Source organism: Cornus florida, unplaced genomic scaffold, assembly GCF_030987335.1.
Source record: "Cornus florida cultivar Cherokee Brave unplaced genomic scaffold, ASM3098733v1 CherokeeBrave_3.0.0_Hap2_Chr06, whole genome shotgun sequence".
Classification (NCBI taxonomy): domain Eukaryota; kingdom Viridiplantae; phylum Streptophyta; class Magnoliopsida; order Cornales; family Cornaceae; genus Cornus; species Cornus florida.
The window spans coordinates 104,082,296-104,143,243 of NW_026775576.1; the positions used below are offsets into that span (position 1 = coordinate 104,082,296).

At 34.0% G+C, this 60,948-nt stretch overlaps 5 protein-coding genes across 10 annotated transcripts in view; 3 read left to right on the plus strand and 2 right to left on the minus strand.

Annotated features, from left to right (window-relative positions):
- The window catches only part of LOC132313570 (protein FATTY ACID EXPORT 1, chloroplastic-like), a 6,953-nt gene extending 4,191 nt beyond the window's left edge, over positions 1 to 2,762 (plus strand). The window contains exons 4-7 of one of the 2 annotated variants that reach the window (XM_059812395.1): positions 167 to 213; positions 301 to 341; positions 427 to 519; positions 2,416 to 2,762. In XM_059812395.1, the coding sequence (XP_059668378.1) occupies positions 167 to 213; positions 301 to 341; positions 427 to 519; positions 2,416 to 2,476 (242 nt within the window). In that variant the 3' untranslated portion in view covers positions 2,477 to 2,762. Of the gene's footprint in view, positions 1 to 166; positions 214 to 300; positions 342 to 426; positions 536 to 2,415 lie in introns of both variants that reach the window. The other variant, XM_059812396.1, reaches the window with a different exon arrangement.
- Positions 2,763 to 15,579: 12,817 nt separating this feature from the next.
- LOC132313571 (cytokinin dehydrogenase 1-like) lies at positions 15,580 to 18,936 on the plus strand. Its single transcript, XM_059812397.1, has 5 exons — positions 15,580 to 16,684; positions 17,544 to 17,671; positions 17,768 to 18,028; positions 18,150 to 18,412; positions 18,502 to 18,936. Exons 1-5 carry the CDS (start codon positions 16,024 to 16,026, stop codon positions 18,824 to 18,826), a joined length of 1,638 nt encoding a protein of 545 aa, XP_059668380.1. The 5' UTR covers positions 15,580 to 16,023; the 3' UTR covers positions 18,827 to 18,936.
- On the minus strand, positions 18,914 to 26,238 carry LOC132313573 (uncharacterized). 5 transcript variants are annotated; one of them, XM_059812402.1, is made up of 5 exons: positions 25,700 to 26,238; positions 21,710 to 21,854; positions 19,554 to 19,682; positions 19,301 to 19,451; positions 18,914 to 19,149 (listed from the first exon to the last, which is right to left on the minus strand). In XM_059812402.1, exons 2-5 carry the CDS (start codon positions 21,738 to 21,740, stop codon positions 19,113 to 19,115), a joined length of 348 nt encoding a protein of 115 aa, XP_059668385.1. In that variant the 5' UTR covers positions 21,741 to 21,854; positions 25,700 to 26,238; the 3' UTR covers positions 18,914 to 19,112. The 5 variants fall into 5 exon arrangements, 4 of the variants coding, with proteins under 4 accessions (XP_059668385.1, XP_059668384.1, XP_059668382.1 ...); XR_009483442.1 differs by having other exon boundaries at positions 19,243 to 19,682; XM_059812401.1 differs by having other exon boundaries at positions 19,301 to 19,682; positions 21,734 to 21,854.
- A 147-nt stretch (positions 26,239 to 26,385) lies between these two features.
- LOC132313572 (eukaryotic translation initiation factor 3 subunit E) lies at positions 26,386 to 33,579 on the minus strand. Its single transcript, XM_059812398.1, has 8 exons — positions 33,252 to 33,579; positions 32,831 to 32,985; positions 30,811 to 31,038; positions 30,599 to 30,720; positions 29,108 to 29,327; positions 28,779 to 28,921; positions 26,790 to 26,927; positions 26,386 to 26,666 (listed from the first exon to the last, which is right to left on the minus strand). The coding sequence occupies exons 1-8, from the start codon at positions 33,457 to 33,459 to the stop codon at positions 26,567 to 26,569; spliced, it is 1,314 nt and encodes a 437-aa protein (XP_059668381.1). The 5' UTR covers positions 33,460 to 33,579; the 3' UTR covers positions 26,386 to 26,566.
- Positions 33,580 to 53,975: 20,396 nt separating this feature from the next.
- LOC132313575 (alpha carbonic anhydrase 4-like) lies at positions 53,976 to 58,777 on the plus strand. Its single transcript, XM_059812403.1, has 7 exons — positions 53,976 to 54,272; positions 55,772 to 55,989; positions 56,229 to 56,335; positions 56,469 to 56,571; positions 57,149 to 57,310; positions 57,386 to 57,439; positions 58,444 to 58,777. The coding sequence occupies exons 1-7, from the start codon at positions 54,185 to 54,187 to the stop codon at positions 58,531 to 58,533; spliced, it is 822 nt and encodes a 273-aa protein (XP_059668386.1). The 5' UTR covers positions 53,976 to 54,184; the 3' UTR covers positions 58,534 to 58,777.
- The last annotated feature ends 2,171 nt before the right edge of the window (positions 58,778 to 60,948 follow it).

Below are 60,948 nucleotides of genomic sequence, written 5' to 3' on the forward strand. Positions count from 1 at the left end.
TGGGAAAAAAAAAAATTTGTGGTTGTTATATATATGCCTGATACCCAAGTGCTTTAAAGGAAAATCAATACGAAAGGCTACAAATTTACTTTGTTTTTGTTTGTTGTCATAAAACACATTTTCTTATTTATTGATTTTTCATGGATGTTCTATTTCTGATTTGCAGTACTCTCTGCCGTCCTTATCTGGAAGAACTTTCTGATATACTCATTGGTATTACATCACAACACCATAATGTTGTCCTCACTGATTGGCTAGCTTATTCATTTATATAACTGTAAAATGGTATTGTGGATGCAGACAAAGAAATTATTTCCAACAGGCATTTTTGCCGTCATTAGGTACTGGAATTTCTAGTTGTTGATGAGGATTCTTCAGTTTTCAGCTTGAGGTGTCTCATAAATTTGTACCATTCATTTATCGCAGTGCTGGTATGCTGTGCTTCTATCTGTATGTGGTGACATCTGGAGGGAATCCACCACCAAAGAAGTTGAAGTCATCTGCCGCTGTCTCATCAGAGTAAGAACTCCAAGAGGTAATATTGTAATTTTGACATTTAGGAATTTTTTTCCCAACCTTAGTTATGACTTGAGGAGGTGGGGTTATAAGAACAAGATCAAAGTTTCTTTCTTTACTTGACCTCACTGTTGGTTAGGCACAAGAAGAGTGAGTATATTGTTAGAATGGGGAATTGGCTTGTAGATCATTATGTTGGCAAGGTGAGAAATAGTGGAAAAACATTTGTTATCTGAAATATTAACCTAAATAATACAAGTATTTTAATAGGTATTGTGTAATTTACTTATGTATTAGCATAGTTTCTCTTTGTTGGCATGCAAATTACTGAAAGAAACTTGAATATGTGAATTGTAATTTTTAGTTTTGTTCCTTATAAAATACAAGTTTTATTTCTTTTGCTGTCTTCTTTGTAATCTAATTGTGTCTTGATTACCAAAATTGTGTTTATATTGCAATTGATTTCTCCACTGGGGGCACAGTTTATATTGAAGCTTAAATTTATCAAATAGATTGTAGGATTGAAATTAATTGCATTTATTTCACGTAGTCACTTGGAGGAATGAGTCCATCCAATACACAGGAATTAGAAAGTAGTCACTGTGAAATGTTATAATTTTTCTTGAGTTATAATTTGGATGTGCAACCTAACTAGGGCAATTTGGGATCTGGCTTTGACTTATAAACAATTGAAAGCAATAATATTGGTGGTTTAAATCTGATTAAATTATCACAGGTCTAGCCCATCTCAGCTGAGTCTTGTTGCTAAAGTTTCTATTAGGTGGGTTCATATCTTTTTTAGCAAGAGAATCTAACTCCTTCAATAGGTTGCTTCCGCCTATAGGTAAGATACAACACGAAAGTAAATTAAGGTACTACTATTATTATAGAGGAAATGAATCCCTGTAGTATTGTGGTGAAGGCATACAAAGAGACTGGGTTTGGTTTCAAATTGACCCAAAAATAAATAAAAATATTGAAAAAAGGGAAATGAGAAAGGTTAAGAAATAAAAAAGGAACAATAAAATCTTAGTTATGCTAATATTGGGCTTGGATTTTCTATAGTGATGTGTGGCCTAGATTTGTGTTTGGTTGTTTCAAATTTGGTGAAATTTAGGCTTTGCTTGGCCCTGATTTTCTAGGTCTTGTTGAGGACATGTTACCTTTTCAAAATATCTAGAACCCTATAAAGTTCATTGAAGCCCAAGTCACAGAAGTTACCATTCTACAGGCCACAGACTCCTGTCACGTTGATGGGACTTAAGCTGGGCTCAGGCCCATTAAGCTGAGTGAGCTTCTGTTGGAGCATGGGCTCAGCCCAGACAAGCCCTTGTTGTAATCAGTAATTAAGATTTGCCTTCTACATGAAAGTTGGGGGTTTGGATAGACCTTTTGGGAAAAAAAGAGAGGTAGCAGTGAGCTCTATGTTAGCTGTAATACTAATTGAAAATTTTGGCCTGTACAATTTGGCAATGGAGCAATGAGGGGGTCCTGGTTTACGGTGTATCAGCATAACGATCAATTATATCATAACTGGAGTGCATGATTTTTATGTGGAAACACCAAAGGGAACTATTCCGATACACATAAATACACTATGAAAAGAATTATAATAATTACAAGTTCATAATACACTACGTTAATTACTTGTTGATTACCAAATTCGACTCTAGGAAATCACCATCCCTTTCTTTCACATGTTCTTATATCTACTGAATCCACCGCCTACCCTCTGAACATCTGATCACACACCCGAACACTTGAGCAAACATAAGTGTGATTGATGATGGTATTCTGGACATCATACCTTGACTCTCAACACCCGAAAATGTGACTATGGCAGAACTGTTCTATATTCTCATTCTTATCTCTCTTTGTTATTCTACTCTGTATGGACAGAAACAAAACATTACATAACTTTCAAGACGGTTTGGAACCAATTAGGGAGCTGAAGCATTGAATGAAATGGGAAACAAAGAAAATCATCTGTCATTGATTGAAGATGGATAAGCACTTTGATCCAACCTATGTCGATTGGATCCATCTACCATTCATCAAACTCGGGAAGGTTGGATTGATTCGTCTTGGACCTGGATCAGTTCACCTTTTGTTTTCCAGCAAGTTTCACTAATCAATTCCAAATGTGGATCAATCCAACCAGCATAAGCTGGATCGGTGTTACTTCACTAATTATTCCAAATGTTCTCATCCTGATCAATCTAACTAACAACAATTTTCTCTGTTAATTTCCTATTTTGATTCAATATTGTGACTTCCTATTTGATTTCAGCAGTCTAGTCTTAAACAATATATAGCATTTTCTTTTCATCTAAATAGGATAGAACAGGATCTCTTATTTCCACAATCCACATAGCTTTGATTTTATTATGCAATGTTCATATATGTTTGTGTTTGAGATCTTGGGTTCCATAACCAAGCTTTCTAGTGAGTGTTTTTTATCCAGTGGTTAAGCGTCTGATCAGATGTTCGTAAGATTGAAGAAGTGTAAATTTGGTTTATATGGATACAAGGACATGTGTAATTGTAGCTAGAGATTCAGGAAGTACATTATAAACATGTTAAAAATCTCTTCCGGATATTTTATGTAAACAATGTGCCTTTGTTTATGGCTTTGTTGATTATTTGCTGATACCAAATTTTCATTAATGCGATTTGACTATGGATTCACAGGACCTACAGAGATAAATATGCAAATGATTCCTTTTAAATTTCAGAATATTCAGGGTACTATTGATAATACTAGAAAACCGTATATTTGAACATTTTTGAAGTGTCTCGATTAAACAGTCATTTAAATTCATCTGGATTAGTAAAATATACACAAAAATGAACAGGGATACACTAATTTGTGCTACTAAAGTGAAAAAGGAGAATAATCAAGAGGGTTGTGGGTTCTGAGTCATTAGTTCTGGTAGGTTCCACTCCCAAACCCACTTCATCAAAGATTAACAACCCATAATTACTTCAGTTGCTATTATCCATTTTTATCTGTTATTGTTAGTTCTAACCATGATGGCAAGATAGGGACATTTGGACAGATAGTACAGCCCACCTGTATGGACCGAGTCATTGATCATCGTTGCCACGTGGCAGACTTGAAATGTTTTGTGAACGGGTCCTAGTCCAACACAACCAAACAACTTGGTACAAAGACACATGGCCCTAAGATTTCCGCCATAACTAACCCAATTCAAGGGCACTAACTGACTCCAACCAACTCTTTCGTCCTCTCAGCTTTGTGATGTCTCTTCATGTTGTGATAAATCCTCTTGCAACACACACACACACATACAGATCATGGCTCAGCTCAGCAACTAACTTCAACCAACTTTTGGTCCTCTCACTTTAGGATGTCATTTTCATGATGTGAAAATTCTCATGCGCGTGTGTGTGTGTCTGTTGTGTCTATTTTGGGTTGATTACAATCAGGCTAATGATGTTTGAACTTAAGAGTTGCTCATATCTGTTATACATTCAGGAAGCTTTATCATGTTCTCCACTAATGGAGAATATTTGTCTAGACTCTAGACCTCTATGTAGGCATATCCTTGTAGACAGCTTTACTCTCTACTATTTAGTTGCCAAAATGATATGGGAAAAGAAATATAGATTTAGAATAGTATGATTAAGTCAAAAGTTTAAATCACAATTTAGAACCTTGTTCATTTGATTTCACCGTAGAAGTCACTTCATGTCAAATTTTACTTTGTAACAGAAGTCAGATGCCTTTGCCCAATTGGTATCTCCTCACTCTTCTAAATAGAAGATTGGTGGATCAAGTTTTCATTGGCGCATAGTAGGTGTATTTGTTGAGTTGAGTGTGTGTGTAAAATAATGTTGAAGCCAAACTTCGTAGGGGCCTTGCAACTTTTCCTTAGTTTGGGGACACGTTTTTTGCGAGGAGAATTTTTTGCAACACATGTATAGTGCAGGGGTGTTTTCTTAATTTACCCTCTACTTTGAGAAGTTGATGGGTATTTCATTGTTCACAGTTCACCATGAAACCTTTTGAAGTAAGGTCGACCTCATGGTTCTTCTCACGAGCTTTGTTTAAAATAATCACAATCTGAGTATGAGAATTAATGATACATGTTCTCTGCCAAGCGGATATGCATGTCTTTAATTTTGTTCATTACCAGGACTGAAAAGCAGTAAGCTCATGAATAAATTACCACAGTTGAGTTGAACAGTTTTAAGTCTTTTTCTTTCTTTTGAAATGGTGACTGTCAAGTAAGTAAAATAATCTGAGACCAAGAATTTCCTTTTAAAATGCCTCTACGTTTGATGGTAGGATCAGCAAAAAAAAAAAAAAAAAAAAAAAAAAATGTATCCTTGGCCACACCAGTGATATTTTGGCTGTCACAAGATGTGATTACTAAGGATTCTCAATTTACAGGATTGAGAGAATTGGGCATTTTAAGGCCTGGATCATTCTTATCAGTCTTGGGCTATCTTGTGGGCTAGGGTTTGTTAAAGCCTTTCAGGCTCAAAAAAATTATTTATATTTTTTTGAGTAAATTGCTAACATCTTTGGTACTCTGTATCGGCTATTATCAAAGTAACACGAGACACGCTGTGTTTTACAGTGTCATGTGCCGTGTCATAATCCGACTACTCACTCTTAATATTAGTACTATGTTTGTTGTCACATTAAGCATTTTTAAATGAATAAGAAGTGTACTACTCATCAATCATGAACACTAGTTAGCATTAGTGATGGGATATATCTTTTTTTTCCTAATTATGATGGGATATATCTGAACCTACCAATCTATAGGTAGCACGTGGATTTTCGTTTACTAAAGCAGCTTATGGATGCAGATTGCAGAGAGACAATGACCCATCCTTACCAAACTTTCAAGTACAGCTGTGTGTGTGTGTGACAGAGAGAGAGATATATATATATCATTTTCAGTATCATTTTCATGGAACTAGAACAAGCGTAGAGGAGGAGGACCCCCAGAAGTCTCAGATTGAATGTGTGCGTGTAAGCAAATGGCTTTGAGAGCATGCTTGATAATAAAGCTGTCTGTGGGGTAACTTAAAAGACTTTGTGAGAATCATCATCTCCTTCATGCATTTTCATGAAAATGACATTGGAAAGAGAGCTTAGATCAAGTGCAAGTGATGTATTGCATCCCATACTTCTTACATGTGCGGTCATTTTTATCATATTTTTATTCTCTTTTTAAGTGAGACTTGCCTATGAATGAAAATGTTCGTCTCTTTAGGTGAGATACATATGCCTTCTTTAGCGGTGAATTGTGCTCACCCTCTCTCTCCATATTACATAAAATATATGTACTTATGATTTACTGAAATGTGGTGTGTGCTATGCCTTCTATAGGCAGCAAGCAATAGCTTTTTGTTTGTGTGTGTGTAGTCTCCATACTCTCTATAGAGAGGCCCCCCTTGTGTAGCTGGGTGCTTTGTGATCGGATTCAAAAATTTAAATTATTAGGAGGTGTTAACACCCAATTTATATATACTCCATTATTTTTCATCCAGATCCGATGTAGAACAAGACCTCCTTGTAACATTCTTTTATATTCGAATTTGTAATGCTTTTGTTACAGTCGGACCACCCTACTTACCCGGCTGCTAACCCAAATATCAACTGGGTGGGTACTTGGCGTGACAACAAATCAAAGACTGAATTTGACTCTAATACCAGTTGTAATAGGTCGGTCCACTAAGCATCGAACTCGTTACACTTAACCTATATATGTTGCGCCAGTATTTCAAGCTGTCCAATACTCAATGCATTTGATACTATTAGGGCACGATTAATGGAGAAATTATATATGTTGTGCCAGTATTTCAAGCTGCCCAATACTCAATGCATTTGATACCATTAGGGCACGGTTAATGGAGAAATTATTATATGGTGGGAATTCTTTGACGAAAAAAGGTCAATTCACAATTCCATAATGGGGATATTGTAATGGAGTTGATTGAGTTGATGCTTTCTAGCTTTTGTTGATTTGAAATTGCCAGGACGAAGGGGTAGGATAAGCAAAGATGGTGGAACTTATCATGCAGTAACTTTCCCGAAAAAACCTTATCGTGCAGCAGAGACCTACTACTGCAATTAAAATTAAAAATAGATCTGCTAGACCTTGCTACTACATTTTGACTTTCAAGTAATTCTAGTACAAAAAAGCTAGGTACAAGCACATGGGAGGTTAATTTTGCTTACACAACACTCAAGTGGCATCATATCATGCACATTTTAGGGCACAAGTTAGCTAGGGGGGGTCATCATCTCATATCATGTACAAATTAAGAATTTTCTGAGTGTTTTATCACCATTTTGATCAACCTAATAATGATCATTATTGGAGCGCAAAAAAAATCCATACTGAATCATATGTTTTATCAAGTGTTAAGTACATAAGATTATGATTGGAGAGTCTTTTTCGCTTCCATTTATCATGCCCTTTCGCTTTTATGGAATGTATCATTATCATAACACATCTTTTTAGTGGATCCTACCAACTTGAAATGTTGACATTAGGGTAATAAATACTTGGCTAATATTTATTAACTTGTAATCATTATTTAATGCAATTGTTAGGATATTGATCATTACCATCACCAATAATAGCATTGTCATGACACTAGCACATTTTGCTTTTTGAGTTTGAAAATGTAACAACCACCCAAAAAAAAAAAAAAAAAAAAAAAAAAAAAACAGTTGTACTCCATAACGACAATAAGTTCTGTCACAATTATTCTGATAACTCAAGCACGCTACCATACACTTCTCTATCTTCTTTGATTTCAAAATTTATCCTCCTTATGGGATAATACGTTCGGTATGCCCGGTGCATTGTGGACCGAGAACATCATAATTGTCTGTATTATACGTACACATATAATCATAAACAGTTATGATATACCCGTTGCACCAAACACATTGTATATATTTTTCATTATGCCAACTTGTAATCCTTATTGTTACATTTATTTTTAGTTCTAACAATTCCACTAATAGTCTTTTTTTACTCATCGTTGTCACTTGTCAGGTGAGAATATTTCCTTTTACATCACTACTTCTTGACCGGAATGATTTAATGCATATCAAAAGTCATGGGTATGTGTGTATAATGTATATATACACTTCTTGACCAGAATGATTACTTGCGAATCAATACATGTTTGTATGTATATGTGTGTACATAAACACAAACTTCTTAACCAGAATGATTACTATATGTGTGTGTAATATACATAATCAACCAAATTCAACTACCTTTTTATTTTTTATTTTATATATATATATATATATATATATATATAAGTAAAAGAAAGTCCATAACATTAATGATTTTACCATTGAAATTTAACGGAGAGCAGAAAAGAGATGATGGCATGAGGAGAGGAGAGGAGAGGAGAGGAGGGGGGAATGGTCACGAAAAGATACCAGAGACAAAAACAGACAGGAATGCAATTGCCAAGGGAACATGATGATAATAATAGGACTAGAATCCTTAAATCACCTTTCCACCCCTCCTATCAACTAAGTACGAGACTGGATGACGAGGATTTTCGCAAACATGATGTGGCATGCGTGTATCAATTTATATTTTAATGTATTAGTATTCCTCCTTTTCTTTTTTTCATGTCCATATATATATATATATATATCCCATTCAAACATGTATAGTTGATTTAAGGATTATCCTTCAAATTTTGAAAAACTTTTCCAAGTTAACAATACATTATATATCTGAAGTTCAAACGGGTTTGTTTATAATCGTTCATAAAATCAAGAGAGAGAAAAAAACAAGATCTGTAAATTAATATATCTTATAATAAAAAAATAATTCATATGTTGAGTCGACATGAGCCAGCAGTCTCATAAAGAATAGTGATTTCCACTGCATCCTTTTGCGTGAATCGATTTAGGCCGACTCAATTTGAACAACATTGTTGAACTATCACTACGTTATTTCTGTGTTTTTAACTATGAAAAACTATTCTTAGATCTACCATTTCGATTATCCATCTCCGTCATGGGACCCACTTTAATAGTTGGGATGCAGTCGATCACTGTTCTTTTTCTACTTCACCTAACCAGCTATTTGATCCGCAGCATCTCCCATCAAAAGACATACTTGTTGGCTTGTTGCCCTCTGACATGGTTTTCATTAGGTTCTAAATTCTAATATAATTGGCCACACTTGTTCATTATTTTCCACTGGTTGGTCCTCTTCTAGACGGAGTGTGTAAAGATAGACATCTATGACACACACACACACACACAACATACAGGGCAATTATACATCACTATGAACATTGGATTCCTTTGTTCATTGTCTATGTACACACACACACACATATATGTACATGACATGTATGGAAACACGCGCACAAATATCTAAATATTTTAATTATGACACACAGAAGAGTACTGAGTACATTAGTGGTTAATATTGGATTGGTTTGTTCATAGTGTGTGAGTGGAACATTCAGACCAAATGATGCATGTGGGTTGAATATATAGAAACTACCCACATTTGTTGCATTTAACTAAGCAAAAGAAGCATCGAGTGAAGCACCCATTTTTGTGTAATTTTGTCAGAATCAATATGAGAGCAAAATTATTGGGTCGAACCAAAATGCAGGTTTGTGTAAAAGCACTAGTTTCTTTGAGAAGATTTTTAAGACAATCATATTGTCTGATCATGTTGTATAAGTTGCGACACCATCCTGCATGTTGAGCCAAAAACAAATAACTAGTGGAAATACAATATGCAATCCCACCCCTCCCCCCAAAGTTCCTTTTTAAAATATAAAAATCATGTTAATTTTGCTAAATCAACAAACCAAATTATCCCTAAATCCGACACCCAAAAATCGACATTTCTTGTCTAACAATGAAACTGGTAAAGCATGGTGACCTAAGATGATTAATTAAGGTGGACATCAAGATCTGTTCATGTCTTTGTAGAATATTGGAACTTGAAAAGTTTTTAGATGAACAAATTAGGAACCTAAAACAAAAACAGAAAGGTGCATATAAATCTATAACAAGTGCCATATAATTGGAACTACTGTTAATGGGTAAATTACACTGACTTCCCTGAAGTTTCATCAATATATACTGACCTTTCTTTTTGTTGCCAAATTACACTGACCTTCCTTGTCAGATTGTCGAGTTTGTAATTACCTTTTTGTCCTTATGTATATATAAATATATATTGTATTTTATTGCGATAAACATATCTTTCAATGGTAGAATTGGAATTTAAAGTTACAAAACTGTTAACATCAGTGTTTTTCGTCACTAACTGAATGAAAAATATGTGTTACAAACATACAAATCTCATATGGATGTAAGTGTAAGTTGACAGATAAGATGAGAGGTCAATGTATATTGACGAAATCTCAAGAAGGCCATTCTAATTTATCCAAGATTAATAAGTTGAGCCAATTCCAAAAGGTGCAAGCTTTCCAAACAATATGAAAAGCATATGAAAACTGACCCAACAGAAGAGATTGAAGGTTTATTGGTGACCTAGATGAGATTAAAACTAGACAGGGGGATTGAGGGGGTAAAATTACGATACTTAGATCCTCACTAATGATGTAAATAAATAATAAATAGACATATCATCTTTAATTATTAAATTTAATATGATGGATAAATACCCACTTATCAAATTACAGAGATGGTAATTTATTATTGGTCAACATCACTATCCTCACTAATGAAGACTTAAATATTGCTCAAAAAAATATTCCTCGACTTTCTGAGATTATAAAATAACTCCATATAGTATCAATTTGGCATGTAAGTCCCTATACTTTAGGAAAAACTTGTAATTACCATCTATCATTTATTTCCAGAAAAAAGTATGGATAAAAAGAAAAGCACTTCACGTGACATATTAATATTTATGTTGTGACATACTTTTAGTGGACCATACATCTCTGAGACAAAAATATAGCATATGAAGAAATCTCTCTTTCTGACACAAATAGCAAACGGGGGTCAGGTCAAAAAGATTCAACTGTACATCTTAGGGTTGTAACTTAATTTTGGACCATCTCTTATTTATTATTATTTTTTTACGATTTAAGAAAAGTTAAAAGTTAGATCAGTAGATGCATACAGTTGAATTATGACATTTCAAAATTCATCAAAGACACTAACACACTAAACTATCGAGACATCTACCGCCATCTATTATTTCAAAATCACTTCTTTAACTCAAAATTTTAATTTCTTTTTGGTAAGAAGAGTTATTGTCATTTTGTTAGAATGCTAGATGGAAAGGGAGTTATTTGCAGAACTTGTATACTTCAAGGGTCTTTTTGGAAGTTCAAAAAAGTTATTTTAGATAATTTTTAGAGGCTGTTAAAGAGATGACAAATACTCAAAAAAAAAAAACTCCAACTTAGAAATTTTTATACGGTCCAAAACAACATAATTTCGACCAATAAAAACTTGACATACAAATAAATGTGTCAATTTTGGACGGACCATATAATTCAAGTCATGCAATAATTTCTCGGCTGACCATTCTCCTCATAAAGTACTGGATGAAAAAGGCATGGAAAAATAAAACAAAGGGCATAGTTTTTGGTCTGTGTAAGTGCTGGGATCTAGGACTCCATACCTAATGAAGTTGATTGGGTAGCATTTTAGCTTGGAACCATATCCATCTCCTTTTTGAAGCATGGTACCTTTTCAGATCACAATATCGAAAGACTTGACACAAGTGCCGTCCAATTAATTATTACTCTAAAGTTTAACATATCTAGCACAGTGGTGAAAGTTTGAAAACAGAGAAGTAAACATCATCTTAAAAACTAAAGGTAAATTGTTGGGTTACCTTTCATTACAAATAGATGTTATATTAAAAAATTATTAGATAGTTTGGAATTATGTTATTATGTCCATTTGTATTCATTTGGAGTTACATAATCTTGGACTATTTAATAATTTATTTTTTATTGAGGACATTTTAACCTTAAATACAATGTTAAATGACTAATCGGTACACATTAGTTTTTATTAGGATAAATATACCCTTCTACAACATGTACGCTATTATACACACACATATATAATATTACTATATTTTTGTACTTTTTATTAAATATATAATTAGATATTATACTAATATTTAATATACATACTAAATATAAATTTAATTTGTAAACTTTGAAAATCTCTAGATTTTACAAATTATATAGGGAGGCGATTAAGAGTGGCAAAAGTTGACACGACCCGCTAACACGACTCAAACACGACACGAGTTAAATGGGTTTGAATTGATCTTAAACGGGTTCGGGACCCGTTTAGTTAATCGTGTCGTGTTTGGGTTGAGGGGTTCAACCCGTGTAACCCGTTTATACACGTTTAACTATATATGTCGTAAATAAATTTATATTTAAGTTCTAAAAATATTATATAAACTTGTGTCTTATAATTTAATCTTTTGTAAACTATAGACTATTTAGTAATTTGGTTGATTAAAAGTTATATTTTTTTTAGTATTTATTACTTTATTGAGTATTATTAATAATTTAAATAATATATATATATATATTTTTTGATAAATAGGTCATTAAATGGGTTACACGTGTAACCTGTTTAATAAATAGGTCGTGTTAGTTTTAAAAGTTCTTGACACGATTATTAAACGGGTCGTGTTCGGGTTGACCTATTTAGTATAATACCCTTAAATTGACACGACACGATTACGACCCGCGAACACGAATTACCACCCCTAGAGGTGATATTCTCATTCTATTTTATTGCAATTGCACTCCAATTTTAAAAGAAATGACATTTTTAGCCTTAACTTTATAAATAAATTATTATTTGTTCTCAAATACCACATCTACCCTTTAAAATTTGGAACAAGTTTTTAATTCCACTGTTTCTTGTTTGTCAAACAAATAATCTTCTGCCTTTCAATTCCTCTTTTTCTTTTTTCTCATTGCCATTAATATCCTTTTGAGCTATGAAATTGGTAAAAAGTTTCTCATTAATTTTAACCAATTATATGAAAATAATTAACAAAAAAAAAAAAAAACTGCCGACAAAAATCACGCCCCAGTGAGTGTGATCCACTCAAATGCACCATGAGCCCCTTCTGGACAATTAGAAGCCACATCCAGAAAAACTTTTTCCTTCAATTTCTTTGCTCATGTCTGTCTGTTGTACACTTGTACTGCATTGTGGACACGATAGAGCTGGCCTTGAGTTTGAGTTTGTTACTTCATATTGTTGAATGGGAGCTTTAGTTTAAGCCTTGTACAATTTATTTTAATTTTTATTTTTGATGCATGTTGTTTCAGTTGAATAAATTAACTTTCTTGTCAGGTAAAAAAAAATAAATAAATAAAAAAAAAAAAACAGAGAAAGAAAATACTAGAAAAAGTAAAGAATGTAAAAAAGTTAAAAGTTTGTAGTGAAAAGGGTAATTATAGTATCATAAAATAAAAGATGACGCATTAATGAATTTAAAATTTTTTTTGTCATTTTCTTTAAAAGCAAAAAAAAAAAAAATGCAATTGTGAAAAAAAGTGGAGTGCAGCTCATTATATATTACATACATAATAAAATATTTAATATGTAGTTATGCACATTAAAATAATTCTCTCTAAACCTTCTCTCTCTTTCTCTCAATCAAATGATTAGGGGGGATTTCTATTAGGAGAGGAGGGGGGGACTGGTAAAGACAAGCGGTGGAGAAAGAGGGGGTGATTGGAGTTGTAAAGACAAGCAGTGGATAGCGGAATGGTAGAGGTGGTGGTGGTGAAAGAAAGATTAAGGAGTTTGAGATGCATTCAAAGCTAAAAACACGATTCTTAATTATTCTTTCATAAAGTATCATACGTGAATAAATTAAAATTGTTTATATCTGGACATTACCATCCACTGAGGTGTTCAAGGATTTGAGCCCCTAGACTCAAGGATGGATCTAGAAATTGTTAATGGAATAGGTTAATATTTTTTTGGGTGAGCTAATAGTAGTAATAATATTTTTTATTTTTGGGCTGAGCTAAAATTAGGTATAGTAAAAAAAAAAAAAATCCGCCAATGCCTAGACTCTTGTGGACAGTTTGTGAAATGTATGCAAGTATATATCCAATAAAAAAAGAAAAAGAAAAAAAGAAAGGAAAAAAGACAACAACAATGCTGCAATATAATAGGAAGGTGATCAATATAGGGTTAACAACAAAGATGAAGATCCATAACTACATTGAGATCCCTTCACGCTGAGGTTTTGGATGGATACATAATGTATGGAGAGAGATTAGATTGTAGGTGATCATAAAACATGACCATCAGGGCTTGTTTGAGGTCAAGAAGAATAGGTAATTACCATCAAATTAGTTGCAGTTTTATCGAATCCCCTTGAATACAAAAAATTCCTTGAGGGATGTGGGTGAACATCAACTAAGAAAAAAGAAAAGAAAAGAAAAGGATGTCAATAAGTGACACAACCATGACCCCAAACACAACAGTTGAGACAGGTCATTAATTTAATACATACTGAAGTCTCTGAAAACAAACATCGAACTATTTTTCCAAAAATAGCTGCAGATTCCAAATGGGTGCTAATCAAGTGCTCAAAAAAACAATACCAAATGGAAGAGAGATTTTCCACAATAGCAGTTTGTTTGGCACAAAAAGCAAAGTAAAGAAAAATATTAAAGGGAAAATCACTGTCCCCTTGCCGGGATCTAAGACTCCAAGGGCTAACCCTAGTTGATAAGATAGTCTTCTGTAGGTTTTTCCCATTCAAACTGTCATCCCTGCGCCCACTTGCTCTCTTTCAAAAGCCTCCTTTCCCACACAAGGCCCCTCCAATGTACAATGCTTCTGTGACCAACCAAAAATTATTCGGTACTCCGGGACCAAAAATTATTCAGTACTCCGGGACCATGTGATGCCAACCAATCACAATAAGCTATGCAACCATAAAAATCTTACAACATTTGATTGCATGACTTATTGTGATTGGTTGGACTACATACTAATTTTTCGTGAACAACACATACTAATTTCTTGTGAACAACACATACAAGGGAAAACTGACCATAAGGCCTAGACTCCAAATAACTAGAGATAAATTGAATAAAACGTGCACATTTGGTTGCACGACTTATTGTGATTGTTCGGGCCACAAGGTCTCAGACTATCTAGTAATTTCTCGAGACCAACAGATGCATGGAGCTTAAGAAACCTGAGATTAGGGTTTTGACTCCAAATAACTAGAGACTCATGTAAGATGAGATAAAAGGTAAGAATAATATTAAAAAATCATTAAAGTTTAACCTCAGGGTGTTTTTTCCACATCCTACTCCTGTACCGGTATTCAGGAGGGAATTCATGATGTAACAGATCATAATACCAGCCCTGAAACACATCCTTGTGAAGTTCACATGTCCAGCAGGACCCACTAATTTGACTCCCTCTCATAACCCCAGTCACCCAATTTTTGCTATGTCTACATCTGAAGAAGAAAAGCCAGAGGATACCATCTAAAGGTCATAGTCTTGTGGACAAGTCTCTCTTCTATTGTCCAAAGAAACTGATGTGTTTGAATGAGTTGAATGAATGCCACAATAATATCCATGGTCCTCCTGCGCAGTTATTACTTATTTGCCAGAGCAGGGACCATTTTTTTAATCATTCGCTAGCGGAGTGATACCATAATATCTATATGGTTATCCTGTGAAGTTAGTCACTAAGCAGAGTCCAACGCCAAACTCAATTGAACAAAACCCATTGAGTGAGAAACCCAAACAACCAAACACACGCTACTAAAGATGACTTGTTCAGCAGGACCCAGTTAGCAACGTATTAGCACACTTAGCTCTAACATCATGAGACTGGTAGGGGCCGGCTCCTAGCGTAACAAAAACTAGTTGCACAAAAATCTGAGTGCTTACATGACCAGTCCTAAAGACATCTTTGCTTAAAATAGCAAACCCACCCCCCCCCCCCCCCCCAAAAAAAAAAAAAATGTAGCTGTAGCTAAAGGGAAATCGTATTATTGCAGTATTTGACAATAGTGCATGCAAACGATATACAAAGTCAAATTTAGGAGAAAAATGGTGCATTCCGTTAAAACCGTGAAGAAATCACAGACATATTAGTTTAAAATAGTGAAAGAAACAAATAATGGTGAGAATAAAGAAGTTGTAACTGAGGGAACAGCACTAAAGTAAAGATATATATAAATAAATAAATAAAAAATAAAAAAACTTCCCTTCTCACGCCTTCACTTAGACTGCAAAAAGGAGAGCCAAAAGAAAATCTTAAACACTTCCAACACAAAATTTAGAGAGACTTCATATGCAGTTTCGTCACTGATCGTGTATTGTGCTGATTGTCTCCCACAACCTCGCTTATAAATTCTCTTTCATACCCTTCATTTCCTTGGCTACTCTCTCTCTATACATCTCTCTCTCTCTCTCTCTCTCTTCCTTCTATAAACATAGCCTCAGAAAAATATGGGATCACCACCTTATACCTTGCTCAAACAAAACAACTATATGATCCTCATAATTCACATCATCATCATCTTGAGCTGTATCATCAACAAAAATAACCTTTGTTCTAATCATTTCTTTGCCACCTCAACTTTCTTCCCTCATTCAGGGCCCTTGATTACCCCTTCACTGAAAGCACTAAAACTTGAGGGCCATCTTAGCTTCAACAACATTCACCATGCAGCCAAGGATTTTGGCAACCGGTACCATTTCCTCCCATCAGCAGTTTTATATCCAAAATCTGTTTCTGATATTTCCTCCACAATAAAGCATATTTTCGAAATGGGTATTACCTCAGAGCTCACTGTTGCCGCTAGAGGCCATGGTCACTCTCTTGAAGGTCAAGCACAAACCCATCGAGGAGTGGTTATCAATATGGAATCACTGCAGGGATCAGAAATGCACTTTTTCACTGGGGAGCTGCCTTATGTGGATGTTTCTGGTGGTGATCTCTGGATAACTATTCTGCACGAGTGTCTTCGGCATGGACTTACGCCAAAATCTTGGACAGATTACCTCCATCTCACCGTTGGTGGCACTTTATCAAATGCTGGAATTAGTGGGCAAGCATTCCGGCATGGACCCCAGATTAATAACGTCTACCAGCTAGAGGTTGTCACAGGTATGTTCATGATATTCATTTATATTTCCCCCTCATACAAAATCTAATAGTAATTTTGTTCTATGAAGCACAGTCATATATACAAGATACAGACATAGCAACAGCAAAAATTTCAGAAAATAGAATATTGATACGTAAAGGACATGACAAAATATATATGTATATATTCTATGTATATGAACCTATGTATATATATTTTTTTTAAAAATGATCACCCGAGAGCTATTATGCATGGACGGACTTTGGACTAAATTAGACGTGATATATTCTCATTGTAACTCAATTTATCTTCATAAAAAAAATCTAATTTGAAAGTTCAACTATTTAAAACACCTTGTTATGCTTTTCTTGACAATTATAGTATAATATGAAAAATGTTGTACTTCAATAATCAAGACTGTCAAACGTGTCCCAAAGTATCTGAAAAGATTTTGGATACTTGTTCAAAGTACAAAATTTATTTTCAAATTATAGATATGTTTAAAAAGTAGTGGACACGTAGCTACAATACTCCAAAGAGTAATAGTATCGATATGATCTATACGATTTCTTATAGAGTATCCATGCCTATGATTCATCGGCTTGGTTCAAAATCAAAGTTCACAAGGAGAATTGTTCTTTCATTGAAAGACAAAAACTGAAAGGCAAGGGTGTTAGCGTATTTCACCCACTTTAATTTTTTTTGCAAAATGCCCTATGAAGTAATTAAATTGTGAATTGACTTGGAACTATAAACCTGAATAGTTGAGAAAAAAAAAAAGTTGCCCTTAGGCAACAATATAGCAGGTGCTAACCTGTATCTAGTATCGACTAGCAACACTCAACCCAAAAGGGATGACTCAAATTTTATTGGGTGCAGGAAAGGGAGAGGTGGTTACCTGTTCAGAGAATCAAAATGCTGACCTGTTTTATGGTGTTCTTGGAGGGCTGGGACAGTTCGGTGTCATAACCCGTGCTAGAATTGCTCTCGAACCAGCACCCAGAATGGTAATATCACAATAAATTTCTGCATAATTATGTATAAAGTGTTCCAATTACCAGAAGAAGTACCAGTCTTGTGACATAATTAATGAATGTTGCCAGGTGAAATGGATTAGAGTCCTTTATTCGGATTTTTCAACATTTTCCAAGGACCAAGAGTACTTAATATCATCAGAGAACTCTTTCGATTATATAGAGGGATTCGTCATAATTAACAGAACTGGTCTCCTTGATAACTGGAGATCCTCATTCAATCCTCGAGACCCACTTCAAGCCAGTCAGTTTGCATCGGATCAGAGGACTCTCTTCTGTCTAGAAATCGCCAATTACTTCAACCCAGATGAGACTGATATAATGAACCAGGTGAGACTTGTTAAACCACACCCCAAAACAACTCTTAAACGATATTTACTTGAAATGATCTTCACACCTCCATGAAATAAAAATAAATGACCTCATCATTAATCTCTGTTTCCTAATGCAGAAAATTGACAGATTGTTGTCAGAATTAAGTTATATTCAATCCACACTCTTCCTTTCAGACGTCTCATATGTGGAATTCCTTGATAGAGTGCACACGTCCGAGTTAAAACTCCGAGAAAAAGGATTGTGGGAGATTCCCCACCCATGGCTAAATCTTCTTATTCCGAAAAGCAGAATTCATGACTTTGCTGAAGTAGTTTTCGGACACATTGTTACAGACACTAGAAATGGTCGTATACTGATCTACCCAGTAAACAAATCTAAGTAATAATTCATGAACTTAATCAAGTCTTCTTGAAAAGTTTGCAAGTTTAGTATTCTTAACTTGATATCCTCTCATTTCTATATTGCAGGTGGAACAACAGAACATCTATGGTTACTCCAGAAGATGATGTTATCTACCTAGTGGCATTCCTATCCTCAGCAAAGCCATCTTCCCCAGGAACAGATAGTCTAGAACACATTTTAACCCAAAACAAAAGAATTCTAGATTTCTGCGAAACGGCTCGTCTAGGGATGAAGCAATATCTGGCCCATTACAACACTCAGGAAGAGTGGAAAGCTCACTACGGCCCTCAATGGGAAGTTTTTGCAAGGAGGAAATCCACCTATGACCCTTTGGCAATCCTAGCTCCCGGCCAAAGGATCTTCCAAAAAGCAACTGCATTTTCATCATAATGGCCTTCTAGTATAAGCCATACAGAATTCCAATGCACGTAAAGAAAAAGCCATAGTGCATGAAAACTGTATTTAATAAACTGTATATATCAATAATATAAATTTTGCAATTCCATTGATTTCCAAGCAGTATTAAGCATAAAGAGGGTGATGTGTGCTATATGAAATTTTTGTTGACATCTTAGACACAATATCAGTCGTCAACAGAATATTAATTATACAACAGACTAGTGTAAAAAGAGGCTTACAAAGACTTCATTTTGCCATGCTAAAGAGCTTCAGTAAGTTAAATAGGTTCATTTCTTTCATGAAGATACCAACCACTGTAGAGAAAAACAGAGAATCTTTCAAAATAAAAGTAAATCCAACACCTATAATGAACATAGCTCAAAGTATCAAAAGAAAACAGGAAGTACCAGAAGAATATATCACAGGAACTCCGTATGTGATACTAACAGCAAAACTTATTCTTACTTTGTAGCTTCTGTCCAGCCAAGACCCGGTCTGCATATCTTTTCCTGTGGTTCTTCATAGTCTCGGGCATCAAGAAGAGATGCTTCAAAGTCAGTGGAGTCACTTGCAACTGGAAGAAAACTACTTATATCATCTCTAGCCCCAAAACCTCCTGCCCGTATAACATCATCAGATAATATTGTAGCCTCCATGTTTACCTCACCAGAGGAGTCAATATCTGCCTGTGCTACACCTTGACAAACATTTTCCTTACCTTTGCAATTACCTATATTAGTTTGTATAATGTCTACAGAACCAATGTGCTGCTGCAGGTCATCATTCAAATCCACCTCAGGTCGAACAGTTTCAGCTACTTCTTTTTTGACATTATTCTCATTCTCATCTGGTACATTCAAAGTTCAATCAATATCAATTTGAGGAAGAAATCCCATGAACATTTTGAAGGATTTCCATACATACAAAAATAATGAGAAACTTGAAATGCTTTGTTATAGAACCATATAAAAATGACCGCCAACTCAAACAGAATCAAGGCTTTGAGCTTTGACTTCATGATCAGATTGAAGCCATTTAAAGAAGTAAGATTCATCACCTATAGAATGGTAATTTGAAGCAAAACCTCAAGTAAAAGAAGAGAAGAATGTTCTCTCTTAGTTTACCAAGAGGGAAGAAGGAAACATCATTAATTTCATATGGGTATTATGGTTGTAATCAAATGCTTAGCAAATGGGAGAATTACTAGTACTGAAGCTTTTATCTGAAACTGGAAGGAAAATAAAACATAGATCCTCCTTTTCCAGTGGTATTCATAACAGGATATAGGATTGTTAACACTTATTTAGCCATACCAATTGGTTCAACATTCAAATTTTGTTCCACGGGAGAGTCCTGGGTATATTGAGTCATCTGTTGGCAAACTCCTACTCGAGACTTGGATTGTAATGTATGTCAAACTGTCAATATCCTAAGTTGTTTGTAAAAACTTCAAAACGATGATAGAAATGAAGATCAACGAAAAGACACCGCAAATCTTTTAAGACTCAATCACAAAGGACAGTTCGCACCCCTTAGTTCGGTGCTCATGACATGCTACGGAGCCTCCATCACACCAGGGGACCAAGCAGGGCATAGCTAGCAGCATAGGAGCTGATTTGATGTCACCAGCTTCGTGCCGCACAGGAGTGATCCAATATATGGTTCTGCATGTTCCACCACTTCTCCGTTCATTTCCAATATTGATTGTCAAACACCGTGAACACCAAGATGTTAAGTTCCACAATTCAAAGTGATTTTTTTATTTATTTGCATGTTCCTAGTTGTCATGCTTTATCCAAAATTTTCTCAAAGATTTCAAATGAAGTTTTAAATTGGGATTTTTACAAAATCAATAGTGCTCGGTCGTTGACATTTTCCCACAATTCCAATCGAAGTCCAAAATAACAATCAAAAGCTTGATTGGTTGAACTAGACAATAGTTGTTGACCAATTGCTCAATCAATCAACAAAAGGCCAGTCACTCGGTCAAAGGCTCAATCAATCGACCTGCGGAAAATTGCAAAGGATTATACTTTCTAGTTAGATACGTCTTGTTCTAATTAGGAATCTTACACCGGCTATAATTATAAGGTTCTAGTCAATCTAGGGTATCTCTACAAGTCTTGAAGACATAGTTGAGAGAATTTTGATATTTTTAGAGAGAAAAAGTTGAATAATTGGACACCCATGGAGAAGCAGATTGATTTACGAGTGGGCCTCGTTGACAAATTAGTGGCTGGAAGGATCAAAGAGATCATCTGTAAGTCTGAGTTTGATTCTAGAACTCATTCTCTAGTAGTGGGTTGTTCATGGCTGGATAAAGTCCCGAGATATTTACCATTTAGGGTTTTTCACAAATGTTTTTTCTTTATTTAATGCTTTATGTGTTTTTGTGATTGTAATTGAGACACGTGTTTAACTAGTTAAATGAATTTTAAACAAGGATAACAGAAAGTTGAAAAGTTTAGTTGCAAATTAATAACAATAGGACCTATTTCAAAATTGGTATCAAAGCCTATTGATTGTAGATTTCTCACACAGCATATGAGCATATCATGAGTGCTCAATGGATTATAAGTGTGTGTCTTAGGCATGCCATCTTAATGCTACCTAATTTCCTCATTTAGTCAATATTTTTATTGATTTTTATCTTTTCAACTATTATTTATTAAAATCAAAAGTGAATTTCGCCAAGAAAAGAAAAAGGAATTTTATGCTGTTTGAATTTTTACAAACCTTATGGAAAATAAGCGGAATGAACAAGTGTAAAATAGAAAGTTTCATCCGAATCCCAGACTTGAAAACAAAAATAGGAGAGTACTAGTAAAGGTTAAAAGCTTCAAAATGTAACTTCAGCAACGCATAAAGTAGTACCCCTCATATTTTCAATCAACCCACCCTCCATCCTGGATCTGATCTTGCACAATATGCAGAAGCAAGTCCTTTAAAAAATTTATCCTGGTGATATGAAAGAGACCCTCAACAAACACTTTTTGGAAGCCTAATAAAACAGCAACTCCTGTAAGATTTTACCTATAATGTATTAGAATCAAAATGAAACAAAAACTCCAAACAACAAAAATAACAACCACCAACATTTAGACGGAAGCTTCACAGAAAGAGCACATAAATTTTCAAACGTTCTAAACACGTCCAAAATGAATTTGTTTAGGAATGATAGGACATTACTGTCACATTAATTTCACAAGCAATTAAAAATGAAAAGCAGTAATTATTTACTATCAGGAAACACTTGTCATCTTCGTTCCCCCATCTCCTAAAGAGTCAAACATATTAATATACTTGCAGCTGCTCAATCCAAAACAAAATGTTGCTCAAGTATGCCAGTATCCAACCCAAAACACTGGTTATGTTAAATGAACTCTTTCATAAGCATGAAGTATCCATGGTAAAAGATATATGTCCAACATGTCTAATTGGGCATACACCTAAGTAAGCATAACAGTCCATTCAAATTTATTATAATATTGTACATGTTATTCACGTAAAATGTTCCTTCTGTTACATTATTACTTCGAAACGAATGAAGTGAACAAGTCGTATACTCTATATTGCATAAAACCATCATTTTGTCTTGTGAAATATTAAGCACTGAAAAAATAGAATATGAGTAGTTAGATGTGTCCCCGCATCCATAGATTTGGATATCTGATAAATCCAATGCTTACATATACCCACAGCTGCAAGACGTATTCTAAACAGATGTATCCCAGTCCATGTAACATAGCTTCCACATCAATGACAAAGATAATCCATTAATCCCTACTCCTTACTTACTAGTGTTAATCATTCTACTATGAGTTTCAATTGGATATATTTTTAATGAAGCTTCAACTTTTCTTTCCCAAACTTGGAAAGAAAAAAGTAAGCTTCAAATCGTCTCTCAGAATTATTCAACTGCGTCACTTTAAAAGCATAAAGTCGATATAATATGCAACACTTTCTCATTCTAAGATAACCTAAATTCATGAAAAGCAGAAAAAAGAAGAAGAGGAAGACGGCCATGTTATTAACCATGTTGAAATTACCTCTAGGAGACCTGGCTTTATGCCACTAATCTTCAAGTAGAATTTGAATGTACTCCCCAAAACTGAGGCACAACTACACACCTACATGCCCAGCAGTATATAAATTTTGACATGCTAAGCACTTGCCAAAACTAAGGTGAAGTCATCCTGTCACAATCTTCTCGCATAACCCCCAATTGCAAACAAAGTGGCAGGTCAACCAACTGAACTTGTTTTCTCATAAAGCATTGATTAATTGTATATACACACCAGCTTAATTTTTTTTTTTTAATAAATAAATAAATCACAAGACCAGAAGCAGAAAACTACACTCCAAGAAGAAGATGGTGGCACTATGTCCTACGACACACAGTGTGAGCAGAGGTTGTCGTTTGCCTCACTATTTGATATGGTAAAACTATTTTGCATTTAATTCTTGCACATCAAGTGATGTAATAATTAATACAAGATCGTCAATGCTGGAATGGTTATGTTCACCAGGGGGGAGTGAGGAACAGAATCTTCAGGGTTGAAAAATATCTTTGCTTCACTTGTTATAATTCTTAAACTCAGAAAACAATATATGATGCTCTTTGTCTATTCTTCTTTCAATTTGGAATTTAGTTATGGCTTCCCGCAAATTCTTTAACTACTCAAGGAGGATCTGGAAAAATTGAAAAACAAGAAACCAAAAGAAAGCAAAAATCATGCAAGATTATACAAAATGTGACCGGATTTACACTTTTAACACCTAAAAGATACTCTGTTTTCACCAGTCAACGATTGTCAAAATGGCTACAGTTTTTCTTAATCATGAAGATCCAGCAGCGCCTTCTAATTTTAATATGCCATAAACTATACCAAAATCATTCTCCAAAAACCATAAGGAAATGATCCTGCTCTTCGTAATAGCTCCAGGTAAAGACTAAGATTTTGGCAACTGCAAATAACTAATAGATAAAGAAGTATTAATTTATTCCTATTCGTTTAAGTTTGAAGTATCATTACGATGAGTCCCCTTCATTCTATGGTTTATTCTTCATTAAGATAGATATAGGGTATTCCAATAAACACCAAAAGATGGAAAAAATGGAAATTGTTTGCAGAAGGATCTTATACCCCTAACTTTATCATTCCCAACTCTTCACAGATCAGGACAAATGGAATAGCACAGATAACACACTGCGAAATATGATGACATAAAGAATAATAGCCTTCATTGAAATGAGATGCACCTATTAGGTAATACCTAATTTTTTGAACCACAATGGCCCACTTTAAGAAAATTGTGCACGATTACACAAAATTAGCTACCTTCGTCAAGACAAATATCTAAAATGAATCTTACTGAGGAATTGAACTGCCCAAAGCACAATGAAAACCACATACTCCATCTCCTCCCACTCCCTCCCAAAGAATGAAATCCGAAGAGGGGAAACATAGGGCTGCAAACAAACTAAAATGTTCACAAACAGCTTGGACTAAGGCTAAGATGAACAATCAGCTTCTTCAAGCTCATTTATAAGCAATGAACTAGGATCAAGCTCCAAAACCCAACTCATTTCAATAATGAACCGTGCCTAAACAGCCTTAAGCTCAACTCATTCTCTCATGAATATGGAGGATGTATATGTTTTTAAGTTTTTGTAAGGATTAAGGCTCCACTTGAGTGAATATTGGTTGCCTCCCGATGTTTCCTTCACACCTCTAGGAATATCACTAGAGCTGTACCAAGATCAAAGGTATAGTTAATTCTTCTCTCTTATTATTCCCCTCCCTCTCCTTCTCTTATCATCCTAATATTCATCTACTATCATGACTTACATGTAAATGATGTAAGGTCCATCAAGGACCCTGCAAATCTTGATTTTTCCTCGATTTTCTTCATACAATATTTATTCATTGAATATAGCAGCTAGAATCGTCCTCTGGTGTCTCAATAATGGACAAAATAATAAATCAAGTTTGAAGAACTGAACATGGGGAGTTGTTTGGGTCATTTCATCATCCAAGTGGAGTCTGTGGTCAAACTTGTTGAGCTGGCTTGACATAACTGTGTAATCTCATGTCCAGCTGAAACATGTTCTTAATTAGCCAAGCCAAGCTTGAACATCCCGAAATTAGGCTTTGTCAAGAAACAATATATTCAACAATCAAATAATAAAATCAAAGCTTTATTTACCAGGGGACAGAAAATTAATAAAATAAAAATCAAAGCTCTGATATTAAAAAGCTTTCAAACCTAACCTTTGGCTTAATCAGTTCATAGGATTCTCTCTCCTCTCTTAACTGCGTCCAACATTACAAAAACCTAAGGTTTACAGGGCGATTTTGCAACATCATAGTCATGAACAAATAAGAAGAGTAAAAATCCATCTCATTAATCCTTTAAACTTGTAATATGAACCCTCCTGAATCACCTACCCTCCGCAAGCAAATATTATGAAATTAGCAATATAATCTACCAAAAAAAAGGCAACATAAATATGCAAAAACAAAAACAAAAGCGTCCCTGAAAACCAAATACTCTCAATTCATGAAGAAATCAAGAAATTAATTAATATTGCAAAGCCTTGAACTGTGTGAACAGAGAATGAGGCAAGAAGTATTTCATTAACATTTGTAAACCCATCAGTTATTTCTGGGATGTAATAAGACACAGTACATTCTAAGATCACATAAACACACATATTTTTACAATGTTTGTATACACTCACACATACATATATATATATATGGAGAGGAAAGAGAGAGAGAAAGTGTGTGTGTGTGTGTGTGTGTGTGATGATGATTATAGATATAATAATATATGTAGGGTGGGGAATTAGGGAGCTACCCGAGAGAGAGAGACGGAGACGGCAGGCGTTGGTTCCTCTGTTTCTTCACCAACCTGTTCTTTTTTTTTTTTCTTTCTAAAAGATATAGAGTAGTAACTCAAATGAAATGACACGTAACCAGCATTAAATGTCATACCTTTTTTATTGATAGAGGAGTTGAGTCGTGTTTGAATTTGCCTTTCCCCTTCTTTTTTTTTTTTTTCCTTTTTTTTTTATAAAAATTAAACCGGTTAATTTTTCACTTTTCTTGTTTTTTTAATTTTAATTTTAATTTTTTTGGCTTGGTAAAAATTAGTCAAATAATAATAACAAATATATAAATTCAAGTGAAAAAGGCAAATATTACAACTTATCAAATAAAAAAAATATGACATTTGAATTAATTTAATTGTTATCACGTCATTTTCTCCCTTTTATTCTCCTTTTTGTATCTGAAGTATCCATGTAATTGTCCGCTGTAATCCTAGAAATAAGGAAACAAAAAACAAAAATTATTTTCAAGACCAAACAACCCTCTCCAAATAATTCTTTTATAAATTGGGTTTGGTCTACCATTTCACTCTCCCCAAACAGTTTCATAACAAAGTATTTACTCCATCTTTCAGATGACGCAACAGTTCTTAAAGCTAGCATAAAGCTAGTGCAATGCACATAACCAACAAAAAAATAAAAAAAAAACAATCTCTGAAAAGAACTGGGTGATTCCTCCAAAATTAACATACATTAATTAATCTCTGAAAATCTAACCAGAGTTATCAACTGAAACAGATAGCTGAAAAATGTCGAATATATTGCTCTAATCTTAATTTAAGCCTCACTGAAAAGCAATCTCCAGAAGCCCCAAAACGGAAAACAAACAAACAAACTTATCGCGCAGGCTGTGCCTGAGCATGTTCTAGGAGCTGACTGACTAGTTTGTAAGTACGCCCTGACAGTGCCTTGGTGTGATCAATAAGCTGCTCATAACTGTAAAGTGAAAACACTAATTACAAGGAGAATAATTTTATAAAGCAAAGAAAAAAATAAAAGAAACGGGAAGTAATAGGTAAGAATAAAAAATAAAAAATAAAAGGAATAAACTTGACTTACACATTGGGATGGTTAGGTTCCATGACAACAGTACCCAACTTAGAATCGATCTTAGCATCGAGCTTTGAGGTTCGTATAAGATTTACAATCCATCTCTCCGCCTCCTCATAATTCAAATTTAGTTTCTCAGCAAGCACTCTGTCAAAAATCAGCGAATGCTTCAAAACAAAATATCATAATGAATCGAAGCACACCAAAATCTTTATTTCCCGATTTATATATGTTCATAGAACCAGAATAAACCATTTTTCAAAAATGATGGTAGTAGACTCCAATACTTTAAATTATTAAATTGTTCACAAAAAGTTGATCAGTTTCATTTCCAGATGTGAAGAAACTGAAAATGGCATATAAAGCACAAACTGGAAGGTTTCCATTAACGATTCTAAAATTTTATCAAGAAACAAAAAGTCACTTCATTTTTTTGTTTGAGAAAAATATAATATATGAGAATAAAACATCTCAGATAATTTTGACATTCTCCTATAGATTATTTGGGATGTTCATGTTTATGGAGATAAACCGAACCACGCCCTTAAATTTGTGGGAGGACAACTTTGGCTACTATACATGCTTCAACATAATATGGGAATGATAAATAGGATAAATAAGAAAGAAATTAAGGATGCACTTAAAGAGTAACAATAAAGTGGTGGTAGCTGACAACACAACAATAGAAGTTTGGAGAACTTTAGAAAGCGTGCGAATTGAATGCCTAACAAATGAATTCAATAAAATTCTAAAAGAAGGAATGGTACCTATTGAATGGAGGGTATTATTTTCCTAATATACAAAAATAAAGGTGATATACAAAATTGAGGAATAAAATTAAATGACTCGTATATAGAACAAAGAGTAAGGAATGAAACCAATGTAATCAATTTGGATTTACGCCAGGGATATCTAACATGGATGCCATTTACTCGGGCAGTTCATAGAAGAATGTAGAAGTAAGCAAATAAACCAACACGTGATTTTCATAGACTTAGGGAAGGCTTCCGATAGAGTTACAAGGAATATAATTTGCTGGTCTTTACATAGAAAACGAGTCTCTTTAAATATTATTACGGATATGCACAAGGATACGAAAACTAGTGTTTGAACCAAAAGTGGGTCTCCACCAAGGATCAATACTACTTAACTCATAGTCTCATACCTATTTACACAAGTCCTAGATGAAATAGTGACAGATATAAGAGAAGACATCCAATGGTGCAGTAATACAAGAAAATGAAAAAAATAGATCATGATATTACTAGTAGGATTGGAATACGTTGGACCAAATGGAGACAAGCTAGTGGTATCCAATGTGATAGAAAAATACCAAACAGGTTAAAAGAAAATTTTTATCAGACATTCATTTGGCCAGCTACCTTATATGGGGCAGTGTTAGGCATTAAAAAACACTCTCGTAGCTGAAATGTAGATGTTGAGGTGGATCATAGGAGTGATTAGAAAAGATCAATTTGTTAATCAAAAGTGTTGAGGTGGATCATAGGAGTGATTAGAAAAGATCAATTTGTTAATCAAAAGTGTTGAGGGAGATCAAGGAAGCTCCTATTAGTGACAAAATAGGAGAAAAAAGACTTGGGTGGTATGGACACACAACGTAGATCCATTAATGCACTCAAACGGAAGGAAACAGTAGTTTGCATACAAGGTAAAAGAAAGTAAGGCCAGACAAAATGAAGTAATTAAAAATGGCTTGAAAAAATTAAATAATAGAGGAGACATGGGGTATAATATTATAAAATGGAGAACAAAATTCATGTGATTGACCCCCTTCATTTGAGTCAGACTCAAAGGACGGATGACATACTTCAACCATTTCATTACCATGCATAACGTATCAAAAAGTGCAAAAGTGTGTCTGTATCCAAACAGAAGCCAAACAAATAATATATCATGATAGCAGTGACATATAAGGTGAACTTGAAAGAAAATTCAATGCCTCCACCAAAAGGGGACAAGAAGCATCCAGGAACGTACCCCATGTCAATGCGCTGATGTATTCTGCAGTAGATCTCAAAAATGAAAAGACGGGCATTTTCAAGGAACTCGTCCCTCAGAGGAACAGTTGAAAAGTTGCCTTCTTCAATTCGTTTGCCCAGGAATGGGTCGTTCAATATAACCTACATTATATATCCATATTCAACAAGCACCAAATACATTAATAAAAAGTAACTACAGAGTTGAGAAGAACTGAAGGAAACAAATGTCACATGGCCTCTCCATTTGACTTAGCAATTAGACTTGTCAAGAAATATGTGTGTGTGAGAGTGTGTGACTTAGCAATTAAAGAGGTACAAGAAGCTTACCTCTTCACATTCTCTCATCTTCTTTTGCGCCCCATCAAAGTCGTAATTGACGTATACGCATGCCAAAAACTCTGTGATGGGATCCTCATAAGAGTACTGCTCTTGCTCGATAACCTTTATAAAATCTTTAAATTGAGGTCTTCTCCTCTTGTTAACAATAAATGCAGTGGCCAGATAACGCAAAAGATGAGGAGCATTAGTCTGAATGGCATTCAGATACCTGCCAGGGAGAATTTTAAAATTTTATTTTTCAAACAGTACTACATGACCATCAAAAAAATAAAATTGCAATAACAAATATATACTAGGAACATACAACAGGAGGTAGCATCATGTGGAGGGAGTGATTACATGTAGCATATATCAAGCAGTACCCACATTAGGACCAATGCCTAACCATCAGAGAGAGAGAGAAAGAGAGAATTTTGGACCTCTGATTTTGAATTTTGGACCCACACCTATTCTAAACAAGTTATTCTACCATTTAAAGTAGAAGACAATTCAAGTGATGTTCGCATATAGTAAGGGAATCAGATATTTAACAGAATGATCATCTCAGTAAGAAGCACCAAAATTGCGGGTCTTATAAAAAAACTAACTACTTAATTCTTTAGTTGCTTGTAAGCAAATTCCACCTGGTAAATGTTCCCGTTATAACTTATAACTACTAACAAGTACACACTTGAAACAATAGAGCCTGACTCAATACATAAATGTAAAGGCAAGCAAAGGGAGAGCATAGTGAGAAAAGCAACCATATTAAAACATATTATACAAGATTCTGCAACATGACAATTGGAATCCCCTTAGAACCCATTAAAAGTGGCTATAAATGAGGCGATTTTACTGAAGAACGAAAATAAAGAGGTAAATTGAAAAATAAAAATCTGAAAGGGATGGTAAATTTGGAGCATTAGAATTATCTCCCAAAGGGAGGTGACCTGCTCAAGCCCAACAAGGAGCACTGTGGTCCATGGGAGTGTGTGCATGTGTTGCTCACCTATCAAAAGAAAAGTTCACTAAAAGCTTTCTGTCCGGATGTCATGTGCTCCTACTTGCCTGAATTTCCCATCCCAAAGAGCAAGCTACCACCAAAGAGATTTTGCAATTGTTTCACATTAATGTTGAATAATTGAATTAGCATGTTGAAGAAAAGTGAAAAAATATTATATTATCGTCCCTGTTCAAATGATATCAGATATTAGAATTATTAACTAATTTAAAAGGTTAAAACAGAGATCAAACATTTGCAATAATTGTAAACAAATTCAATGATGATGAGAACAACAATAACAGCAATAGTAACTTTGAAGAAAAAAGGAGAATAATAATAACAAAAACCAAATAGAGAAGAAGAAGAAGTGTTAGAGAACTGGCACTTGGAAAATAGCTTTGACAAGAATTTAAGCAACATAACTTTATATATAAGATATTAGAGACATAAAAGATAAGTAAATCAAAAATGATGATGAATATGTTGAGATGTTATACTTGTCCTGATTAAATAGGTCGATGATCTGCGTTCTGCCATTATCATGGTTGAAAAAAATGAACAAACTCCAATGCATTAACCATATTCTACTTTGCACTTGATTCAAAGGAGATGAAAAATTCTGTAACACAAATCACCATTAGAAAACATCTCCTAGGCCAAACTGAATATTTATTTATATAAGCTAACATAAAAGATGTATGACAGAAACCTTTGAGTCAATAATTTCTTTCAACCGATTAAGCTCTTCAAGAGCAATATCCCAATTTTGCATTAATATCTCAGCTGCAAGCTTTCCCCATAATGCACTCAAACTCTTTTCACTGTTTGTGCACAAGGCCCTATACTGATACAGATAATCAGCGGCACCAGAGTAGTTTCCACATTCAAACTGAAATTTCGCATAACGATATAATGCATCTATCTGCTCTGGACCAATCTGAACAGAAATTCGAAAGGAATGTCATTTTTAAGCTTTAAAATATACACAAAGTCAGATATCCTGCAGCAATAACATATATGATGAAAGCAAAATAAAGAATTAAAGAATCACTATATAAAATAATCATTATTAATTTCATAATAATAACAAAACAAAAAAAGGTTTCATAAACAAAATATGGAGTGGATTACTATTCATTTATATTTTATAGAAGCATCACTGTCCAAAAAAATAAAAATAAAAATAAAAAAGTCCATTAAGAAGGCTTGAAAATTAAAAAAGTAAATTTACCATCAAATTTGAACGTACATTTAAACATATACACCTAGTGTTGTTAAAGGCGCACCTAGGCGCAAGGCTTGAGGCGCAGGTCTAGCGCCTGTTGTTATCCCAAGCTCACTAATGTTTACTAGGCGCTCGCCAGGTCCTGTTTGTCAGGTGCGCCTAGGCGTGCCTCACTGATTTTTTTTTAAAAAAACTCTGATTATTCTATTTCTTAAGCCAAAAAGGATACTTTTTGAGAAAAAACTTTTGTTCAAAAGAATAAACAAAAAAGAAAACTCAAGGGTCAAAGTGTCAACTGAAGAGAGACTGAGAGTGAGAGTGAGAGTGAGAGTGAGATTGTGAGACGAACAACGAAACCCTAATTGCAGAGATGAATGACGAAGCCACGTCATTTCTTCTTCTCCTCTACTTCTCTTTCCTCTCCTAACCCTAATTGTAGAGATGAATGACGAAGCCACGTCAATTCTTCTTCTCCTCTACTTCTCTTTCCTCTCCTCTCCTCCACTTATCTTTTCTTATCTTTGTTTACATCTCTCTCTTTGTCTAGTTCTCTTCTCTCTCAATCTTTTTTTTTTTTGGGTGTGGGGGGGTTCTGTTTTCTCTCTCTTCTCATATACTTCTCTCTTCATCTACTTCTTCCATCTCTGCATCTTTTTTTTTTGCTTTGTTTTTTCTTTTCTTGTTAGGAGTTTTTTTTTTTTTTGTTTTTTTGCTAACAAATTTATTTCTTTTTCTGCTCTGTTTTGCCGTTCAAAAAAACAAATTCTGATTTTCCTTTAAATAAAACACATTTGTGCTCTGTTTTATGGTTGTTGGATGCTCGTTTAGTTGATGGATTTAATTTTTGATATTTGATATTAATTTTTAGAATATTGATATGGCTTATGAGATATGAATGCTTTTATAGCAATTTAAATTTTCAATTGTGCGCCTCACTTTACTCAGCCGTGCGCCTCCAAAGGACCTCCAGCGACTTGTGCCTTTAATAACACTGTATACACCTCAAGAAATTGTAACCATAAATGTTATCCAAAATTCCTTCAATTTGAAGGACCATTTATGGCCTTTTTCATATAAAAAGAAGAGTTCAGATTTAATTAAAGATATTGAGACTTCATCAACTGCATCTAAACTTTTTTTCATATATGGTTCAACGATGATAAACATTAACTTAATTCAACATGTATGTATATATATATGTGCGTGTTTCTTCCCCAAACACTCATTCTCTATAAATTTCTCTACAACTTTTACTGGTCTCCTACTAATGGAGAATCAATTATATATTGATCCATTTATCTATACTATGATAGATTGTATTTATCTCTCTCATATTTATAAATTCAAGAACATAACTATAGGGTCTGACACTACCTTTCAGTTTTGGTATTCAGCAATTGTCCACGTTTTTTTTTTATATATATGCATAAATTTAGACACCCAATACATGTCCCTCTCCAAAAAAAATAAACCAAATTCATTAGTGTCAAAACAAAAAAGAGACCTGGTATCGATCATTGAGCATCTGAAGATTGTACTGCTTATCAGCCCTCAACTCCTGAACCGCATTTGGATTCTGCAAAAATGTAACCAGCGGTGCAGCCGCTTCCTCCAACGCCTTCAATCTCGCCACTACCTCCGCTCTTCTCTCCATCATCTCTGAAACCACAAACAATCCCGACATTCAAAACCCTAAAAACCCATCATATCAATAAGCTATCTAAAAACATGTATGCATACATTCGAAACCCCCGAACCCATAAAAACCAACGTATCTAAAGCAAGCAGATATGTAAGCCCAACATTCAAAACCCCCAAACCCATAAAAACCAACCTACTAAGAAACAAGCAGTGTAAAGACAATATACATATGTATATATAGAAGAGAGATATGTGAATAGAGAGAGAAAGAAAGCGAGAGTCACCTTGGGGGACGTCTTCGGTGTGGTAGAGAGACTTGTGAATATCCATGGCGTAGTCGACCATGTTGGTATTGTTGAGGAGTTCGATCTTGGCTTTGAGGATGTATTCATCTGCGTACAATTGGCGTTCTTGGAGGAACTCCAAGAGTGGGAACACCAGATGTCGATCCAGATTGGGAGCGATTCGCGGTGTCAGGTCGTAGTTCGCCATGGCGGCCGTGCTGAAGAGAGAGTGAAGGAGCCCTAGAAAGTAGAGAGATATAGAAAGAGAGGCTGATGAGGTTAATTAAACGTAACTATTTATGGTATTTGTACTCAAAATACCAGAAACCTCCCCTTCTTTTGTTGTACAATATCCGTAGCCTCCCTTGCGTAGTTGCGTTTGATAAATCACTCCTATATATACTTTCCGAAAAAAAAAAAAAAATCACTCCTATATATAGTGGATTAATTTAGGGCCAAACGTAAATAATTACCTAAATATTGTGGCACGACCTAGTCCTAAACCTAAACGAAGTTTCTCTCTATAATTTACCAGATGAGAAGGATGATGGCTCATTAAAATAAATAAATAAATACTAATTCGAGCCTAATTCAAACGAAACTCGAACTCGAACTCAGCCTAAGGCCCTTCGCCAGAATTCTAACATGAATTTGTATGATTTCATAATTTAAATATATTTTATATTTTCTTTATAATTGTGACCAACTTTTTTATTTTTCTTTTCATTTGTCTTTAAATTTTGATAATCGTATATTGATACTTTGCAGAATTAATTTTTTTGAAAACTTATATAATTTTTTTTATATATATTCACATTTATTTTTAAAAAAATTATTGATAAGTGTAACGTAAATTAAAGCCAACTTAAGGACAACTCATTTTTTAGCTAATTTTTTACGGCACGAGCTCAATTTAACATTTCAAGTTCTGAACATATATTGGCTTGGAGTTGAAGGTTAGGTAGAGTTGGAGTTGAAGGTTAGCACTTAAACAAATAATAGATAGACCTTTAGAACACGTTTAAATCAAATTTTATAATAATTTTTAAAATAAAATTGAAATATATATATACATTTATGAATTATATAGTGTTTAATTATAGAACTAACAATGATACTGCAGCAGTGCACTGAAATGTTTTTATTTTTTACTAGTAAAACTGTATGCGTGAGTAAAATTTAATTTAAAATTAATATTTTAAAAAATAATTAAATAATCATAAATTTTAAAATATTCATTAACATAAAATTGACAAAAAGTAAAAGAGATAAAAATATAATTTTTAATTGAACTTTAGAATAGGAATTTAATTATTGATAGGTGTATTTTCAAACTTCTAAAACAATATCAAAATCAATACTATTTTTAGTATAATCTACTAATATTTTATTTATTTATATATTGCCTATAAAATTAGAAAAGATGTGGAGACTAAATAGACTATATTCTTTTATATATTTCCTTGTCAAATTAGAAAGACTAAATTATTTATTTTTTTTATATATTTTCTTATCTAATTAGATTTCCTTTTATTTAAAAAAACTCATAATAAATAGGTAATTCTAAATAGGTAATTTGACTTTTATAGAAACTCTTCTAAACACCTTATATATTATTTCTAAAATAAAAACTATAATAAATAAATAATTTGTGTTTGTGTTATTCTAAAAGGAAACATACATACTGAACATATAATTTGATTATTAAAAAATAATATACTATTGCAGGTGAGTAAAATCTAATTTAAAATCAATATTTAACAAAGTAATTAAAAAATTATAAATTCTAAAATATTAACATAAAATTAACACAAGGTAAATGAGATAAAAATATAATTTTTAATTGAACTTTACAATAAGAATTCAATTATTGATTTTCAAACTCTTATGATAATGTCAAAATCAAGACTATTTTTTATTACAATTTACTAATATTTTATTTATTTATATATTATTTATAAAATTAGAAAAGACGTGGAGACTAAATTATTTATATTTTTTAAATATTTACTTGTTTAATTCGAAAGAGTAAATTATTTATTTTCTTTATATATTTCCTTATCTAATTAGATTTTATTTTATTAAAAAAAAAACTCATAATAAATGGGTAATTTTTGTTTTATAGAAACTCTTTTAAACATCTTACATTAATTTTAAAATAAAAACGGATAATAAATCAGTAATTTGTATTATTCAAAAAGGAAACATACATACAAAACATATAAATTTAATGTACTAAAACGCTTTAATGTTTAGTGTATATATATATATATAGATTGGTAACTTATGATTAACTTATTTTATTATTTATTTAATTTTAATTGATAATGATGATTTGAATTTCTTGACTTATTGACTTCATTAATTTATTTTTATATATTTATTTATTTACTGATTAACTTATATTTGTATTGTTTGAATTATTATTTGGTAACTTATGTTGTATTTTAATTTGTAACTTATAATTAACTCATTTTATTATTTATTTATTTTTAATTGATAATGATGATTTCAAATTATTCTAGTAAAGAATTGTACTTTACGGAGTAATTGATAACTGTATTTTAATTGGTAATTTATGATTAATTTATTTTATTATTTATTTATTTTTAATTGAAATAATAATTTGAAATTCTTGGCACCCTTTTTATTTTTAATAATAGTATAGATTATTGTTATCTTAACTCACTTTCAAATATTCAGTTGTAATACCTTAGAATGATCTCATCCAAAAAGTGAAAGTAAAAAGTTGTGTAAGATTTAGAATTGACAAGAAGCGTAGAACTACTATTAATTCCTTGTGAACGAAATATCTATATTATTTAAGGTGTCCTGTAAACAAATTCTAGATGCTTTAAAAATGGGTAAGGTTTATCTATGTTATTCTTGAGTACGTCCATGACATCTTCTTCCGATCAACTCGTTGATTCCTTAACAAAGCCGCTTGCTCGCAAACTCTTTTAGCATCCTTCCCGGATCCTTGCACTTGCGGGGGCATGATAGAGCACCAATTTAGGAAATCACAAGCTGTACAAGGTTTACCTTTTATCCATATCTCTTTGCAATCTCTTCTTAATTATTTTGATATTTCTTTTTAATTATTTTGATACAGGTTCTTATTATACGTCCTTAATTATTGGAAACCATACCTTTGTAAACATTATGAATTGAATCTTTTCTGTCAAGGAAATCAACTAATCTACACACAAATCATTCACATACACATCATATCTATCACCAATTCTCTTGTATTATATCTATCCACCTTCCCACTAATCCATATCACAATCTACTCATGCTCTCTCCAACGACAGCTTCCTAAGTTTTATCTGACAACAACCACCACGCTCAAATCCTACAACCATCGTAGTCGACTGCCGCCGGGAATAAACGATTCCAGCTACTTTGATTGTTTCCTTTGAATTGTGTTCATTTTTTGACTTTGGGTAAGAACAAATGTTGATCATTTTTTCTTAGACTATCAATTTTCTTTGGTTGTGACTTAGAGCATCTTCAGCAGTCTGTTAAAATATCTTTTTGTGTAAAATTTACATTGTCACCTATGAAGTGAATTTTTTTTTCCATTTCCAGCAGTCTGTTAAGATATATTGTCACATCACTAATATGTAAAAGGATTGTGTATTTTATACAACTATTTTACACTGTCAGATCAATAAATTTATTTTTTCATCCCTCTTTTTCATTCTATTAAAGAATCAACATAAATTAAGTAAATTTATAAAAGTTATGCGGGTCCTGACAAGACACGTGGATTGTTGTTATGAAGAGATATATTTTTACATAAAAGGTATAAAATAAAATTAAATAATCTAAAATTTTTGCTTAAATCCATCATGACACATCATATTTACACAAAAAAATATATATATATATATACACACACAACGATTGGAGATACTCTTATGTGATATAAGATTTTCTCAATTTTAAACTATCACTTTAGGATTTATTTCCTAATACAGGACATCCCTTGATTTTCCTCTCCCTTATCGCTCACTTTAAGGCTTAGTTGTGTGGTGGAGTTTTTATTTGATTCTATCATGTCTCGAAGAACTAGCTGGAATAAAAAGAATTTTTGCCATAGGCAGATAGGGGAATGTTTTTTATTAAGTGGTTTTAGTTATTCATATCATGTGTTTGATATATTTTCTCTTTGCACAACTGATTTCTGCACATCAACTTTGAAGAATCTATAGCCGATGATTTTCTATGCTGTGTGTAATTCATGTTTATCACTAAGATATTTGAAGGAAATGAAAGCTATTTCTCAAAAAATTATTTACACTTTTCTATATGTTGTATCAAATAAATTAGTCAAATAAAGAAAACCATACCTTCAATCAACTTGGATGTTTTTTAATATAAGAGAACAATTTATTGCTTCCTAAAGCACTGTTTGACTCTTAGCATCTATGATCCAAGAAAGAAATTGATGAAATTATAATTATGAAGTTCATGGAAGAAATATCAATTTGCACCTATTTCCCTGCATCCCTTTGGTTACAAGTCACACAGATAAACATGATGGAAATTAATAAAATACCTTGATTATATCATCCACTTTCAACCCTATCTCCCCAACCACCTTTCCACAATATAAAAAAACAGGAAGAAGCAAACTCAACTCAAGGGCAGTAACAGGCACCTCAAACTCACCTGCAAAGGAATCAGACAACACTCAGCAGCATGCAAACCATATGGAAGGAAAGATAACTATCAGAACCATAAAGAAGGTTGCAAGAAGGAAGTCCATTAGTTGTTATGAATTGATGTTGAATGGTCCTCCACCAGGCCAGGAACATCCAGAAGGTCCTATCCCTTTCCTTTCTAATGATCTCATTCCTCACTTGGAATATTAGAGGGTTGAACCAACCCTCTAAACAGTCAAAAATCAAAAAGTTAATTTTTGACAAAAAACTGCATTTAGTCTCTATTATAGAAACAAAAGTCTCCCCCTTGAATTTTGAATCTATACATAGATTCTTGGCTCCTACATGGTCCATTGCCCACAATTATGAATTTTCTCAATTGAGCAGAATTTGGGTTCTATGGAACCCCAATGTGATTGATCTAACAGTGTTAGATTCCAGTAGACAAGCCATACATTGTAGTGTCTCAATCATTGGTCACAACATCAACTTATTCACCTCCTTCATTCATACTGCTAACCTCACCAATGAAAGACAATTGTTGTGGGAAAATATCATTCTTCATGCTGCAAACTTCTCTCAATCTCCTTGGTTACTGATGGGAGACTTCAATGCCATCCCAAATGCCAAAGAAACTCATGGTGGCTCTATGAGATGGAATCCAACAATGCTTGAATTCAAAGAATGCCTCCAATAAGTTGAGCTAGAGGACCTTAAATTCAATGGAATTTTGTTTTCATGGAGCAATAGAAGTTCAGGAACAACCTACATAGCTAAGAAGCTGGATAGAGCCTTAGTTAATCAAATGTGGACAAACTCATTTCCACTCTCTGAATGTAGCTTCCTAACCCCAGGAGTTTCAGATCACAGCCCCATCTTGGTTACCATGGTTTCCACCTTCCAAATAGATGCACCCCTTTCAAATACTTCAATGCATGGAACTCACATCCACAATTCTTACCCTCGGTACATGAAGCATGGTCTACTTTCATCAAGGGCACATCCATGTACCAAGTTGTTCAGAAATTGAAGATCTTGAAAAGAATCCTTAAGGAAAGATGCAAAAAGGAGTTCACTGGAATTGATTCAAAATTGCACGCAGTTAAACTGGAACTTGATTCCTGCCAAATGGACCTTGATAGTAATCTTAGCTGCAGCCTGCTCAGAGACTTGGAGAAATCACTAACCAATGAATACCTTAGTCTTGCCAACATATAGGAGGATATGCTAAGACAAAAGTCAAGGATGACTTGGCTAAAACTAGGGGATAGAAACCATACCTTTGTAAACATTATGAATTGAATCTTTTCTGTCAAGGAAATCAACTAATCTACACACAAATCATTCACATACACATCATATCTATCACCAATTCTCTAGTATCATATCTATCCACCTTCCCACTAATCCATATCACAATCTACTCATGCTCTCTCCAACGACAGCTTCCTAAGTTTTATCTGACAACAACCACCACGCTCAAATCCTACAACCACCCTAGTCGACAGCCGCCGGGAATAAACGATTCGAGCTACTTCGATTGTTTCCTTTGAATTGTGTTCATTTTTTGACTTTGGGTAAGAACAAATGTTGATTATTTTTTCTTAGACTATCAATTTTCTTTGGCTGTGACTTAGAGCATCTTCAGCAGTCTGTTAAAATATCAAGTGAATTTTTTTTTTCATTTTCAGCCGTCTGTTAAGATATATTGTCACATCACTAATATGTAAAAAGGTTGGGTATTTTATACAACTATTTTACACTGTCAGATCAATAAATTTATTTTCTCATCCCTCTTTTTCATTCTATTAAAGAATCAGCATAGATTAAGTAAGTTTGTAAAAGTTATGCGGGTCCCGACAAGACACGTGGATTGTTGTTATGAAGAGATATATTTTTACATAAAAGGTATAAAATAAAATTAAATAATCTAAAATTTTTGCTTAAATCCATCATGACACATCATATTTACACAAAAATGTATATATATATATATACACAACGATTGGAGATACTCTTATGTGATATAAGATTTTCTCAATTTTAAACTATCACTTTAGGATTTATTTCCTAATACAGGACATCCCTTGATTTTCCTCTCCCTTATCGCTCACTTTAAGGCTTAGTTGTGTGGTGGAGTTTTTATTTGATTCTATCATGTCTCGAAGAACTAGTTGGAATAAAAAGAATTTTTGCCATAGGCAGATAGGGGAATGTTTTTTATTAAGTGGTTTTAGTTATTCATATCATGTGTTTGATATATTTTCTCTTTGCACAACTGATTTCTGCACATCAACTTTGAAGAATCTATAGCCGATGATTTTCTATGCTGTGTGTAATTCATGTTTATCACTAAGATATTTGAAGGAAATGAAAGCTATTTCTCAAAAAATTATTTACACTTTTCTATATGTTGTATCAAATAAATTAGTCAAATAAAGAAAACCATACCTTCAATCAACTTGGATGTTTTTTAATGTAAGAGAACAATTTATTGCTTCCTAAAGCACTGTTTGACTCTTAGCATCTATGATCCAAGAAAGAAATTGATGAAATTATAATTATGAAGTTCATGGAAGAAATATCAATTTGCACCTATTTCCCTGCATCCCTTTGGTTACAAGTCACACAGATAAACATGATGGAAATTAATAAAATACCTAACAAGAACTTACTAATAATTGATGAACCAAGAAAATTAAAAAATAAAAATAAAAGTGCAAAAATTGACAATTTTTCTAGACGGTGTTTTTCTTATCAATTTGCACTATGTACTATAATTTTTGGACCTTCAAATTAAGTTACTCTTCCAATATCTGAAATGTGGTTTTGGAATTAGAAGTTTTCAGGCACTGCCGTTACGTTGTTTCACAATGCTCTTCCAAGTTTCTATAAATTAAAAAAAAAGGGGTTTCATTTCACTACTGATTGTCATAATTGATTCATAGATGAAGATTTTACCGAACATCTGTTTTGGAATTGTGTTTTTTCCAAACAAGGTTGGTATTGATTCTACAGGTTATGCAACTGGTCTTTTGATGCAATTTAAATCTTTTCAATAGTTGATTCAATGGTTTTTGCATCATCATTTCTCTGCTCAACTGAGAATTAAACTTGCTAGGAGGAGTTTTTTCTGAGTTTTTTCACTACCGTTTTATGGTCCATCTGGATTGAAAGGAACAGTAGATTTATTGGAGGCCAAAAAATCAGATCTTTAGATCAAATTGCAATTAAGGTTTGCTCAGAAGGATTACAGTCATTACGATTAAAGGTTATGGATTTGGAGGACATATTCAATTGACTAGTTCTTTGGTGTTTTCTATGTTCTTGCCTTTCCTTGCCTAGTTTTGTTTTTGCTAAGAGAGTTTGCTCTTTGGTCTCTCTTCTTATTTCTTTCATTGCTTATCTTGTAATCCATTGTATCATCTTTATTTTTTCTTTAATATAATCACATTCTGGGGTGAAAATCAATTTTATACATTGTTGTTTACAAACCTTAATTTCCAGATTATTCAAATGCTTACTTGGTTACGGTGCATTTGCTTCCACTACTCTTCTTGCTACTTTTCTTCTTGGTATCATACTGCAAAATTTGGGAGCAAATGTGTAACTTATGGGACATAGTTTTGGGACATGTTCTTGCTAGGTTTTTGGGTATATGGTAATCTCACTTATGTACCATGAATGCATTTGATGTTCAATCACTTATTTTTGGGTTTTATCTCTCTAAGTCTATGATCATTTATGTACCAAAATTCACAGGATATTCACTTTTTTATTTCTTTAGGCAGAGATGTTCATGCAAGCTGATCAATTAACAAAAACAGGTCTGTAGGAGTTGTTTATATGAAATGTAGGTGAAGAAATTATTCTACACTCATACACATTCAAATTATCATTAATTGATACACTGATAAAACAAAATAAAAATGTAATATCACAACGTTGAGGCTTTAGTTTATTTGTATATGTTTAGAAAAGAGTTAGGTATTAAAAACAAGGTTAACTACTTTATGTTGCCATCCAAAAAAACCACCATATGTAAGGGCAAAATAGTTATTTTACTAGCAAGTAGAAAAGCGTTAATAAAGTGATTGAACATAATTATAGTTATATATTCCTATACAAGTTGATATTTATAAATATAGTTATATATTCTTATACAAGTTGAAATTTATAAATTATTGAGCAAATCCTCCCTAAAGTACCAAAGTGTGCAAATACCTCCCTCAGAGTCACCGAATCAAAAAAAAAAAAAAAAAAAAGCCTAATTGTGAAATACCAATTTTACCTTAACTAACTTAAGTTACCCTAAATCTGAATTTGTTGATTAATCAGAGAAAGGCATGGAACTATGATTGATCCATATGAACGATGAATAATGAACCATATTTATCACTTTCTCTCTCTCTAAATTCTTCAGATCATCTCTATTATACTGCTTTGTTCTGCTAAATCAAATAGTCTCAAAAACGTTCTTCTGACAATTACTCTACTCATGTTATAATAATTCAAAAACTAAAACACAATATGTGTATATATACATACCCTCAATCATATGACTTCTCCAACCATGAAACCAATTCTCTCTAACCACCATCATCACCGGCCTCACCCCCAGCATCAACACCAGAATAAGCAAAAGAACATCCCTCCCAATCCTCCTTAATCTCATTACAGCAAACAGGAAGCCATCCTCCCACAAAAAATCCATATCCTGCAGAAGACACCAACCAAATCAAACCAACATCTTACTAACCTGCCATCTGTCACAAACCCCATTCCCAATCATCTTAAACCACCATTTACTCCTACTCACAAACACACATTACCACCTACAATTCCAAAACACCCAACAGCACTGAACAAACCACTGAACATTAATAAACACCATACCCCATCCACTCCCAACACCACAAAACACCAATCCTCAACATTACTAACCCAAGTCTACTCTCCCCCCCTCCCCGCCCCCTCCCCCCCCCCCCCCCCCCACTCCCTCCAGCCCTCAATGGACAATCTTTCCCATCTCCCACCACCCTCCCAGTTCGAGGTAGAAACATTGCAAACCTTGTTCCTATCACCACAGAAGAACTCCCACCGCAGTAGGCCCAAAGTCCACCCCAAGGTCACAAGTCATCCACACTACCCACAGAGTATAAATTGCCAATAAATTTCAACCTTCTCTTATATGACTCCCTTGAACATCAAATTGAGCGTCTCACAGAAGAGCTGTAATGGAAAGATGAAAATTTGGGAAAAACTTTGGACATGATCAAGGAAAAAAATCAAACCATTTTTGAATTAAGGAAGGAAATAGCTTAGTTCAAGGATCAGAAGGCTCAACCAGATGCTCATCAAAGCTGTTTAGATACTATATCAGAGTTGAGAACAGAGCTGACCGAGCTCATGAAGCAGCTGCAGCTCCATTTCCGGCCAACAACCACCCTCACTAACCCCTCCGATGATCTGATAACAATGGTGGACCTAGGTTTGAACTCAAATTTGAATTTGAATTCAAATTCTAACAATGTTGTCATCCCTACTCTGCAAGGTCCATCTCCTAACAGTGACAACCCCACCCCTACTTCTCTACCTACTTTGGTTATACAACCAAAAAACACAACCACAAATAGTACCACACCTGCCACTACCCTACCTACAACACACCATAGCATCACATTTAACCCTATTGACCCTAGCACAAGTCATCAAACCCCACCTCCCAAAACCACTGCCATACCACATCCCCCTATTACACAGCAGAGAAAACCTTGGACTGAAATTATCAAACAAAGCAATGACAAAATGAAATTCGAATTTCTTCCTCCTTCCTCTCCCACAACTAACCCCACCCCTACTTCTCTACCTACTTTGGTTATACAACCAAAAAACACAACCACAAATAGTACCACACCTGCCACTACCCTACCTACAACACACCATACCATCACCTTTAACCCTATTGACCCTGGCACAAGTCATCAAACCCCACCTCCCAAAACCACTGCCACACCACACCCATCTATTACACAGCAGACAAAACCTTGGACTGAAATTACCAAACAAAGCAATGACAAAATGAAATTCGAATTTCTTCCTCCTTCCTCTCCCACAACTAACATCATTAAGTTCCCAAAAGAGGTTGCTGAAGAAGGCTTTCAATTCTGGGCTGGCTCTCATTTGGTAGGAATTTCCATCCACAAAAGAATACCTTTCAAGCTTATTCAAGTAGCAGCTGCAAAACTTTGGAAAAAATATAGCCTAACTGACACAATCATAGGTGAAAGAAATTCATTTTTCTTCAGATTCTCATCCACCTCGGATGCTGAGAGAGTCCTATCATTAGGACCATGGACCATTGCAGGCCACCCCTTCTGTTTGATGAAATGGAATCAAGCAAGCAAGCCCGTTACATCACAGCAAACCTGCATTCCTACCTGGGTCAGATTTCACAATGTTCCTTTCAACTATTGGACAGCTAAAGGACTTAGCTACATTGCAAGCTCTGTGGGTGTTCCCCTCTATGGTGATGAAGCTACAGAAAAGGGAATTAAGCTCAAATACGCCAGAATTTGTGTAAATCTGGACCTAACTAAACCAATGAAATCAGAGATCCAAGTCAAGACGAAGGATGGCAGCTTTGAGCAGGTCAACATTGAATACCAATGGCTTCCAAAATTCTGCACCAAGTGCAATCAAATTAATCACACTGAAGGCCAATGTCCACTGAATTACATCAAGCTTCCACAGCTCCAGAAACAGGTTCCTATTATCTCCCTCAATCCTCCAAATGACAAAAACCCAACATTATGTCCCCCATCAACAGAATGGATTACTGTTCGAAAGAAAAAGAGGAATTTCAATGCAACACCACCTGAACCATCTGAACCTCACTTACCTGTTCTCAACAATATCTCAACTAACCAATTCTCCCCCCTGGCATGCATACCTCACAATCTCAGTCCTCGCATTAACTCAATCTCCAGTTCACCCACAACCCCATTACATCATCATAGCCAATCCTCATCAAATTCAAGGGTCCAAAATACCTTTGAGAGCTCTGTCCACACCCAAACATCACCTTTACCAAATCATTCCCCATTGTGCTCCAAAAAACTGAACTTCTCCCACATCAGCCCTTCTCCCCCCCTTCATGTTATATCATCCACTGTCAACCCTATCTCCCCAACCACCTTTCCACAATATAAAAAAACAGGAAGAAGCAAACTCAACTCAAGGGCAGTAACAGGCACCTCAAACTCACCTGCAAAGGAATCAGACAACACTCAGCAGCATGCAAACCATATGGAAGGAAAGATAACTATCAGAACCATAAAGAAGGTTGCAAGAAGGAAGTCCATTAGTTGTTATGAATTGATGTTGAATGGTCCTCCACCAGGCCAGGAACATCCAGAAGGTCCTATCCCTTTCCTTTCTAATGATCTCATTCCTCACTTGGAATATTAGAGGGTTGAACCAACCCTCTAAACAGTCAGAAATCAAAAGGTTAATTTTTGACAAAAAACTGCATTTAGTCTCTATTATAGAAACAAAAGTCTCCCCCTTAAATTTTGAATCTATACATAGATTCTTGGCTCCTACATGGTCCATTGCACACAATTATGAATTTTCTCAATTGAGCAGAATTTGGGTTCTATGGAACCCCAATGTGATTGATCTAACAGTGTTAGATTCCAGTAGACAAGCCATACATTGTAGTGTCTCAATCATTGGTCACAACATCAACTTCTTCACCTCCTTCATTCATACTGCTAACCTCACCAATGAAAGACAATTATTGTGGGAAAATATCATTCTTCATGCTGCAAACTTCTCTCAATCTCCTTGGTTACTGATGGGAGACTTCAATGCCATCCCAAATGCCAGAGAAACTCATGGTGGCTCTATGAGATGGAATCCAACAATGCTTGAATTCAAAGAATGCCTCCAATAAGTTGAGCTAGAGGACCTTAAATTCAATGGAATTTTGTTTTCATGGAGCAATAGAAGTTCAGGAACAACCTGCATAGCTAAGAAGCTGGATAGAGCCTTGGTTAATCAAATGTAGACAAACTCATTTCCACTCTCTGAATGTAGCTTCCTAACCCTAGAGTTTCAGATCACAGCCCCATCTTGGTTACCATGGATTTCCACCTTCCAAATAGATGCACCCCTTTCAAATACTTCAATGCATGGAACTCACATCCACAATTCTTACCCTCGGTACATGAAGCATGGTCTACTTTCATCAAGGGCACATCCATGTACCAAGTTGTTCAGAAATTGAAGATCTTGAAAAGAATCCTTAAGGAAAGATGCAAAAAGGAGTTCACTGGAATTGATTCAAAATTGCACGCAGTTAAACTGGAACTTGATTCCTGCCAAATGGACCTTGATAGTAATCTTAGCTGCAGCCTGCTCAGAGACTTGGAGAAATCACTAACCAATGAATACCTTAGTCTTGCCAACATATAGGAGGATATGCTAAGACAAAAGTCAAGGATGACTTGGCTAAAACTAGGGGATAGTAATTCCTCTTATTTCCACAAATCTCTCTCCTCAAGAAACAATAAGAAGAAAATTGTCTCTCTCACCACAGATTCTGGTTCAGTGATCACTGATAGAGATGTTATTAAAGCTGAAGTGGTGGCTCACTTCCAAAACCTACTTGGTGTTTCTCCCCCTTCAACACACAACATCTCCAACCTGCAAACATTTTTAACCAAAAAAATCCATGACTATCTTCACTCCTTATTGGTTGATGACCGGTCCTTTACAAGGGTCGCGATACCAAGTCAAGCTTGAAGAGTTGTGAATTTAAGAGGTGGCCAAGTTTTACATTTATAGAAAGCCACTACTACCTTTCTCTATATAAAATATAGATAGGGCGAGTAGGGATCGTCCCAAGAGATTTGATGGTATATCGAATTGTGAAACTATGGTAATTAGGGTTAGTAGGTCGAGTGATCACACAATTGATTGGTTGGTTGATTATACTAAATGGGCTAAACTATAATAAAGCAATGCAATAAGATAAAGAGTAAGTAAGAAGGAAAAGTCTTGGGGTGTAGAGATCACCACCAAACAATATTATTCCAAACCATAATCAAGTGACTAATGAGGGAAATGAATGTGTTGCAACAATGTTGTGTGTGTAAAAGACATTCAATTGGTAAGGGTGACTCAACAAGTGCAAATTGTCTCAATCAACATGTGTGAGGCCACAATACATCTATTGGTAGAGGAATATATTGTCTAAACATCATGTGAAGATAACAAAATAACAATTCAAGTCATTGAACATTTCATTAAGCTCATAGTCTAAGCAATCCATAAGGATGATTTAGTTAAACATGCATTATCTAAACATCATGTGAGAGCTACAAAATATCTATTGGGAGAGGAATAAATTGTCTAAACACATGTGAAAGATACAACATATCATAACTAGTCATTAATCCTTCACTAAGCTCAAAATTCCATTACACCACAATATTAGAGCATATGCTTTTTGCATTCAAAAGCATGGAACATCAAATAACAAGCATGAATTGTTTCCCCAACTAACACTACACTACTTAAAAGAGAAGCACAATCCATCAAGGAATAAGTATGAACCATCTAGAGACATAACAAGAGCACTACATTAAGAACTTCATATTTTGATAATCTCAAGATTAAAGGCATTAATACACATAGACATGCATCAATAACATTAAATCTAGAGGTGAGCATCTACTCTAGCATACATAGACATATAGATAGAGAAAATGATCAATTAGAAGCATTAATCCATAGAACTCAATGAATAATCAAGATCTTCATAAGTTCAAGAGTCAAAATATGCATTACAACACAAATCCCTCAAAATTACACAAGATTAGGTAAAGAAAACATGTTTGGGGCTAACTCTAGCCCCAAAAGGATGTCTAGCCACTCATGATGATGAAGCTCCAACCCTCAAGGGCTAAATCCATGGTGAAAATCTGCTCCTTGATGATGAAGGTCTCCTCCAAAGGTTGCTCTAGCTTCCTCCCTTCTTCCTCTCCAAGAATAGCCTCCAAGATGATTTTCAATGTGTGACAAGAGACTCCCTCAAAAAGTGTATCATATTCCTTATATAGGTAGGTCAAATACACCCCATGATGAGCTATGGTCGTGCAAGGCATATTCTCCAATCATTGACTGAAGGACAGAATAAATGAGCTGGACTTTAACTTTTTCTCGCTGGAGGAAGTTCTATCGATCGAACCTTAACTTGGATCGATCGAAAATGGGTTCGATCGATCGAACTGCATCTTGGATCGATCGAAGTGGTCTGACTCCTCCGGATAATGACAAGGCTGGGATATTTTCAAGATATTTATGGGGAAAAAGACAAAAGTGGTTGGTAGGCGTACAGCTGTGGATAAGATCAATCATTTGAATAGGACAAAATAGGGTTCGATCAATCGAAGGTGATGTTTGATCGATCGAACTTGGAATTTCAGCAAAGGCCAAGGTTGGATCTATCGAGAAGTACTGTGATCGATCATAGATGTTCGATCGATCGAACTCTAAGTTGGATCGATCGAACTTTTCAGCTGCACAACTTGATTCCTTCTGGCTCCTTTCTTTCTCCACTTTACTCCCTCCTTTGGTTTATCTCAGGATTGCTTCAATTAAGCTCTTATTTGGCTGAGGTAGCTAAATTTTGGGATTAGTGCCTGAAAATATAAATAACACGTAATAAGTCTAAAACGGCAAAGTAAGATAGATAAAGGTACTAGAATGCTTAAGCTTAACGGGTTTAAATGCGCACTTTTCAGTGCTCATCAGTTGAGATCCCATCAAGTTTGGATATTCAAACCTGTATGTTTAAACTCAGCAAGGACAAGGCACCTGGTCCAGATAGATACAATGTTTCTTTCTTCCACAAGACTTGGGGAATTGTTGGGAGGTCTGTAACCATTGCTATTTCAGAATTCTTCAGAAATAGGAAGATGCTCTCTAAGGCTAATAATATATACATAGCCCTAGTTCCCAAGTGCCAAAATCCAACCTCTTTGCATGACTATAGACCCATTTCCTGCTACAATACAGTGTACAAGTGCATAGCCAAGTTGCTTGCAACTAGGCTACAAATTACACTCCCACATTTCATTGACAAATCACAGGCAGCTTTCATCCATGGCAGGAAAATTACTGACCCCATTCTCCTTGCTCATGAATTGTTAAGAGGATACCACAAGGATGTTTCCCCAACAAGATGTGCCATCAAAGTAGGCCTAAGGAAAACCTTTGATTCTGTGAAATGGGATTTCATACTCAGTTGCCTCTCTCTCTTAAACTTCCCACCTAAATTCATCTCCCTAATCCATGCATGTATTTCCACACCTTCCTTCACCATTGCCTTAAATGGAGAGTTTCAAGGGTTCTTCAAAGGCAAAAGAAGGCTAAGACAAGGAGACCCTGTTTCCCCTTTCCTCTTTGTCATAGTGATGGATGTTTTATCTTCCATTATCAATGACTATGTTAATAGAACCCAATCCTAAGTATCATTGGAGATGTAAGCAACTGAAGATTACACACCTATCTTATGCTGATGACCTCCTCCTACTATGCCATGGTGACATCACCTCTGTCTCAATCCTGAAATCTGCCCTTAACCACTTCTCTTGTATGTTTGGGCTTAACATCAACTTCTCCAAGAGCAGTATATTTTTCTCTGGTACCAATCTCCACACTCAATCACAAATCACAACCTTGTTAGGCATTGAACCTGGCACTCTTCTTGCCAGATACCTTGGAGTCCCTCTCATTTCCACAAATCTTAAGGCACAACACTGCAACATCCTTATTGAGAAGATCACAAATAGGATCTCACATTGGTCTGCTAGATCCTTATCTTATGCAGGTCGACTCCAGCTAATCAAGGCAGTTTTGGTGTCCACTCAAATATATTGGTCAAGCTTATTCATTCTCCCAAAATCTGTTATCAATCAGCTTAATCAAATTTTCAGATCCTTTTTATGGTCAGGCCCTGAGATGAAGACAAGTTAAGCAAAAATTGTTTGGGGGAAAGTTTGTAAACCTAAGAAGGAAGGTGGCCTTGATATCCTAAATCTAGAGCTCTCAAATAAAGCTGGTATCTTGAGGTACATCTGGGATCTCCAAACAAATGGAAATGACAGGCTTTGGATCAATTGGTGTTACACTCACCTTATTAAATCAAGGAACTTTTGGACACTAAAGATTCCACAGCCTTGCTCATGGATGGAGGAAGATTTTGCAGCTTAGACACCCTGCAAGACTCCTCATCCAACATAGGATTGGTGATGGCAATGATACATCTTTTTGGTGGGATAATTGGATCACTGGTGGCCCTCTCAGCACAAGACACTCACTGATTACTCTTACCAATGCTGGATTCACTGACTCAATCAAAGTAGCCACTTTCATTTCAAATTCATCTTGGTCTTTTCCTGCAAGCCTCACTATTGCTTTCCCAGAGCTACTTTCACTCCCTCCTCTATGCCCTTCAAGCAGAGATAAAAAATTGTGGCTAGCATCACCTAATGGTTCCTATAGCCTGAAGCAAACATCATGGTACCTTGCAGATCACTCTCCCCCAGTTCATTGGTTTAATTTGGTGTGGAAAGCACCAACAATTCCAAGAATGAAATTCAATCTATGGCTAGCAGTTCAATCAAGGCTTCTAACACTTGACAGCAAGTCTATGTCCAAACATGAGAATGTATGTGCTCTCTGTCAAAATCATCCGGAATCGCACCAACACCTCTTCTTCGCATACAGTTTCACATCCCCAATTTGGCGCTTTATCAAGTTCAAATGTAAGGTCAATTATGCAATTTCAAACTGGGAGGACCTGATTCTCTCTATAAGCACTCAATGGAGGAAGAAATCAGCTATGAACCTGGTGCACAAAGTTTGTTTCTCTCCATGATCTACCACACTTGGGAGGAAAGAAATGAACGGATATTCAAGAAGAAAAAATCAACACAGAGAGCTGTTCTGGCAAGGATTACCTCCACAATCACAGGCCTCCTAAAATTGGATTTTTTAGAAGATAGCATTTCTTCAAGGCGTATCCTTATGGACTGGAACTTGTCGCCGTCTCATTGTTGACCTCCTCCTCGACCGCCGGATTACTTTCAGTAAAGGCTGATGATAATCTCGTCACCTCTGGTTAGGGCCACTCACCGGAACGCGAGCTAACAACCACATTTAACGACTATTTAGCCGTTAATTATGGTCATTAGCTTCTCCTTATTGTTTAGGTTTTCTTGCATGGACCGTTTTTGGGCCTTGTTTTTCTTTTTGGGCTGTTGCTGGCCAAATGGCCTGCCTTTGTAATCTTTATCTTATTAATATAATTTGCTCTATTCTCCAAAAAAAAAATTCAAAAAAAAAAATACCCTCAATCATATATTTGTTTGTGTATGCAATTATTGTTCATTCTATTAAAGGAATAAAATTTTGAGGGAAAGACACATTCGTGTATATTTTGTTTTATGTATCAAATAAATTTCAATTTGAGAGAGTAACAAACATCTAATATTTATATGATAAACAAACATCCATTCAATTAGGAAGATAAAGACGGATAAATAATTATTCAAAATTCAAACCCTAGAATCCGCAGATGAAGCAAATATACAATACTAACATAATCACATGAATCAATTCGTTTTCGTCGTTCAATCTCGTATCTCTCTATCTCTCTCTCAAACTATTGCTTTCTCTCACTGAAGATTAGTTAATTATTGCTATTCAATGTTCAGTTATATATATATATATATATATATATATATATATATATATTGATGAGCATGTTGGTGGAGAAGACGATCCAGAGGGGCTCCGTCTGGATCACAGCGTGCCGGAGGGTCCCTGGAGTTGGGTTCGCCGCATCGCGGTCGGAGGAGTTGGTGACAATGTAGATCCAGCCACCCTTGCTGTCGAGCACGCAATTCTGAACCCTATGGCGCAGTTGGCAAGGCTTTACTGGTTCAGTTTGGGTCCCATTTCTAGCAGTTGTCGATGGGTTTACGGTGAAGCCATATCCAATTCATCATCGTTGAAGACCGCATAGTATTTGATGTGTGTGTATATATATATTGGATATAAAATTTGTAATTATTACATAAATATGATGCTTATCAGATCAGATCATACGATAATTCAAGGTTTCATTAACAAATAGATTCAATGTCTCTATATGTATAGAAAAATAACACTGTGTAATAATTATCACAGAAATATATATATATATATATATATATATATATACATATTAAAAAATGCAGTTTGGGCATTATCATAATTTTAATAGGCGCGTGACTTTACACACGCCGAAAAAATTGATCCGGTGACTTTCAGGGGGTATTTGCACATTTTGGTACTTCAGTGGAGGATTTGCAACAAAATGGATAGTTTGGGTTTTTTTTTGCACTTTTGCCTATTTAATATTAGGGAATTAACAAAATTTTAATTTAAGTGTAATATAATAAAATTAGTAATAAAAGTGTTTTAAGCAATATTATTGCCAAACAAATTTAATAAGCGTTTGAAATATAAAAAATGCTTTATATAATCAAAAACATTATTACGTTTTATTGACAGCAAATTTGTAAGAGCTTTGTTAATAAAATTGCTTTCAACACTTTATTTAAATAAATAAATTAGTCTTAAATAAATAAATGATCTTTAAAGCCGACCACTTATAGCTCAGTGGTAGAGAGTCAGTCTTATAAATTGAAGGTCTGTAGGTCGATCCTGCGTAGGGGCATTTCCAATCCTAAATTTATTATTTTTATTTTTATCAATAATATTTGTATAAGCAATCGTAAGTTCATAACCGTTGTTAGGTGCAAATGCAACTTACGTGGATTCAACTTTGTGGCACCCAAACATTTTCCTTGTCTCGCTCAAGCATACGTTATAATTATGTGGCAACTTTACTTTGTGGCACCAAAACATTTTCATTGTCTCGCTCGCGCATAGATTATAATCATAAATTATATGCTTTATTTTTCTTTGCGCTCCATTAATGTCATCAAGTATTCCACTTTTTATTTTATTTTAAATAAATAATAAAGTATAATAATATCCTTGAGAGATAATAATGTACAAATTGATTTATTTTTGAATGATAAACATTCCTCATATTCGATAAAGTTAACAAAGACATCTTAAATGACTTACTTTATATTCGTCATATTTAATAAAGTTAACGAGACATGTGACATGGTAAAGTACAATGACATCCTTCAAAGTTTGACACAAGAACTATATACTTAATTCTTATATATTTTAATACCAGAATTGTCCTTCTCTAAATCTGAATTCCAATTCACTCTTCTCTCAAATTAGTTTTAAAATTAAAAGTATGAACATTGCAAGCCAGAATTTATAGGGAATAACATTGATCTCCTTGCTCTACAGATGAAGAATAACAATTTATATAGATAGAGTTATATATATGGCACTTCAAAATTCATAAGAGACATTAATCCATACTCTATATTATATATTATATACTCCTTAAAAGTTTTAATTTTTTTTTTTTTTTTTTGGCTTGCTTATTGAGCTATACTACTTAATTTCCATTTATGTAAAACTAAATTTTTCTTTAATTTTCAATTCAATTGGAGATACCTTCTGAAAAAAGGAAAAAAAAAAAATCAATTAAAAATTACTGTTTAATGTAGAGATTGATTTGCTTTCAACTTAAGGTTAGTTTCTATTTAAGTAAAACTAAACTCTCCTTATACTTTAAATTCAATCAAATATCAACCAAAGATTACTGTTATCGTATATTTGTTTACTTCTAATTTAATATGTTCCCTAACGAACTAGAGGTAAAATTCAGAAATACAAAGTTTGACTCAAATACTTCGTTTTTTTTCAAATCGCCCACCTTTTTATTCTAATCACGTAAAAATAGTAAACTACCTGTATTATCTAACTACTTACTTTTACCGATTAAAGAAAATGACAATATAAGAACAAAGTATTTAATGAGGAAGAATGGAGCGCGTGAGTGTATTGGTGTAGCTCCAATATCAGCTCTCTTTCCTTTAATACCAAGATTATAATATATGCTTTATTTTCCTTTAATACTACAAACACCAACTGTGCGATCCATCATTTTTTCCTCTCTAGCTCTGTCAGGCTATATAATTGTACACACAATCTTCAATAATCTCCTCATTCCTACAACCACTTGAATACCAAAAAGCAATTAAGCCGGCCACCATGTCTGTGTACGGCATCACCTCTGTACTCTTCGTCACTCTCCTTCTCTCATCCCATTCCTTCTGCACTGCTTTTGAATCTGAAGTGGGTATGATCTCTTTCCCTCTTCACATTTATACACTTATGAATACACACATATATAATATAGTTATATACATATAAATTGTACTAATGTATATGTTTATATTTGATATATTGCTCCCTCTGTCTACGATGATGTTGTTAATAGGTTTTTTGCGTGGTGGTATTGCTATTTATAATAAATATATATATATATATATATATATATTGGCGTTGTTAATGTGATTTTTGTTTTATTTCATGTTCACAGGTTTTGATCTCATTTCAATTTAGCTTCTCGGGATTTATCTGTTTTTATGCATCTGTTTTCTCAATTATGAAATCCATGGTTTGATCATGTATTACATTTTGATAAATAAATTTTCTTCGTTCATTGATGGATTAATTGTTGGAAACCCACCAAATCACAATTGCAGTGTTGTCCAGAAAAATCTGAAACATTAACGGCTCTTTCTGGTACAAAATACGATCAAGGTCAAAAAAATTCTGAAACATTAATGGCTCTTTCTGGTACACAATGCAGTCAACAATTAACTTTACCTAACTATTTGACTAAAAGAAAAATGGAATCTTTTCACGAGGTTCAAATTTTAATTTTTAAAAATTGTTGCTTTGATTTTGACCCCATTTTGAGCAAGGCCCACTAATTATTGACGAGACCATGAATTAGGTTATCCTGAAAACCTAGGTATTAGTGCTGATGTATGTACACGCATGCATGCTAACACAATATATTTTACTAACACAATATATTAGTGCTGATGTATGTACACGCATGTAGATTCAAATACATTTGTCCTTGGCTTGGCTTTACCAATATCATTGTTCTTCTTTGTCTGTTGATTACTTCTATTGATTAAGGAAAAAATGATAGTAATATTTTTTTAATGGTTCTTCCTCTCCTCCAAAGTAGTTGGTCAAAGTCCCCAAAGTTAGACCTAAAACACTAATAGAAGGATTATCTACCTATAGATATGTTTCAAGCACAATAAGTGGTCTGAACCTTGTTTGCCATTGCCGGGAAAAAGTGCCATAAAGTGACCATGACCATACTATGCTATGTTCTTACCTTTATATGCTATCTTCCTTGTGATCAAAATAAAGAATGGAATAGCTTTATTAGTTTAACTTGTACTGATTATTTAATTCACTTCTTAGTTTCAAATTTTGAATCATATCTCAACCATGATTTATCTGTACTTTTTCACCTAAGTATTCTTAGTAAGAAAGAAAAGAAGAGATTCTATGAATTCTTTACTATAAGAAATAACTTATAGTAAGTTGTTATTTGCCTTTAAACATATCATATTTGAATACCTTTTCACCTATGATCAACTTTGTGCCTTTCTTTCTTTATTCTTCTTCTTTATTCTGGAGGAATAAAGAAGAAAGAAAATAAGAGATTCTCTGATAACTATTCAATAAGAGATTCTCTGATAACTATTCTTCTTCGATCTGTTGTCATAACTATTCAACTTTCTTTTTGTTTGATAACAAATGTAACAGATGATGAGATTCCATTTACCTATGTGGAGGGAACTGGCAAAGGACCAGGGGAATGGAGCCAAATTGATCCACATTGGCAAGTTTGTGACAATGGAGCCATGCAGTCTCCCATCGATCTTCTTGACCAAAGAGTTAAAGTTTTTCCTAATCTGGGGAAATTAAAAAGGGACTACAAACCAGCTGAAGCAACATTTAAGAATAGGGGACATGATATTACGGTAAACTACATTATGCCTTCAGTTATTCTTTCATTTCTTATACATTTAAATACTTATCAACTGATTTAGATTTGGGAATTCTATATGCATTTGTACTTGGTTATAATTTGATGAGAGTGTACATGATTATTTGATAGTTTAATTGCTACGTAAAAAAGTATACCCCAAAATGCTTGATGTAAATGTGTTGTTCTCTTTGATTTCTTCTTGTTAATTACATGACTTTGGTGTTCCACCAGGTGGCATGGAAAGGAGATGCAGGAAAAATAATCATAAATGGGACCGACTACAAACTAGTACAGTGTCATTGGCATTCTCCTTCTGAGCACACCTTCAATGGAACAAGGTTTTGTTTGTCCTTTTTTAATTTTTCCAAAAAGACTTTTTTTTTTTTTTTGGTTTAGTGGTGTATTTATCTTCCCTTCAGTTATCTTCTTTTTGGTACTAGCATCTGAGATCCATGCAATGTTTGTTTACAGGTACAATTTGGAGCAGCATATCGTTCATTTAAGTTCTAATGGAGGGATAGCTGTTGTTGGAATTACATACAAATATGGCAGGCCTGATCCTTTCCTTGCTAAGGTGATGATTTTGTGTCTCTTGCTTTCTTTGCTTTGCTTCGCTTCCTAGATGTATGCAGGCTTTCATAATATATACATGCTAATAATTTGTAGTACATACGTACTATTGAAGGGCACTTTTGCTAATTTTCCAAAAATGCAAATAAAATAATAAATAGCCTATAAATACCTTTTCCCTGATTTTATATTTGAATAAGTTAAATCTTATTGCATATCATGATGCAGTATGCTGTGACAGCTCATTAAGAAACCAAAAATGTTCCAAGCTTGTAATTTTCCAGCCTCAAATATGCATCTCTAACGGAGAAATTGAGTTAGAAGTTGTTCTTGTCAACTTGTCATTAATCACATAAATTTCATTCCTAGATTCTCTTTATACTTCTTTTACATCTCTCTATCTGTCTGACTCTTTTTTTTTTTTTTTTTCAAATTTACAAAGATGGAGAAGTTTACATAGCTTCATTTGTTAGAAGCTTATGCACTAAGATAATCATAGACTTATGAGTTGATCACTAAATTACTTTCAAACTTTAAATAATAATTTATATTAATAATTTTCAAATTTTCCTTTCATACAGCTGTTACAGCACATTCATAATTCAGTTCATAAAGAAGAGATAGAATTGGGGATTGTTAACCCAGGAGATATCAAGTTCGGAAGCAGAAAGTACTTCAGATATATCGGCTCTCTGACAGTTCCTCCGTGCACAGAGGGTGTTATTTGGACAATAATCAAGAAGGTTTTAGTCTTTAACCCCTTATTAATTGGTGAACGAATTTTTACAGCCTGCTAATGTACCATTTTGCATTTGTAGGTGAGGACAGTCTCAAGGGAGCAAGTCAGAGCACTAAGGAAAGCTGTTGATGATGTAAGTTGAAATGGTTCACTTTGGATAGTTTGTCCAGGAAAATTGGAAAAATAAAAACCAATAACAAGACATCAGGTTTACCCATAATTTTGGAGCATTTAATTTTTCTTTTTGGTAAAAATATTTTTAGCCAAACTTTACATTTGTTTTTACTTTGTTTGAAGCTTCTGACTGATCTCTTTTCTTTTTTAAAATATCATTTCTATAAAATTAGAACTTTGAATTTCAAGTTGGCTTGTCAAATAACTACAATGTCGACGACCTTTGACAATATGTACATCCTCGATCTTATTATGGTGCTTATAAAATCCATCCCTTGCAAGTGATGTTCAAAATATGATAGGCTTCAAGCATTTGTTAAGTTAGAAAGATCACTTGGTCATCCGATGACGTTTTAACGACTACCTTTGACAATTGAAAGTGCCTTTTAAGTTGTGTTAATGTGGCCAGCCAAGTGTTTTTAATTATTCTTCTACTTGTAGAAATATTTTCTTCCCTACTAATTGTTCCAATATCCACATGTCCACGTCTGATTGGTGATTTTACTTAAATTGATCATTTATGTGAGTGATAAGGCGTAGCTCTTTTCCTCATAACAAAGACATCCGAGTCTGCCATAAGATCGATATCCATTGCTTTGTATCACACAATGGTTTGGCTATCCATTAAATGTTAAGGGTTTCAATTTGAAGTTGATCATTGTGCTCATGCATGCAGTCAGTTGGTGGGATGTGGTCAGTTGTTGGGCTGTAGTTTTTGCATTTATGCGTTTTGTGTGTTTGATTCCAATTTTAAATGCCGCGAATAAGAACCTTCTTGGACATTCTAAATCCTAATGTCCACTTATTCTCACCAATAAAATTCTATAACTTGAATGGATTTGTATTAATTAATACAATTAGACAGAACATAATAAAGGTATTGATGTGCACAGCATATATTATTACTTCATTGCAAGTTGTCGAATAAATTTTGACTAATTTGTTGGTTTTTCCTTTTATCAGGGATTCGAGTGGAATGCAAGGCCAATTCAACCATTGGATGGAAGACCAGTTTTGTTATATCAACCAACGGTCACTGGAGGTTCCACTTAGATTTATGAAATATTTGAAGGGATGAGAAAAGCAATCAACATATAATATTATGTCTTATAACTAGTAGTTTGGATGTCCTTTAGTTTGCTCCTATGTTCTCTGAATACTTTTTCAGAGTTGGGATGTCCTTTAGTTTGCTTCTATGTTCTGTGAATGCAATGCTTGTGAAATGTGCTTGCCTGCTGAACAGATTATCAAGGATTTTGTCCGTTTAACATATAATAAATGTTTTTAATTTTGATTAGTTGTACACTGTATATGTGATTTTAATATGAATTTAGACTTAAAAAATAAATAACAATACTTGCCTACTCACCAGGTAGGTGGCACAATAAAATTATGACAAGTGTCCTAAAATTTATAAAATATAAATATAACAAAAATAAATTAGAATTGGTTTGACCCATTTTTAATTGGATTAATAGCATATTTTACCTCGATATACATCCTTGACCACTCTCCCTATAAATATCATGACCACTATCCCTATAAATATCAAAATATATGTCTGGGCATTATAAAAAAAAAAATTAAATTGAGATATAGCAATAGTGTGTTAGGGGTTGGTTTTGCTCACTACCTTCTCAGAGTGGAAAATATGTGATTGATATAAAGAACCATTGCTAAAATCATAAAATGCTTCCGGTTTTTGCTTTAAAAAAAAATAAAAAAATTTACCCTTCTTTTGTCCAATTTAGGATTGTTGCAACGAGAATAAGGATTACTTTGGAAGTAAAGGTGAATGGGTATTTTAATAGCATCATTTTTGTTTGTTTATATATGTATATGTATTTATATTTGTTCAGCTATAGTGGAACCCAAATTTTGATTTTTCGATTCCTAGAAACAAAAACAATGTATTGTTTTAGGAAGAGAGAAACGTGCTGTTAACCTGATAAAAATTAATATAGATCTCAAATTTTGGCAATGCACATAATTTGCATAAAATTTAAAAGTTAATTTTGTGCATATCCATGTACAAGTGTGTATAGATATATATGGAGAGAAAGATGCAGTTAACCGATTAAAATAGATAAAATTTGAAACAAAGAACTATAAATGTAATGATAATGATACATAGATATTTATTCTCAACCAAAAGAAAAAGAAGACAATAAATAAGCAATAACAATCTATCCTACAATCAACAAATCATCAATTTTATATAATTTGGTGTACTTTAGATAAAAATAATTGATAAGTATATATAAGAATTACACATTAAACCATGAAAGATAAAAGTCAAAACTTCCGGTATTAGCATATTAGGGTTTTAGCAATTAGCATAATAGTTTGAGAGAGAGAAAGGGAGGGAGAGAGAGAGTTAAATTGGGATTTGATCTGCATCATTTTGGGTTGACCTTTTTTTTAATTTTTATTATTTTCTATTTTATGGACACTTGTCACATTACTTTTGCGCCACATCATGGGTAAACATGAACTTCCTACTCACCGGTGAGTAGGCAAATTTTGGCAATGCACAGAATTTGCAGTAAAATATTTTGTCATACAATAAAAACATTGCTAATAAATATTTTCTTAACTATTTGGTGTGTTTGCTGCATTATTTTTTTTATTTATTTTTGGGTCCCTGAAATATGTTTGAAATTGCAAATGACCTCTAAACTATGTTTTGTGCATAATACCCCATAATGCCCTTGTTTATTGAATTACATTTAATCTATTTTTCTTATTGAAAAAAATTATGAAAAAAATCATACTAATTTGATGACATATTCTCTATTAAATTTGTATAAATTTACCTTTAATTTTTTAATTAATTGTTTAAATAAAAATATTTAGTATAATTTTTTTTTAAAATTTAATTAATTTTTTAATTTTTTGTGAATATATTACATGAAAAATAAGGTATTTTTTTTTATTTATGCAATTTATTAATTTTTCAACAATATGTTTTATGAAAAGTATATATTTTTCTAGGAGAAAACCAGTTCAGTGAGGTAACAATAAAGGAAAGGAACTTCAGAACCATAAAGCTAATAATTGTCAATTAGAAGATGCAGGAAGAGCTCAGTATAGGACCACTAGGTTATCTATCTAAACTTGATTGCATCTTAATTGCAACTTCCAAACAGCCCATAAGCCAATAATGGTTTAGTGGTTCAAACCTATCCATCTTGCCCAGTTGATTGAGGTGATCTTTGAGATATGTGATGGCGGGAAAATCCTTTATCAACACCATATGTATTGAATTGGGTGACCTGTTCCTATGTCAACACATTACTTCAATCTTTAAGTAGTTGTAGGTACAAGGGCTCCTCATTCTATCAATAATTTAAGTGGGACTGTTTCATTATTCATTCGCACTCTTCCAAATGACCTCCATTATCATGTAATTTATAGAGTAATCAAACGTGCAAAAGTGGTTAAAATTTTAGAGAAAATTCGAGTTTT

Bases quoted from the DNA above. Each gene is read 5' to 3' on its own strand.
- LOC132313572 (XM_059812398.1), bottom strand. From the start codon at position 33,459: ATGGCGAACTACGACCTGACACCGCGAATCGCTCCCAATCTGGATCGA. The intron at 29,328-30,598 runs GTATAACATCTC...TCTCCCTGGCAG, and splicing joins GACCTATTTAATCAGGACAA to GTATCTGAATGCCATTCAGA. The intron at 26,667-26,789 runs GTAAGTCAAGTT...TTCACTTTACAG, and splicing joins GAACCTAACCATCCCAATGT to TTATGAGCAGCTTATTGATC.
- LOC132313575 (XM_059812403.1), top strand. From the start codon at position 54,185: ATGTCTGTGTACGGCATCACCTCTGTACTCTTCGTCACTCTCCTTCTC. The intron at 55,990-56,228 runs GTAAACTACATT...GTGTTCCACCAG, and splicing joins ATAGGGGACATGATATTACG to GTGGCATGGAAAGGAGATGC. The intron at 56,572-57,148 runs GTGATGATTTTG...CCTTTCATACAG, and splicing joins CTGATCCTTTCCTTGCTAAG to CTGTTACAGCACATTCATAA.
- LOC132313571 (XM_059812397.1), top strand. From the start codon at position 16,024: ATGGGATCACCACCTTATACCTTGCTCAAACAAAACAACTATATGATC. The intron at 16,685-17,543 runs GTATGTTCATGA...TATTGGGTGCAG, and splicing joins CCAGCTAGAGGTTGTCACAG to GAAAGGGAGAGGTGGTTACC. The intron at 18,029-18,149 runs GTGAGACTTGTT...TTCCTAATGCAG, and splicing joins AGACTGATATAATGAACCAG to AAAATTGACAGATTGTTGTC.
- LOC132313573 (XM_059812399.1), bottom strand. From the start codon at position 21,740: ATGGAGGGTGGGTTGATTGAAAATATGAGGG. The intron at 19,683-21,709 runs GTACTACTTTAT...TGAATGTACCAG, and splicing joins GTTGATTGAAAATATGAGGG to ATGAGAATGAGAATAATGTC. The intron at 19,150-19,300 runs GTAAGAATAAGT...TTTTCTCTACAG, and splicing joins GGCTGGACAGAAGCTACAAA to TGGTTGGTATCTTCATGAAA.